This window comes from Triticum aestivum, chromosome 7A (assembly GCF_018294505.1).
Source record: "Triticum aestivum cultivar Chinese Spring chromosome 7A, IWGSC CS RefSeq v2.1, whole genome shotgun sequence".
Taxonomy (NCBI): Eukaryota; Viridiplantae; Streptophyta; class Magnoliopsida; order Poales; family Poaceae; genus Triticum; species Triticum aestivum.
In genome coordinates, this window is record NC_057812.1 from 205,085,801 (window position 1) to 205,157,889 (window position 72,089).

Below are 72,089 nucleotides of genomic sequence, written 5' to 3' on the forward strand. Positions count from 1 at the left end.
ACCGCATCATCCGCCTCCGTCGCGGTACGGGCCTCGGTGGCCCTTATCCTCTCCTTCATCTAGTAGGACTCATAGCCTGCCCGACCGGTGATGGGGAAGGAGAGGTGTTCCGGCTGCCGGAACCGCGAGGATCCAGGACAAGAGGACCCGACCTCCCGGTGAGCCGGCGCTACGGCGCCGCCACGAACGGATCCGCCCGTCAGCCGGGCGTTGTTCTCCCGGGAGCGGCGGAGTGCAATGCGGACTGTCATTGCCTCCTCCAACCCACACGGGATGACACCCCAGTCGACGGATCCGGACTGGTCGGAGTCTGATCCGCTGCCTGCCATAACGGAGAAGGCCGAAAATCGCCGGAGGTGAGCTCTGGTGGCGGAGGGGAGTGGAGTGGAGTGACTAGGGTTTGCTCCGGCGAGCGGATGAAGACGAATATATGTGGGGTCGGGTTCGACGTGGCAGGTGTGCCCGGGCCGCCCCCATATCCGACCCACATTTTGATCTGGATATGAGGAGTATCGATCAGCCCGGGCGTTTGAGATCCGTTTGATGCGTCCATTTTGGTCGAAAAATCGTGACCGGTCAACGACAAGGCGGTCCGTCCGGACGTATGAGGCGAGTTTGAGGCGTCCGGGTGTAGATGCTCTTATGAGACAGAGTAAGTATACACTGCTCTACGTACATTTACGTGTTTATTTACATTCAATAATACTTCCTCCGCCTCAAAATTCTTGTGTATCTAATACTAAAACATAAATAGGTACATCTGTATTTAGACAAATCTAAGATAATAATTTTAGGACAGAGAGAGTAGTTTATTTCAGGAAGAGACAATAGTTAACAGGCTGTCACTTTATTACTCGAGTCACCGCCGAGTGCGGGCGGGTGGAGCACTCTACTGACCGACCCGGGTCTTTGGAAAGGGAGAGTACGTACGGCCAAGAACATCATCTCCGTCGATGCTCTGTTCGGGAGGGGGAGCTACGGACATACGAACACACCCAACATCAGAGTAAGACCAAAACGTGCCAAACTGAAAATGTAGTCTGAGACGAGGTTTTTCTTTGTGTGGAAAAGGTGTGAACTGGCCAGAGAAAGAGAAGCCAGTGGCGACAAAATCGTCCGGTAGAGGCTGCCGTGCCCACGCATTTACTCCGGTGGCCAACTCGGGGCCGGCCGGCGTACCCACGCAGAACGCCGCGCCCAACGGACACGCAGCTTCCCGAGAAGATACGATGCGATACGGTACGAGCACCACGACGACGACGACGACCGCCGGCGCCGTGCCCGTTCGTCCGTCCTTGGCAGCACCTGACGAAACCGGCCGTTACTTCGATCTCTGAGCGCCACGATAAGTTCACTGCGATGGTGCTTCGATGCGCGTGATCTTGCGTACATGGCCACCGATGATTCTGACCATATATTATCCTAATATTTTTTTTTCAAAACAGAGGCATAGATTGGCTCAGCTATTAATTAAGCAGAAGAGAATTGCCCAATTAATTACGAAAAAGCGGGTAAAAACTGGAACAACAAGGGCCAAGCCCACTCCCATAGATAGAAACACAAAGGGCAAAGCCACCCTAATCGACGACATGTCGACCTGCGACCATACAACGCAACTCCGACTCTGACGGAGAATTCAGAAGAACGAAACCAGGCACGGCTGGCGCCATGGAAGATCGCCGAAAGGGCCGCCTGCAGCCAGTTATCGTACACCACAGAGCCCCGCCGCCGCAGCTTCGACTCCACAACAACAAACAAAACCGAGGCAATACCGTGGACACGCCGGAGAAGAGCCGACTATCGCAACCATTGCACCGTCGCCGACATCGCTCCCACCATCATCCTTGCCACAGAAGTATGGTCGCCACAGAAATTCTCTCGGGGCCGCCGCCCCGACATCCACCGCTCCGTCGCGCCCAGCGCAATCAACCGGCACCGCCTTCCGGGGCCGCCGCCCCGACATACCACCGCTCCCCACGAGCAGCAACGCCGCACAATCCAGCTGCCCGCAGCCCACGCTGCTCAGGGCAACCGCTCGCAGACCACGAACGTCGCACCACATTCGGGGCCGCCGCCCCGACGTAAAGTCAGACCGCCCCCTCTGGAGCGCGTCGATCGGACCGACAAGCCTGCCACCCAAGTGGCCCAAGATTGCCAACCAAGCAAGGCCAAGCCGCCGCCCCGCCCCATGGAGCCGCCCCGCGCATCACTTTCGAGGCCGCCGCCTCGGCGCACATCAGTCGTCCGGGGCCGCTGCCCCGGCATCCACCAAACCCAACGTAGGGGAAAACCAGACACATCAAGCACAAGCTGACTCTCCCAAGCAACGCCCCCAAGGGGGAAACGACGAAGTTGCTGTCGCCGCCCGCTCCGGAAACATCTGGAGCTTAGGTTTTCACCTAGAGAGCCCAAGCCCCACATAGAAGAAGATGAGTTCCACAACGACGCCTCCAAGGAGGGAAACAACGCCCGAGAGCGTCGTTGTCGACGGCACCGACAAAGTCGGGTCAAAGCTTTCGCCCGGAACACACACATCCCTATGGAGGCCTGCAGATCTGATCCACCCAAAAGCGCGGAGATCGTTGGAGCCGTTCCTGTTATGCCTTGCACTCTCCAATGCCGACCACCAAGCTTCATGATGCGGAGCATCCTATGGACATCACCATGTCAAGAGTTCATTCGGCAAGTGACACGTGCGACATCTACTTCATATACATAAAGGTGAATCTTCTCCTTTACACGTGCTCACTTGACCCCTTCGAGGATGGTATACTACTTGACCCTCCATCGTGCATGCATAGGTATTGTCGGAGCTTCACAGATGACGAGGAGGAGTGCAAGCGCCAAAAATCAGCTACACCATCCGTGAGGGAAGCGTGGAAGAGAAGGAAGAAGAAGCCTGGACAAGCTTCTGGAAAGCCCTGAACTTCCGGCCGCTGCCCGGAACTTCCGGCCATCCCGGAGCTTCCGGTCCTGCTGCACCGAAGCCGTCCAAGAGTGTGCCAACTCTCTGGATAGCCCGGACCCTGCCCGGACATTCGCCCGGAACCTTCGGTGCCCGGACCTTCCGGCCGTCCCCGGAACTTCCGGCCCTGCCTGCGCGCAGACACTCGGGCCGAAGCCCATGTACCCTTTCGCCCCTCACTTACCCCTTCATGGACCTAGACTATATATACTCCTCCACCTCCTCCTTTCTAGGGTTAGCGTTGTGATAGCTCATTTGAGAGATAGAGCTTCGCTCATCCATATCGGATCTACTCCTTGAGAGAGACCGCGGCCCCTCTTCGGAGAAGATCCACCTTGGATTCAAGACCCCTTTGCGGGAAGATCCCCTTGTGGATTCAAGACCTCCTCGCGGAGAAGAACCGGCTACCCTATGTATCGTCCTTTGTTGGATTTGGATCGTGTATCTCTTTGTGTTTCGAGGATCTAGCACATGTGTGACTATTTCTTGTTGGTTGAGTGATTCTCTCGTGTTTCCCCTCGTGATTTCCCTCGTTTTCCCCCTCGTGTTCCTCGTGTTCTTCGCGGGATCCGCTCCTTTCGTGAAAGATCGGGCCACTAGGGTTCTACCCTACATCATCTTGGTATCATGAGCCACGTTGATCACGATTTCGGAGCCTCCCCTCTTTGTTTTCTAGCCTAATTTTGTTGATTTCGTCCTAAAATTCGAAAATCCCCACCAAAAAATAGCCCCAAATTTTTTTGTGCTTTGTTGTTTGACGATGTTTTGTTGAGTTTGATCCATGGATTCATTGTGTCTCAAGTGGATCTAGCATTCCCCTTCTTTTCCCCCTTTTCTATCCACAAAATCTTCCCAATTTTGACCTTGGAAATCGAGTTTTTCTGCCCCCATTCTCAGATCTGGAATTTAGGGTTCGTTTCGGAAGAAATTCCACGACCCCCGGAACTTCCGTCCCCCGGAACTTCCGTCCTAGCCCCGGAACTTCCAGGCTAAGCAGAAAGTTTACCCCAAAAATCCCCAGACTCCCTGCAGTTTTTCCGCGACCCCCGGAACTTCCGGACACCCCCCGGAACTTCCGGCCCTAGGCCCGGAACTTCCGGCCTAACCCGAAACATTGCACAGAATTTCAGCATCAGCCTTCTTCACCGTTTTCATCACAACTTTTCACTCTGAACTCCGATTTGAGTGTTCTTTGGCTCGTTTTGAAGCTATCGATGTGCCCGAGGACCTCACCTTGGTTTCACCACCTTTCGACACCATCAAATTTTGTGCATTTTGGAATCTTTGCCTAGGGCTTTCACCACATCATCCGCTACACCACCGCAGACCTCCGCAACCTAACCAATTTTATTCCCCGTCGCATTAGTGGTTGCTTGAGGAGTGATTTGAGTCTCCTAAGGTGTCTAGGCTACTTAGGGAAGATTGCTTCTTCATCAACCACCACCACTACTTCCGCATAGGCTTGACCACTATACATTCCTGCCACCCCAACTTAACCCAATTTTGTTTGTGTTATGAGTTGTATCTCCTAAGGTGTTTCGGCTACTTAGGGACCGTGCTTCCAACCCCGACACCGTGTATAGTCCACCACCTTACCTTCCATTTCCGCATTACCTACTCGCATAACCCATCATTGCATTGTCGCAATCCCATTGAGCTTCCGCAACACCACCACCGCATCCCGCTACCACCATTTTGACATTTGAGATTTTGAGTTCGCGGTTTTTCCGTTTCCTAAGGTGTTTCAGCTACTTAGGGACGAGTCTCCATCATCTTGGTATCTCCATCAAGATCACAGCCACTCATCATCGACACGAACGGTAACCTCCATATCATCTTGTTATCGTGGTATCCCTCCATTGTATATTCCCTTGCCATTGCATTGATAACCCCTAGACCATTTTGCGTCACTTTCCTATCGAGACTAGCCATTTGAGTATTGCCGGCAACGTTACTTGTGCACATTAGTGATCTACACCATACATTGCATGCATACCATACCATATCAGTATCATCTTGGTATCATATCATCCTTTGTGCCACAAGTTTGTTTCCGCATATATACAATTGCTATCTTGGTTTGTGCATTGTGCCAAAGTGGCCATACATATCAAAAAAAGCTTTTAAGCAATAAAAAGAGAGAGCAAGAAGCTTGTAAGCAAGTGCCATAGCATCATACCACATTGCATAAGATTGTCATGTCCGATCATCTTGGATTATACCACCGGAACATCATATACATAGCATACTTGGGATAGAAGTCGTTGCGTTTTTGTCTCCTATAGGTTGTGCAAAGTGTCGTATCCGCCTATTGAGCAATCGTGCTAGCGTCTCTCTAGAGTTGTGCAACAAGAGCATTTTCCGTGGATTCCACATTTTGAGCTCATTCCTTGGTTGCACGACCCCATTTATCTATCCGTGTGTGTGTTTCCGTGTGCCACATATTGCTATTGGTCTACTTGTTTCACTTGCGAATTTGTGAATCTCTTTCAACATTATTGACTCTTGCTAACATTTTACATCAAATTTTTATGCCACTATCCTCACCGAGCTCCACCATAAGCCTTATTTGTGTAGGTGTGAGAAACCGACAAGAATTGGTACCAATTGTGCTATTTCCTTGTCCATATTGGAGTGATCATTGATCCACTTTCAACTTCGGTCAAGTTACATTTGGTATTCGTTCTTCTCTTTCTCCACTCGTTGGCTCGAATCTTGTGATGGATAGGCAAGGCATTTCATCTCCAGTCTTCCACAACAACGACGACGTGTACAACTACATCAACAACAAGCTTTCCGCACAAAAGGAGGAGCAAGATGCAAGGATGGAGGAGATTCGGACCTTGTTGATCAACCGTTCTTCCCCTTCATCATCCTCAAGGCGGCGACGTTCAAGTCACAAGTCTTCGGAGCGCAAAAATGATGCAAGCACAAGTCGTCCTCGTCCACATCTCCATGGCGACCACCATCACGTTTGTGATCCACCTCGTCAGGAAGGGCAAGTCACCTCCAAGCAACATGTGCACGACGACAACGAACGATATCTACATAGAGCTCAAGCACGACAACGACAACATCATCATGAAGATGCTCGAGATGCGCCTACCTACAAGTCGCAACAAGCCCTACTTCAAGCCAAGTCCAAACTTCATGACCACAAGAGAAGACCGCGAGACAAGCACCACCAAGACGGAGCTACGGTTACACCAACCACTTTGGCATCTTTGCCAAGCGACTTCAAGGCATCTTCGCCTTCGGATATATGGCATCTTTGCCAACAAGCACCTCAAGACTATGCTCAAACGAAGCTCCCCAAGCTCAAGTCCGCGACTTCCATGAGCTACTACGACCTCGACATCGACCACACGATTCCTTTCTATGGGACTCAAGAACCCGAGGAGTATCTCGAGTGGGAGCGTTTGATGGACGACTACCTCAAGCTACATCAAGTCCCTCCCGAAGATCAAGTGAAGTGCGCCACAAGGAACTTTCACGACTACGCGTCCACATGGTGGCTTCACACACCTTCGGAGAGCTACGACATGAGTTGGCCCAAGATGAAGAGAGCTTTGCGGCGAGAGTTTGTGCCTCCAACCTACACGGAACAACTTCAACGCCAATTGGAGAACACCATCCAAGGATCCAAGTCCATCGACGAGTACTTCAAGGAGATGAAGATTGCCTTGCGACGAGCCGGCGTGGATGACCCCATTTCGATGAAGTTCCACTTCATGATGGGATTACACAACGACATCTCCAAGACGATCTTCCTCGAGAACTACAAGTCCCTCGACGACAACTACATTGGTGCTCTCAAGGCGGAACAAGAACTCATGAAGGCCAAAGTTTCTCTACCCCAAGCTCACTTCGCGACGACCAAGCTCCATGAGAACGAGCATGAGGCTAGTACCACCACAATGTCCAAGCCCGACGAGCTCCAAGATGCTACTCCCAAGTTCGACGCCATCCCTCTTTGTGGCATTGACGATGTCGAGTCCTCCTTGACTCTTTTTCAAGACGGTGCGGTGACGAGTACGACTACGGAGACCCTCAAGGACCAAGCTTTGAAGGCGAGCGATAAGGTGGCGAGCAAGGATGATGCTTCCATTTTAGGAGGCGAGAGTGATGATGTGCCATCTTTGACCTTTATCCATGGCGAGAGTGATGTTGTGCCATCTTTGGCCTTCATCCACGACGACGACTACGAGACGGTTGAGCATGGGATTTTCCCTCCGACCACGGCGACATATGATGACTTGAGTTACTTGTGCCACCATATTGAGAGTGAGAGCGACTTCACCACTAGCACCATATATGATGTGTTACCACAATTCCCATGTGAGGAGAGCCACAACCCCCACCACTTGAGTGAGATGAGTGACTCCACCATATGTGAGTTTGAGCGCACCTATTTTGAGGGAGTGAGTGAACCACCACATAGAGAGAGAGTGATAGTTGATAGGTCATGTGAGGCCTCTTCGATTTCTAATGACTTAACCTCTACCTCTATTGTGTCTTCTCATTTGGTGCTAGGTCCCATCTATGATGACGCGCCGATTCGCGATGACTTTGTTCTCCCTTTGGACAAGACGATGGCCATGGTGGAATATGATGCACCCCCATATGGTTCCATCAAGATGAAGATGACCATCATTTGGTCTTTCCCACCTCACCTACACCATTCGAGTGGAATGAACAAGGTAACATAGGTGAAGGTAATGCTCTAGTCCCACTAGTGGACATTCTTGACATTGATTGCTTGCATGATGTTGATCAACTTATTTCCATGCTTCATGCTAGTGTGACTTCCGCATGCGATGATTTACCCATTTATGATGAGTATGATGATTGCCATGTGGAGTATATTAGTTGTGATGCCATGTTACATAGGATTTCTTGTGCTAATTCTCTCGGTCACATCATGTTTGACAATCTGCTTGACTTGTCATATGCTATGCATGAGATCCATCATATGTCATATTTGCAATCTCATCGTAGTGACTATGCATATGCTATTAAAATGAACCCAATTTGCACATATGGCATATATGACAAGCCCATGGTTATTGGCATTTGTTTTTCTTGTGATGATATTGATATGCTCCCATTGCATCATTTATCTCATATGCCATGCCATGAACACCTAGCTTCGGATATGCATTGTTTTGGATGTTGTCCATTTTCTCCATGTGATCTTTCCAATATTGCTCATGAGGAGACCCCCATAGTTTCGTCATACATTTTAGGAGATTTTGATTCATCCCATCCATTGCATGATCCCAATACTTATGTGCACAATGTGCTTCCCATGAATAAACATGCTATTGATGTGCCATATACTTGTATGCTCAATTTGTTTCCCCATCATGTTATACACAATAACTATTCTTTCATGATGGATGACATGTTCTTATACCATGCATCAAATTTCTTTGAGCGATACTTATCTTGTGCTAACTTCCACGTGCAAATACACATCATGATGGATGATGTGTACATTTACCACGCGCACAATTTCTTTGGTTTGTGTCTCTTTTGTGTAGGTACCCATGAATACTTGTCAACCTCGCAATCCCGTGAGTTGACAATCCGAGCTCTTGAGAGCGAACCACCTCCTACCATGACAATTCTACATCGCACTTGCTTGTACTTCGGCATTGTGAAGGACGCACAAGGACATGCTTTCAAGGTGATATCCATCTCTTTTGAGAACCCCCAAACCATGAGCATGGATATTGTGGATCATACTATTTGTGTTGCTTGCACCATGAGACTTGATTGCACATGTTAGAAATCTTGCTTCAACTTGTCATTTTCACCGTTCCATGCATCATGGTATATATGCCTTGTGTGTTGCATCCAATTCTTGGATTACTTGCTCCTATCACATGTTTGGTTGCAACAATGTCATCACTTCACATATGCCATGTCCCATTGACTGCTACATGCTTGCCTTGACTGCCTCACACATGATGAACAATTGCTCTTTTTATTGTGTTGAGTGCCACACTATCTTCACTACACCCTATGCACGTATTGCTTGGATTGTCTTGCACTTGATCCATGTGTTTAGACATCTCATCTTCTTTGGTGTTGTGAATGTTTCTTATGCCTACCATCGACTATTTGTCGAGTCCTTTATGCATGATTGCTATGATCTTGAGGTAGATGCTTGTTCACTTGTCAAACATATTTGCATCACTACCTCACATTCACATGCTAGTCCCCATGATTTCTTTGCTTGTGCTTGATTGATATGCTTACATGCCATGTCACAATCCTTTGTCACACCATATACTTTGCATGATGACGACACTTGTTGGGTGAATCACCGCTTGAATGCTCCCACATTTGTTTTTCCAAGTATTTGTTGTCTTTGCTCCTTTTCAAGGAATCCCAAGACGGTGCGACATTGGAGAGTGCCCATTTCGAACTTCAAGATGACGAGAACTTGGTGATCGACCACTCCTACACGATGACGCCATCTCTTTCCCATGGTGATTTGAATTTCGATCCGAGGTCGGATCTTTCCCAAGGGGGAGGAGATGATGCGGAGCATCCTATGGACATCACCATGTCAAGAGTTCATTCGGCAAGTGACACGTGCGACATCTACTTCACATACATAAAGGTGAATCCTCTCCTTTACACGTGCTCACTTGACCCCTTCGAGGATGGTATACTACTTGACCCTCCATCGTGCATGCATAGGTATTGTCGGAGCTTCACGGATGACGAGGAGGAGTGCAAGCGCCAAGGATCACCTACACCATCCGCGAGGGAAGCATGGAAGAGAAGGAAGAAGAAGCCTGGACAAGCTTCTGGAAAGCCCTGAACTTCCGGCCGCTGCCCGGAACTTCCGGCCATCCCGGAGCTTCCGGCCATCCCGGAGATTCCGGTCCTGCTGCACCGAAGCCGTCCAAGAGTGTGCCAACTCTCTGGATAGCCCGGACCCTGCCCGGACTTTCGCCTGGAACCTCCGGCGCCCGGACCTTCCGGCCGTCCCCGGAACTTCCGGCCGTCCCCGGAACTTCCGGCCCTGCCTGCGCGCAGACACTCGGGCCGAAGCCCATGTACCCTTTCGCCCCTCACTTACCCCTTCGTGGACCTAGACTATATATACTCCTCCACCTCCTCCTTTCTAGGGTTAGAGTTGTGATAGCTCATTTGAGAGATAGAGCTTCGCTCATCCATATCGGATCTACTCCTTGAGAGAGACCGCGGCCCCTCTTCGAAGAAGATCCACCTTGGATTCAAGACCCCTTTACGGGAAGATCCCCTTGTGGATTCAAGACCTCCTCACGGAGAAGAACCGGTTACCCTATGTATTGTCCTTTGTTGGATTTGGATCGTGTATCTTTTTGTGTTTCGAGGATCTAGCACATGTGTGACTATTTCTTGTTGGTTGAGTGATTCTCTCGTGTTTCCCCTCGTGATTTCCCTCGTTTTCCCCCTTGTGTTCCTCGTGTTCTTCGCGGGATCCGCTCCTTTCGTGAAAGATCGGGCCACTAGGGTTCTATCCTACATCACTTCACCGTGCAACACCCACAGCAGCAGCACCTCAAGCTGCGACTGAGATGCGAGCGCACACGTCACCATGGCCAAAACGCCATGGCTCCCAGCCCAGGGCCGCCGCCCCGGCTTCCTCCTCACCCCTGCCCGCACATGCCCAGATCAGGCGAACTCGCGGCAAGGAGCAGAGCACCGCCCGAGCCTTCACGTCGAGCCCCTTGAAGACGACCTCACACGCAGCACACCACACCCCAGCTACGGCTAGAGTACATCTCCGAGCACCTCCAACAGGACCACGCGCTCATGCAACACGCCGCTGCACAGACGCCACCACTTGCCCGTCGTAGCTGACCTGCAGAGCCGCCCCGCACCTGACCACAGCGGGCCGCACGCCGGCTCCCCGGCCAGATCCACGCAGCCCCCACCACCCATCGCCGTTTGCCCATCGCCACGCCTCCCAGTCGCCCTTGGACCTAGATCGAAGCCAGGCGCTTCTGATCCATTGTCACCGTGGGTGCGCGGGCTTTGCCCGGCAACTCCCTCCGGCGACGGCGAGGGGAGAGAGGGAGGTGGGCGAGGCTCCCGGCGGCCGGATCTGGACGCTCCGGTGCGGCCCGTAGGAGCCGCACGGGAGCGAGAGGGAAGCTGACTTTGTGATTATTATCCCAATATATTACTATAAGAAACTGCAAAGTAACACGGCCTCTACCTTTTGTTCGAGAGAGCAAAGAATCCGGTTCGCCATTCCGTGCATGCGCCCTAACGCACGACGTCTACTCCAGACTGAAGATTATTCAGCCCGCGCGCGCATGAGAAAAATTATATATAGTACATAAAAGTGAGTACTCCCTCCGACCGGTAAAAAGTGAGTACACCGCTTGATGCAAAGACCGGGCTTGCTCATCTTTTTAAAAAAGAAGAAGATAGAAATGAGTACTACATAATACTCTCTCCATTCTAAATTAAGTGTGTTAATTTAGTACAAGGAAGGAGTAGTTTCGTTGTTGGTTATCACCTAACCGGATGGGCTACGGCGACTGTCGATCTATGTGATTGACTGCCATCATTCCGAAACATTCCGCTGGCCTTTCCTGCAGCTATATAATAGCATGTGATACGAATTTTGACTTGAAATGTTGACAAGATCACAAAAGGCCACTCCCGAATCTACTTCTTTTTCCAAGTGCTCCGGTTCGCACGTTCAGCTTGACTAAGTTGACACCTGACTGGAATAGTTCGGCCAACTGAATCAACATGCTTTTATTTATTTATTTCTGAATGAAAGACAGATATGCTTCGCGTGCTGCTGCAAGATGAAGACATGCGTAACTTCATACTACCTCTGTTCCAAAATCCAAGTTCATGAGTTCAATAATAACCAGGATATATTTGTTCCCTGCGAATGTATTGGTTCATTTCACTTGAGAAACAACTCGTCTCCACCACCAGCAAGGATCCAGACGACAGTTCGCAAGAGAAAAGATATCCGGCTGCACTGGACGCCTCCATTCGTGAACGGTGATGTCGTGTAACTTCTCAGCTTTACAAGGCTCCCAAGCGGGGCCTTTAGCGTATAGCACGATTCGGTCTCCGATGCGAAGAGGTCTGGCATTAAACCATGTGAAAGTCTCAAATGACATCACCGCAGCTTATATGTGCACCTTTGGGATGCCGTACGCAATTGGTCCCAAGAGAACCAGATGCCCCAACTTTTGTCGAAAGGGCTTTCGACTTATATGCGGTGATGCTCATCCGCTGGAGTCCTCGGAAGCAGAGGAACGCTACCATCCGGCAACCTGCAGCAGCAGCAGCTTCCTAAAGCTAAGGCCAACTCCACCGCGTGACCCTATCTTATCCAATTCCATTTATTTGGGGTAAAAAGGATAAACCGGTCGACCCAGCGCGCGACGGTCTGGACCCATCTAATCCGTTTTGTGTCCGGCAGATCCATTTCGAACGCAAACATACGTCGGGTTTGGGTCGCGGCGGACAGCAAACGGACGCGTCGCTCGTCCGCGTCGGGGTCGCATGACAGGCGGCCACCTACCTCCCATCCGTCAACATCAATGCGCACGCGCGGCCGGCCCCGCCTGTCATCTGTCCAGGCGAACGGTCGCGGTCCTTCTTAAATGGGGAAGTCGTGGACTGGTCGTCGTCCACACTCTCCACTCTATCCTGCGGCCTCCTCGAAACCCGACAGCACCAAACCCTAGCCTCGAACTCGCCGCCGTCCGCCTCGCAGCCATGGGGTTCTGGAACCACAGCCGCAAGGGGAAGCACGACCGCGAGGCCGACTCCTCCTCGGGACGCCGTCATGGCTCCGTGAAAGAGGAGGCCGCTTCGCCACCGCGTCGGGCCCCGCGCCTGCCCCGTTCACCATCGCCCCTAGGGCCGCCGACGAGCGCGACCGGTAATACCTGGCCGTGGACGTATGCCGGCGCTACTAGGAGATGAGGACGCCGGTCCCGTGGAGCGACGTCCACCTCCCCAACAATTGGCACCTCTCCGCCGACCGGGTCCCGATCCCGCCGGTGTCGATGAGCGGTCGTGCGCGCCGCGATGAGATCGAGCGCCGCCGCCGCATCCTCCCCGACGACCTCTACTATGACGATAGGTACGCCCCGAATCCGTGCTCTGGGACACGTGGCTCCAGGACGAGCACGACGTGCGGCACACCTCCTACTTCGCCGGCACGGTGTCAGAGCCACGGCGGCCACGGCGGGAGGTGCGCGGAGGAGGAGGCCCGTCTCCGTCACCACCTCCACCTTCTCGCATGACAGCGGAGGAGGAGGCCCGGCTCATGCAGCGTGTCATGGAGGACTCCATGAACACGCATGATGAGCACCAATGGTCGGGCCTAGAGGAGACGATGGCCCTTTTTGCGGCCGACGACGTTGCCATCCCCGAGCTGGAGATGGTGGCAGCGGAGGAGGTGATGGAGGAGGCGCCGGTGGCCGCGTTCGACATGGGCCTGCTGGGCCAGCAGTGGAGCTGGTCGTGCATGGCTCCGGAGATGGCGCATGCCGTGGGGGGGCGTGAACTGGTGCCCCACGCCGCTGTGGTCACCGGAGTGGGACACCTCGCCACGGGAGGAGGTGGTGCAGGCACCTGCCACCTTCCAGCCCGCCACGGCGCACGGCGGACCGCCGGCCCACCTCTGGACGCCGCCGGACTACGTCGACCTCGTCAGCGACGACGACGACACCGGCGACCACTGAAGATGGCGATGACCACGACATCGACGGGCGCGGCAAGAGCGCGGGCAGCATTTTTTATTTTGTTTTTATGTTAATTATGACACTGGGCCGTTAAGTGAACCGTGAAACTGGCCCGTTTTGTGGCCGTGACCCTAACTTATGTTTTAAGTTTTTTAACTACGTTTATTTACTTTTTTAAGTCATTTTATTTTTAGTTTTCTTTTTTTATCACGTCCAACACGGACATGATTTGGGGTGCGGCCACGCGCTGGGCACACCCACGAGCCAATGGACAGAGACGGACATGGACGAACCCATTGCCGCCCTAAAGGGACAAAATTCGGCCAAACCAGACGTCTGTTTGGGGTTGTGTGGTGGAGTTGGCCTAAGAGCATCTCCAGCCGTTTGGCCCCCAGGACGCCGAAAAAAGGCGCATGGGGCCGAACCTGTTGGGGAACGTGGTAATTTCAAAAAAATTCCTACGCACACGCAAGATCATGGTGATGCATAGCAACGAGAGGGGAGAGTGTGATCTACGTACCCTTGTAGACCGACAGCGGAAGCGTTAGCACAACGCGGTTGATGTAGTCGTACGTCTTCACGGCCCTACCGATCAAGCACCGAAACTACGGCACCTCCGAGTTTTAGCACACGTTCAGCTCGATGACAATCCCCGGACTCCGATCCAGCAAAGTGTCGGGGAAGAGTTCCGTCAGCACGACGGCGTGGTGACGATCTTGATGTACTACCGTCGCAGGGCTTCGCCTAAGCACCACTACAATATTATCGAGGACTATGGTGGAAGGGGGCACCGCACACGGTTAAGAATATGATCACACGGATCAACTTGTGTGTCTAGGGGTGCCTCTTGCCCCCGTATATAAAGGATCAAGGGGGGGTGCGGCCGGCCAGGAGGAGGGCGCGCCAGGAGGAGTCCTACTCCCACCGGGAGTAGGATTCCCCCCCTCTCCTTGTCCTATTCGGACTAGGGGGGAGGGGCGCGCGGCCCAGCCTTGGCCACCTCTCCTCTCTTCCACTAAAGCCCACTAAGGCCCATATACCTCCCGGGGGGTTCCGGTAACCTCCCGGTACTCCGGTAAAATCCCGATTTCACCCGGAACACTTCCGATATCCAAATATAGGCTTCCAATATATCAATCTTTATGTCTTGACCATTTCGAGACTCCTCGTCATGTCCGTGATCACATTCGGGACTCCGGACAAACTTCGGTACATCAAAATGCACAAACTCATAATATAACTGTCATCGAAACCTTAAGCGTGCGGACCCTACGGGTTCGAGAACAATGTAGACATAACCGAGACACGTCTCCGATCAATAACCAATAGCGGAACCTGGATGCTCATATTGGCTCCTACATATTCTACGAAGATCTTTTATCGGTCAGACCACATAACAACATACGTTGTTTCCTTTGTCATCGGTATGTTACTTGCCCGAGATTCGATCGTCGGTATCTCAATAGCTAGTTCAATCTCGTTACCAGCAAGCCTCTTTACTCGTTCCGTAATACATCATCTCACAACTAACTCATTAGTTACAATGCTTGCAAGGCTTATGTGATGTGCATTACCGAGAGGGCCCAGAGATACCTCTCCGACAATCGGAGTGACAAATCCTAATCTCGAAATACGCCAACCCAACATGTACCTTTGGAGACACCTGTAGAACACCTTTATAATCACCCAGTTACGTTGTGACGTTTGGTAGCACACAAAGTGTTCCTCCGGCAAACGGGAGTTGCATAATCTCATAGTCATAGGAACATGTATAAGTCATGAAGAAAGCAACAGCAACATATTAAACGATCGGGTGCTAAGCTAATGGAATGGGTCATGTCAATCAGATCATCCATCTAATGATGTGATCCCGTTAATCAAATAACAACTCTTTGTCCATGGTTAGGAAACATAACCATCTTTGATTAACGAGCTAGTCAAGTAGAGGCATACTAGTGACACTCTGTTTGTTTATGTATTCACACATGTATTATGTTTCCGGTTAATACAATTCTAGCATGAATAATAAACATTTATCATGATATAAGGAAATAAATAATTACTTTATTATTGCCTCTAGGGCATATTTCCTTCAGTCTCCCACTTGCACTAGAGTCAATAATCTAGATTACACAGTAATGATTCTAACACCCATGGAGCCTTGGTGTTGATCATGTTTTGCTCGTGGAAGAGGCTTAGTCAACGGGTCTGCTACATTCAGATCCGTATGTATCTTGCAAATCTCTATGTCTCCCACCTGGACTAGATCCCGGATGGAATTGAAGCGTTTCTTGATGTGCTTGGTTCTATTGTGAAATCTGGATTCCTTTGCCAAGGCAATTGCACCAGTATTGTCACAAAAGATTTTTATTGGACCCGATACATTAGGTATGACACCTAGATCGGATATGAACTCCTTCATCCAGACTCTTTCATTTGCTGCTTCCGAAGCAGCTATGTATTCCGCTTCACACGTAGATCCCGCCACGACGCTTTGTTTAGAACTGCACCAACTGACAGCTCCACTGTTTAATGTAAACACATATCCGGTTTGCGATTTAGAATCGTCCGGATCAGTGTCAAAGCTCGCATCAACGTAACCATTTATGATGAGCTCTTTGTCACCTCCATAAATGAGAAACATATCCTTAGTCCTTTTCAGGTATTTCAGGATGTTCTTGACCGCTGTCCAGTGATCCACTCCTGGATTACTTTGGTACCTCCCTGCTAGACTTATAGCAAGGCACACATCAGGTCTAGTACACAGCATTGCATACATGATAGAGCCTATGGCTGAAGCATAGGGAACATCTTTCATTTTCTCTCTATCTTCTGCAGTGGTCGGGCATTGAGTCTTACTCAACTTCACACCTTGTAACACAGGCAAGAACCCTTTCTTTGCTTGATCCATTTTGAACTTCTTCAAAACTTTGTCAAGGTATGTGCTTTATGAAAGTCCAATTAAGCGTCTTGATCTATCTCTATAGATCTTAATGCCTAATATGTAAGCAGCTTCACCGAGGTCTTTCATTGAAAAACTCTTATTCAAGTATCCCTTTATGCTATCCAGAAATTCTATATCATTTCCAATTAGTAATATGTCATCCACATATAATATCAGAAATGCTACAGAGCTCCCACTCACTTTCTTGTAAATACAGGCTTCTCCAAAAGTCTGTATAAAACCAAATGCTTTGATCACACTATCAAAGTGTTTATTCCAACTCCGAGAGGCTTGCATCAGTCCATAAATGGATCGTTGGAGCTTGCACACTTTGTTAGCTCCCTTTGGATCGACAAAACTTTCTGGTTGCATCATATACAACTCTTCTTCCAGAAATCCATTCAGGAATGCAGTTTTGACATCCATCTGCCAAATTTCATAATCATAAAATGCGGCAATTGCTAACATGATTCGGACAGACTTAAGCATCGCTACGGGTGAGAAGGTCTCATCATAGTTAATCCCTTGAACTTGCCGAAAACCTTTTGCGACAAGTCAAGCTTTGTAGATAGTAATATTACCGTCAGCGTCAGTCTTCTTCTTGAAGATCCATTTATTCTCAATTGCTTGCCGATCATTGGGCAAGTCAACCAAAGTCCATACTTTGTTCTCATACATGGATCCCATCTCAGATTTCATGGCTTCAAGCCATTTTGCGGAATCTGGGCTCACCATCGCTTCTTCATAGTTCGTAGGTTCATCATGATCTAGTAGCATGACTTCCAGAACAGGATTACCGTACCACTCTGGCGCAGATCTCACTCTGGTTGATCTACGAGGTTCAGTAGTATCTTGTTCTGAAGTTTCATGATCATTATCATTAGCTTCCTCACTAATTGGTATAGGTGTCACAGAAACAGGTTTCTGTGATGTACTACTTTCCAATAAGGGAGTAGATAGAGTTACCTCGTCAAGTTCTACTTTCCTCCCACTCACTTCTTTCGAGAGAAACTCCTTCTCCAGAAAGTTTCTGAATTTAGCAACAAAAGTCTTGTTTTCGGATCTGTGATAGAAGGTGTATCCAATAGTTTCCTTTGGATACCCTATGAAGACACATTTCTCCGATTTGGGTTCGAGCTTATCAGGTTGATGCTTTTTCACATAAGCATCGCAACCCCAAACTTTCAGAAACGACAACTTTGGTTTCTTACCAAACAATAGTTCATAAGGCGTCGTCTCAACGGATTTTGATGGTGCCCTATTTAACATGAATGCGGCCGTCTCTAGAGCGTATCCCCAAAACGATAGCGGTAAATCAGTAAGAGACATCATAGATTGCACCATATCTAGTAAAGTACGATTACGGCGTTTGGACACACCATTACGCTCTGGTGTTCTGGGTGGCGTGAGTTGCGAAACTATTCCATATTGTTTCAAATGTACACCAAACTCGTAACTCAAATATTCTCCTCCACGATCAGATCATAGGAATTTTATTTTCTTGTTATGATGATTTTCAACCTCACTCTGAAATTCTTTGAACTTTTCAAACATTTCAGACTTGTGTTTCATTAAGTAGATATACCCATATCTGCTTATGTCATCTGTGAAGGTGAGAAAATAACGATATCCACCACGAGCCTCAACATTCATCGGACCACATACATTTGTATGTATGATTTCCAACAAATCTGTTGCTCTCTCCATAGTACCGGAGAACGGTGTTTTTGTCATCTTACCCATAAGGCACGGTTCGCAAGTACCAAGTGATTCATAATCAAGTGGTTCCAAAAGCCCATCAGTATGGAGTTTCTTCATGCGCTTTATACCGATATGACCCAAACGGCAGTGCCACAAATAAGTTGCACTATCATTATCAACTCTGCATCTTTTGGCTTCAACACTATGAATATGTGTGTCACTACTATCGAGATTTAATAAGAATAGACCACTCCTTAAGGGTGCATGACCATAAAAGATATTACTCATGTAAATAGAACAACCATTATTCTCTGATTTAAATGAATAACCGTCTCGCATCAAACAAGATCTAGATATAATGTTCATACTTAACGCTGGCACCAAATAACAATTATTTAGGTCTAATACTAATTCCGAAGGTAGATGTAGAGGTAGCGTGCCGACTGCGATCACATCGACTTTGGAACCATTTCCCACGCGCATCGTCACCTCGTCCTTAGCCAATCTTCGCTTAATCCGTAGTCCCTGTTTCGAGTTGCAAATATTAGCAACAGAACCAGTATCAAATACCCAGGTGCTACTGCGAGCATTAGTAAGGTACACATCAATAACATGTATATCACATATACCTTTGTTCACCTTGCCATCCTTCTTATCTGCCAAATACTTGGGGCAGTTCCGCTTCAAGTGACCAGTCTGCTTGCAGTAGAAGCACTCAGTTTCAGGCTTAGGTCCAGGTTTGGGTTTCTTCTCTTGAGTAGCAACTTGCTTGCTGTTCCTTTTGAAGTTCCCCTTCTTCTTTCCTTTGCCCTTTTTCTTGAAACACTACAAGAATCCTGTTAATACGTGACGGTACAAATCCGTCATGGACTAGTGTTAAATCGTCAAGGAAGAACATGCGTGACGGATTTGAAATCTGTCATGTATATCACGTCATAATTTGATCACAATGCTATCCTTGACGGATCTGTGAAACCGTCACTGATTCTTGACAGCTTTTGACCGTCATGGATGGCACTTACCTGACATGCTCATAACGGCGTTAACTTTTCTACCACATCATCATTTGACATGGATCTGACGTGGCGGCCCATGAACTTAGCAGCCCAATTAAAATTATGGCCCATTATTTTCCATCTCAATGCAAGACCTACCCCCCATGTAGTCGGCCCAATTGGAATTTCAGCCCATTAAATTTCAAATCGGTCCAAGCCCGACTAATTTCAGCCATATAGATTAGCCCATCTCGCAATTCTCTTGGTCCATGATTTTTTTATTTTAAGCCAATATTTTTTTAAGAAAATACATGCTATGTGATTAAATAAAAGGAAAAAACCAAAAAGAATTACACACACCAGATGATACCATGTGGAGGAGCAAAAACACAAGAAACTTCAATGTACAAACAAGTGCTAGAGAACACTCTATGCTACTTTACAGTCATTGCCGCCTAGCGCTCAATAGACATCAACCGTGGGTCAATCCCATGCCATCCTGGACACAGATCCAGCCACCCCTGCCGACATCATTGAAGGAAAGCCAGCATATCGCCTCAACATATGCTCCCGAGGAACGGCGCGACGTTGCCTGCACATAGACAAACCGTAAGACTAACTCAAAAAAAATATCAAAAGTATGGGTTGAAGCATGGGTTTTCATCCATACACAAAACTGTACCAAAGGTAAAGTGAACTGTGCATGTCAGCTTCAAATAATGGTATTTTTACTGTGACACCAATGCAGCACAAGCTAGCAACTAACAACGTTTTCAGGATAACATAACATCACGTTCGAAATATCAAACATGAAAAGAAACAGTAGCACGGAAATGGATGATAAAAGATCCTGGTACATATATTCTTTCCCTTTCTTAAGTTCACAATACAACGTTCAGTCGCAATAGAGAGCAAATCAGTTCCATGGTTTGGTTCTATATATAGGTTGGTAAAAAAATGCTAGTCAATGCAAAAGGGTCCAGTCAGTTAACTAGTCATTCATAAAGTACAATCATGTGAAAAAAGAAGAGGAATAACAAGCCGCCCGACAATGATGCATACAGTATTATGAGATCTGAGATGTTCATGAAAACAACACAAAATGATAAAATTGGACCTGATTAAGACCATAGTGAAATCCAATGATGGACAGAAAGAAAAGCAATCCGAATATAGTGAGTTCCCTATTGTGTTGAGATGATTATATAGAAACAAATCATGTTGCCGCTGGCCATATCAAACATTTACGGATAGGGAGAAAGTGGCAGCTTTGGCGCCGCTGCTGTACTTTGGATGCGCCACGAGCACGCAGCCGCACCTGTACCTAGTTCCCTGGGACCTTGAGAACCTGTACCCATTGTTGACCGTCGTCCTCCCTGCGGTTTGGCCTCAAAAGATTTCTTCCACCTCTTGAGAAACCAGAAAATGAAATGCAAGATCATATCAAAATTGTACGGAAGAAAAATATATAGTCAACGTAACCAGTGTGACAAGTTGAAGGAAAATATAAGACATAAATTGCAATATTTATTTCTCACCAAAAAAATAACAAGAAAAAATATCTAGTCAGTCCAATTTAACAAAATCTGGACAGTAGCACGAGTATTTAACTGAAGATGTAGCAGGCAATCAAATGAATCTATGGTGAAGATAAATAAAATGAGGCACTCAACAACTTAGGCATGGGGTCGCGGTCGTTGATGGAGAGTGTTTGATGCTCCAAATCAAACAAACAAACAAATATGTTTAGCTCACCAAGAACAGGAGCACTAACCAAACAATCCCTATCCAGTAGAAATTTTAGGCAGTGACCAATGAGTAGATGAGTTAAAAAGTAAGAAATATGAATATTTTATGTAAGGTAAACATAAAAACATTTTTTGGTAGGACTAAAGAGCTCTTGGATGTTCTAAAGCGCAAAGAATTAGGTATACTATCCAGTAGGACTAGCGTCCAGCAAGCATTGACATGACACATATGTCATTAACAAAATGATAAGAGTATCAGGATCATTATGGTCTTGCTAAAGTGCCATGTTTGTTCTTTCTGCTTCATGGCTATCCTAAACAATGTTGGACTTAATCACGATTAGGTTAGCTTGTCCGGTACAGACTATTCATCCTGAGCCAAGTCGGTCATGTACTAGTAGAATATAGGTTCTGTATATATTGTACGTGGCTGCCCTGTAAACGTAAGTCAGATCAATATAGAAACAAAAGCAAAGGCTCGACACGGGCCTTTAGCTATCATCTCGGCGTCTCTGTGTTGGTTCGTGTTCACGTGTGTGCGTGCTAAACTAGCTCGTATCAGGCAAGCCGGCGGCTTGCAGTTTTGTACGTGCGTGTGCTAGCGTCCAAGAGAAAATCAATCGAGCAGTTTGCTAGGCTGCTTCGGTGTTACGTGCACTTCGTCTACGTCTACGTCTCCAACCAGTTACTCGGCAAGCTCGGAAAGTAATCGAGCTGTCTCGTACGCGTGTATCGCCAGAAAGTACTCGGCTACATCGGCGTGAGGTTGGGCCTGTGCCAACAAACAACCCCCTTCAAAACATGAAGAATAATAAAAAGCTAGTAAGGCGAAAATGCAGCAAACCAAGATGGCTTGGTCAAACGCTTCAACTAAAATCTAGTTGGGCTGGAATCTAAATGCAGTCTGTACACATTGCTTGCACATGTCAAATGAGCGATGAATGAATTATTTTTGCAGTACAGCAAGCAAACACTCCATTCACAAAAGAAGAAAGTCTGGTTTTACACAAGCAATGGTTAAAGATTGAATGTTCAGTGGCACACATAACATAATAGTAAACAAAGACGCCAATTGTGGCATCAGATTGGCAGCAATATTTAATCTTACTTGGGCATGAAGAGCTATGTATAAATTGAACCAAGCAAATGGATCAATTTGGCCTAAGCAGGACCAACTATGAAAAATAAGTTGAAAGCTAGCTCGGTTGATAAATTTGTTATAGCTAAAACAAAACAAAAACAGGGCCTTAACCATCCATCTCTCTCTCTGAAACCAACCATCCATGCATGTACAAAGTAAACTGAAACCAAATCCAATCTGCTCCATGGATAGGATAGGATCAGATTGGACCAAAGCAAACTAGTTTGCTAGCTAGGCAAGGGGAGGTAAACTAAAATGCTGCAAAGGGGAAGGAAGGTCGTTCGTCTTACCACCACGTTGGTACAGGGGTGCCGGATATGGCTAGCCGTTGCGGATCTGAAGAAACAGTGGGAGAAGGGACACCTTACTTGCTCCATTGCGGCGTCCCTGCATCTATTGAGTTGCAGCTACGTGGGGAAGGAAATCAGGGAAGGAGATCAAATCGAATCGAATAGAAAAGATGGGCAAGGGCTGACCTTGAAGCGCAGCCATGTGTGTGCTCACGCAGCTCTCATGGCCTCCATTGATGGACGGTTAATCTGGGAAGGAAGGAAGAAGCCTCCCATGTTGACCTCCACCATGGGATCCTTGACGAGGCCCTCTTCTCAGTCATGGGAGGAAGATGGCTAGGGAGGGAGAGGACGCTGGTTGTGGCCGTGGCAGATCTGGCCGCCGCCCGACCCGCATTAACGGCATCGGCGCCGCGTGCACTAGGTTCGCCTTCAGGGGCGTCCCGCCTCTGGGAATGAGGCTATCATCGCGGCGGTTGGCGGATCTACTCCTAGAAGATGGCCATGGATGAGGAGGTGGCGGCGGCCATGGATGGGGAGGGTGGGGGATCTGGAAGAGGACAGTGAGAACAGGGGAGTCGGGGCGGACAAAGGAGAAGGAAGAAGTGGGCGGAGATCCACAGGGGAGTCGAGGAGGATAGAGTTGATTGCTTGCCGTTGGATCACAGAAGAGGAGACGGTCTAGATTTGCGATCCGTGGGACGGTTACCTCAACCAATCACAACGCGACTTTTCCCTCATGTTGGATTGCCACATCAGCACCATCCATCCATGACGGTCCGAATGGTGCATACGAACTAAAAATATAGGCCCAGTCAGTCGAGCCATGACGGTTTCCATGACGGTCGCTCTTTATCTGTCATAATTGGGCTACTGGTTTGGGGGGCCATCCTCATGTTGCTAATATATGACGGATTTTGTGACAAACCTGGTAAAACCGTCATAATTTGTGACAGTTTTCGAGAACGTCACCAGAATACTGTCATGGATTAACAGGTTTTTTGTAGTGAAACTAGTGGTCTTGTTGACCATCAACACTTGATGCTCCTTCTTGATTTCTACCTCCGCAGCTTTCAGCATTGCGAAGAGCTCGGGAATAGTCTTATTCATCCCTTGCATATTATAGTTCATCACGAAGCTCTTGTAGCTTGATGGCAGTGATTGGAGAATTCTGTCAATGACGCAATCATCTGGAAGATTAACTCCCAATTGAATCAAGTGATTATTATACCCAGACATTTTGAGTATATGCTCACTGAAAGAACTGTTCTCCTCCATCTTGCAGCTATAGAATTTATTGGAGACTTCATATCTCTCAATCCGGGCATTTGCTTGAAATATTAACTTCAACTCCTGGAACATCTCATATGCTCCATGACGTTCAAAACGTCGTTGAAGTCCCGATTCTAAGCCGTAAAGCATGGCACACTGAACTATCGAGTAGTCATCAGCTTTGCTCTGCCAGACGTTCATAACATCTGGTGTTACTCCAGCAGCAGGCCTGGCACCCAGCGGTGCTTCCAGGACGTAATTCTTCTGTGCAACAATGAGGATAAACCTCAGATCACGGATCCAATCGCATCATTGCTACTAACATCTTTCAACTTAGTTTTCTCTAGGAACATATGAAAATAAAACAGGGGAGCTAAACGCGAGCTATTGATCTACAACATAATATGCTAATACTACCAGGACTAAGTTCATGATAAATTTAAGTTCAATTAATCATATTACTTAAGAACTCCCACTTAGATAGACATCCCTCTAATCCTCTAAGTGATCACGTGATCCAAATCAACTAAACCATGTCCGATCATCACGTGAGATGGAGTAGTTTCAATGGTGAACATCACTATGTTGATCATATCTACTATATGATTCATGCTCGACCTTTCGGTCTCCAGTGTTCCGAGGCCATATCTGTTATATGCTAGGCTCGTCAAGTTTAACCTGAGTATTCCGCGTGTGCAACTATTTTGCACCCGTTGTATTTGAACGTAGAGCCTATCACACCCGATCATCACGTGGTGTCTCAGCACGAAGAACTTTCGCAACGGTGCATACTCAGGGAGAACACTTCTTGATAATTAGTGAGAGATCATCTTATAATGCTACCTTCAATCAAAGCAAGATAAGATGCATAAAAGATAAACATCACATGCAATCAATATAAGTGATATGATATGGCCATCATCATCTTGTGCTTGTGATCTCCATCTTCGAAGCACCGTCGTGATCACCATCGTCACCGGCGCGACACCTAGATCTCCATCGCAGCATCGTTGTCGTCTCGCCAATCTTATGCTTCCACGACTATCGCTACCGCTTAGTGATAAAGTAAAGCATTACAGCGCGATTGCATTGCATACAATAAAGCGACAACCATATGGCTCCTGCCAGTTGCCGATAACTCGGTTACAAAACATGATCATCTCATACAATAAAATTTAGCATCATGTCTTGACCATATCACATCACAACATGCCCTGCAAAAACAAGTTAGACGTCCTCTACTTTGTTGTTGCAAGTTTTACGTGGCTGCTACGGGCTTAAGCAAGAACCAATCTTACCTACGCATCAAATCCACAACGATAGTTTGTCAAGTTGGTGCTGTTTTAACCTTCGCAAGGACCGGGCGTAGCCACACTCGGTTCAACTAAATTTGGAGAAACTGTCACCCGCTAGCCACCTTTGTGCAAAGCACGTCGGGAGAACCGGTCTCGCGTAAGCGTACGCGTAATGTCGGTCCGGGCCGCTTCGTCCAACAATACCGCCGAACCAAAGTATGACATGCTAGTAAGCAGTATGACTTATATCGCCGACAACTCACTTGTGTTCTACTCGTGCATATAACATCAACACATAAAACCTAGGCTCGGATACCACTGTTGGGGAACGTGGTAATTTCAAAAAATTTCCTACGCACACGCAAGATCATGGTGATGCATAGCAACAAGAGGGGAGAGTGTGATCTACGTACCCTTGTAGACCGACAGCGGAAGCGTTAGCACAACGCGGTTGATGTAGTCGTACGTCTTCACGGCCCGACCGATCAAGCACCGAAACTACGGCACCTCGGAGTTTTAGCACATGTTCAGCTCGATGATGATCCTCGGACTCTGATCCAGCAAAGTGTCGGGGAAGAGTTCCGTCAGCACAACGGCGTGGTGACGATCTTGATGTACTACCGTCGCAGGGCTTCGCCTAAGCACCACTACAATATTATCGAGGACTATGGTGGAAGGGGGCACCGCACACGGTTAAGAATATGACCACATGGATCAACTTGTGTGTCTAGGGGTGCCTCTTGCCCCCGTATATAAAGGATCAAGGGGGGGGGTGCGGCCGGCCAGGAGGAGGGTGTGCCAGGAGGAGTCCTACTCCCACCGGGAGTAGGATTCCCCCCCTTTCCTAGTTGGAATAGGACTCGGGAGGGGGAAAGAGGAGAGAGAGAAGGAAGGGGGGCGCCGCCCCCCTCTCCTTGTCCTATTCGGACTAGGGGGAGGGGCGCGCGGCCCAGCCCTGGCCACCTCTCCTCTCTTCCACTAAAGCCCACTAAGGCCCATATACCTCCCGGGGGGTTCCGGTAACCTCCCGGTACTCACCCGGAACACTTCTGATATCCAAATATAGGCTTCCAATATATCAATCTTTATGTCTCGGCCATTTCGAGACTCCTCGTCATGTCCGTGATCACATCCGGGACTCCGAACAAACTTCGGTACATCAAAATGCATAAACTCATAATATAACTATCATTGAAACCTTAAGCGTGCGGACCCTACGGGTTCGAGAACAATGTAGACATGACCGAGACACGTCTCCGGTCAATAACCAATAGCGGAACCTGGATGCTCATATTGGCTCCTACATATTCTACGAAGATCTTTTATCGGTCAGACCGCATAACAACATACGTTGTTCCCTTTGTCATCGGTATGTTACTTGCCCGAGATTCGATCGTCGGTATCTCAATACCTAGTTCAATCTCGTTACCGCCAAGTCTCTTTACTCGTTCCGTAATACATCATCTCACAACTAACTCATTAGTTACAATGCTTGCAAGGCTTATGTGATGTGCATTACCGAGAGGGCCCAGAGATACCTCTCCGACAATCGGAGTGACAAATCCTAATCTCGAAATACGCCAACCCAACATGTACCTTTGGAGACACCTGTAGAGCACCTTTATAATCACCCAGTTATGTTGTGATGTTTGGTAGCACACAAAGTGTTCCTTCGGCAAACGGGAGTTGCATAATCTCATAGTCATAGGAACATGTATAAGTCATGAAGAAAGCAATAGCAACATACTAAACGATCGGGTGCTAAGCTAATGGAAGGGGTCGTGTCAATCAGATCATTCATCTAATGATGTGATCCCGTTAATCAAATAACAACTCTTTGTCTATGGTTAGGAAACATAACCATCTTTGATTAATGAGCTAGTCAAGTAGAGGCATACTAGTGACACTCTGTTTGTCTATGTATTCACACATGTATTATGTTTCCGGTTAATACAATTCTAGCATGAATAATAAATATTTATCATGATATAAGGAAATAAATAATAACTTTATTATTGCCTCTAGGGAATATTTCCTTCAGAACCAGCGCTTGCTTGGCGCGTGGGGCCGACTGCGTTCCTAGTCGACGCCCCCAGGTCGAGGCCAAAATCGCGCGAATTCAGCTATATTTCAAACAAATGTGTGCAAACTCGGTGATCTGGCACAAACTCGATGATATTTCATTGAAATTTGTACAAAAACAACATAAAAACATGCAAACTATGCCTACAACTACGCCCAAGGTTGTCAGAATCACGATTCTGTTAGACGATTCTACGACTTTACGATCCAAACTAACCCCTATGATTCTATGACTTTAGGTCTTAAAATCTACGTTTCTACGATCCTGATAGTGAAGATTCTATGATTTGCGATCCTACCATCGAAGCTCCGATCCGATTCGAAATCACGATTCTGACAACCTGCCTATGCCTATCCCTGCTATGCCGCCGCCATCCCTACTTCACCCCTGGCCAGGGTCGCCGACGCACGGTGGGGGGTTGGACGGGCCGGCCTCGTCCTCCTCGCCACTGTCGAGGACGACGATGCCACCCTCCTCGCGTCCGCGGCGCCGGGCCTAGAGCTCCGCGTATGCCCGGCGCTGGCGGAGCACCTGCTCGCGGACGTAGTCCTCCCTCGCCCACTTGAGGGCGGCCTCTTCATTGGGGGCCACCATGTCTGCGTGCTCCGGCTTCATGGGGAGTAGCCCCGGCTCGGGCTTCGGGCGGACCAGGCGGAGGGAACGCGGGGAGGGGCAGGCACCCTCGTTGATGACGAGGGCGCCGCTGCGGGTGCGGCGTCGAAGCGGCATCTCTTCCAGCTCCGGCTTGACGGGGCGGAGCGCTGGCGAGCCGGAGGAGAGCGAGCCGGAGCCCGACGACGAGGACATCCCCGGCTCCATTCGTCGTGGCGTCCAGGAGCTGCCACGGCGGCGAGAGAAGGACGGTCGCAATGGGTACTCGAGGCGCGGCGTGTTGCCGGCCTTGATGTGGTCGAGGACGGCCTCGAGGGTGCGGCCGGGCATGCCCCACCACTCGCACCGCCCGTCGGCGTTGAGGCGTCTGCGGGGGATGATGTCTTTGGTGGAGGCGATCTGGTCTTCACGGCGGCGCTCGAAGTACATCGTCCATAGCGTGTGGCTGTCGGCGGCGTACCTCGGCTCGTTCCACTGTGCCTCCGTCAACGACGAGCAGATGCAGACGATCTCAGCCCGCCGTGTAGCCCCTTCAGGCACCGGGAAGCCGGCGGCCCTCAACTTCCACGACCCTGGCACACGCATGTCCGGGGGCGCCGGATAGTCGGCCTCGTAGAGGAGGCGCGCCTCCAGCTCTTGGAGATGGCAGCGGCCGAAACCGTTCGCCGCCGCGCCGTCGCGTGGTGAGGGAGTCCTGGATTAGGGGGTGTTCGGATAGCCGAACTATACCTTCAAGCCAGACTCCTGGACTATGAAGATACAAGATTGAAGACTCCGTCCCGTGTCCGGAAGGGACTTTCCTTGGCGTGGAAGGCAAGCTTGGCGATATGGATGTTCAGATCTCCTACCATTGTAACCGACTCTATGTAACCCTAACCCTCTCCGGTGTCTATATAAACCGAAGGGTTTTAGTCCGTAGGACGACATACACATCAGCAATCATACCATAGGCTAGCTTCTAGGGTTTAGCCTCTCTGATCTCGTGGTATATCAACTCTTGTAATACCCATATCATCAATATTAATCAAGCAGGACGTAGGGTTTTACCTCCATCGAGAGGGCCCGAACCTGGGTAAAACTTCGTGCCCCTGCCTCCTGTTACCATCCGGCCTAGACGCACAGTTCGGGACCCCCTACCCGAGATCCGCCGGTTTTGACACCGACATTGGTGCTTTCATTAAGAGTTCCTCTCTGCCGTCGCCGTCAGGCCCGATGGCTCCTACGATCATCAATGGCGATGTAGTCCAGGGTGAGACCTTCCTCCCCGGACAGATCTTCGTCTTTGGCGGCTTTGCACTGCGGGCCGATTCACTTGGCCATGTAGAGCAGATCGAAAGCTACGCCCCTGGCCGTCAGGTCAGATTCGGAAGTTTAAACTACATGGCCGACATCCGCGGGGACTTGATCTTCGACGGATTCGAACCACTGCCGAGCGCGCTGCACTGTCACGACGAGCATGATCTAGCTCTGCCGCCGAACAGAGCCCTAGAGGCCGCACCCGCATCAGCGCCGACCACTAGTTCAGAGCTGACTGCGTCGATCGAGGATGGGCGGTTGGATGCCACCTCGGGGGCTGCGATCCCAACGGCGGTTGAGCCGAACACCAGCCCCGTACTCTGCAAGACTCGCGACTCCATGGAGCCGAATTCTTCTCCGGACTCCGAACTCTCCGCGCCCCTGCCGAGCGAATCCGATTGGGCGTCGATCATGGAGTTCACAGCCACGGACGTCTTTCAGCACTCGCCTTTCGGCGATATCTTGAAATCAGTAAAGTCTCTCTCTTTGTCAGAAGAGCCCTGGTCGGACTACGGTCAACAAGGTTGGGGTACGGACGACGAAGAAATTCAAAACCCACCCACCACCCACTTTGTAGCCACTGTCGACAACTTAACCGACATGCTCGACTTCGACTCCGAAGACATCGACGGTATGGACACCGATGAAGGAGATGATGAAGAACCAGCGCCTACTAGGCCCTGGAAAGCCACCTCGTCATATGACATATACATGGTGGACACCCCAAAAGAGGGAGAGGGCGATGGAACAGCGGAGGATGACCCCTCCAAGAAACAGCAAAAGCGCCGGCGTCAGCGGCGCCGCTCAAAATCCCGCCAACACAAAAACGGCGATTCCAGCACGGGAGATAATAATACCCCGGAAAGCGCCGAAGAACATCCCCCGAGCAAGATTTAGCACAGGAGGATGGAGAAACCAGCCCTCATGAGAGAGCGGCTGACAGAGAGGTCGAGGACGATAATTGTATGCCTCCCTCCGAAGACGAGGCAAGCCTCGACGACGACGAATTCGCCGTGCCAGAGGATCCCGTCGAACAAGAGCGTTTTCAACGCAGGCTTATGGCCACGGCAAGAAGCCTCAAGAAAAAACAGCAACAACTTAAAGCTGATCAAGATCGGCTAGTCGATAGATGGACTGAAGTCCTTGCGGCCGAAGAGCATAAACCCGAACGCCCCTCCAAGTGCTACCCGAAGCGCAGGTTGCTACCCCGATTAGAGGAGGAAGCACTCGACGCGGCCGACAGGCCACCTCGTGGCCGCGACAGAGAGGCCTCATGGCCCTCCACCCAAGCCGCACCCCGTACCAAGGCACGGGAATATGCGCCGGACTTACGAGACATGTTGGAGGACAAGGCAAGGCAAACAAGATCGATCTACGGATCGCGTAGGCGCCCCACGGCTCGAGACGATAACCGTCACGCCGGCCACAAATTCGGCAGGGCCGAACACAGTAGACAAAGCTCATTGGAGCTACGTCATGATATCGCCCAGTACAGAGGCGCCGCACACCCATTGTGCTTCACAGACGAAATAATGGATCATCAAATCCCCGAGGGTTTCAAACCCGTAAACATCGAATCATATGATGGCTCAACAGATCCCGCGGTATGGATCGAGGATTATCTCCTTCATATCCACATGGCCCGCGGCGATGATTTCCACGCCATCAAATACCTCCCACTCAAGCTTAAAGGACCAGCCCGGCAGTGGCTTAACAGCCTGCCAACAGGGTCAATCAGCTGTTGGGAGGACCTGGAAGCCGCATTCCTCGACAATTTCCAGGGCACTTATGTGCGACCCCCAGACGCTGACGACCTAAGCCACGTAATTCAGCAGCCAGACGAATCGGCCAGGCAATTCTGGACACGGTTCCTAACAAAGAAAAATCAAATACTCGACTGTCCGGACGCAGAGGCCTTAGCAGCCTTCAAGCATAATATCCGTGACGAGTGGCTTGCCCGGCACCTAGGACAGGAGAAGCCGAAATCTATGGCAGCACTCACGGCACTCATGACCCGCTTTTGCGCGGGAGAAGACAGCTGGCTTGCTCGTAGCAACAATATGACCAAGAACCCTGGTCGTTCGGACACCAGGGACATTAGTGGCAGGTCGCGTCGCAACCAGCAGAAGCGCCGCATCAACGGCGACAATGCTAAGGATACGGCAGTTAATGCCGGATTCAGAGGCTCTAAATCCGGTCAGCGGAAAAAGTCATTCAAAAGGAATCCTAGGGGCCCGTCCAGCTTGGACCGAATACTCGACCGCTTGTGCCAAATACATGGCACCCCCGAAAAGCCGGCCAATCACACCAACAGGGACTGTTGGGTGTTCAAGCAGGCAGGCAGATTAAGCGCCGACAATGAAGACAAGGGGTTGCATAGCGATGACGACGAGGAGCCCCGGCCGCCGAACAACAATGGACAGAAGGGTTTTCCCCCACAAGTGCGGACGGTGAACATGATATACGCCACCCACGTCCCCAAAAGGGAGCGGAAGCGCGCGTTAAGGGACGTATACGCGGTAGAGCCAGTCGCCCCAAAGTTCAACCCATGGTCCTCCTGCCCGATCACCTTTGATCGAAGAGACCATCCCACTAGCATCCGTCATGGCGGATTCGCCGCATTGGTTCTCGACCCAATTATTGACGGATTTCATCTCACTAGAGTCCTTATGGACGGCGGCAGTAGCCTGAACCTGCTTTACCAGGATACAGTGCGGAAAATGGGCATAGATCCCTCGAGGATTAAGCCCACCAAAACGACCTTTAAAGGCGTAATACCAGGTGTAGAGGCCAGCTGTACAGGCTCAGTCACACTTGAAGTGGTCTTCGGATCTCCGGATAATTTCCGAAGCGAGGAGTTAATCTTCGACATAGTCCCGTTCCGCAGTGGCTACCATGCACTGCTCGGGCGAACCGCATTCGCCAAGTTCAATGCGGTCCCGCACTACGCATACCTTAAGCTCAAGATGCCAGGCCCTCGAGGAGTAATTACGGTCAATGGAAACACCGAACGCTCCCTCCGAACGGAGGAGCACACGGCGGCCCTTGCAGCGGAAGTACAAAGCAGCCTCTCCAGGCAGTTCTCCAGTCCGGCCATTAAACGTCCGGACACCGTCAAGCGCGCCCGGAGTAACCTACAACAAGACCGCCTGGCACGTTCCGAGCAGGCGTAGCAATGCGGCCCCAACCCCAACCCCCGCAAAAAGGCGACGCCAGTACTTCGCGTACATAACTACGCTCTAGAAATACCATGGGCATAGGGGGAGGGGCACCATCACGGCACGCCCAAAACACGGCTTAAACCGCACCAGGGGCTGCCGATTTTTTTTTTACTTTTCTCTTACTTCCAGGACTCTACTCTTCGGAAGGCCTGTTCGGCAGTTTAATTGTCGCACAAACGATGCAAGGACCAGGGAAGCAGACAAGCCATGCCGCATTACGGAAATCCCAGGTGGTCTCTAACACGAGCAGTATACCTGTTTCGCATACTATTCCGCAACTTGCCCCTGTAGCAGACATGTTAAATAGTCCAACTTTTTCGTTTATCGCATTACTTGTATCGTTCTGCTTTGATCACAGTTATTTTAATGAACAATGCATAGCTTTTGTCTATTTTTTGCATTACCTTTTTATATATATATGTTCCTTAATGACATGCTGCACCCGTACACTTTGGTACGGCCAAAATACGCCAGGGGCTTCAGTACCCCTCAACATGGTGTGAGAAGTCCGAACACTTTCACAAGTGCGGCACCCCGAATTTATAGCATTATATGCATCGGCTCCGAATCATGTCTTGGGTCAATAGTTGGGTTTGCCCGGCTCCTATGTTTTGGTGCCTTACGTTCCGCTATATCGGCTAAGGTAGCACTAGGAGAACCACTGCGATTGTGCCCCAGTTGAGCTGGGCCGAGCACCTCAGTGGAGAAAGCTAAAATTGACCGTCATGATGAGGCGAGAGCTGGTCGCTGTTCGAGAGGTCTTTTCGAGTCCTTAAAGACTTATGTCGCTTAGGGCGAGGAGTCGGCTCTGTCCGGCCAAGGCGTGGATAGCGCCCCGAACTCGGTCTTCCGAATACTAGAGGCTTCGCCGAAATTTAAAATTATAGAATTCTATGGCTAAGTGAGAGTGTTCACGCATTATAGTCTGATTGTCTCGTTCGTTGGGCTGAGTGCCTCCCTCGAAGGACCCAAATATGGGAAAAAGAGTGCCCAGGTTTATCCCCGAACACCCCAGCACTAGCGGCAAGGGGGCAGAAGCCGACGACTCGCCATCTCTCAGTATTGATAAACAGCCGCACAGAAGGTAATATTTTAAATTCAAGAAGCATTGCTTAGCGCATATGAACAAGTTTCCAGCGCACAGGATAACACGAGCGGGTTTTACTCAAAAAAATACATCCTTGGTACATTCATCTGCAACAAGGCGGGCACCCTTCAGAACATCCTTATAATAATTCTCGGGCTTGCGATGTTCTTTCCCCGGCGGTGGCCCGTCCTTCACAAGCTTCTCCGCATCCAGCTTGCCCCAGTGCACCTTAGCACGGGCAAGGGCCCTACAGGCACCTTCAATGCAGACGGAGCGCTTGATTTCTTCAAGCCTCGGACAGGCCTCCACTAGCCGCCGCACCAGCCCGAAATAGCTCCCAGGCAGAGCCTCTCTAGGCCAGAGCCGAACTAGGAGGCCCTTCATGGCCTGTTCGGCCGCCTTGTGGAGCTCGACCAGTTGCTTCAGCTGGTCGCTCAGGGGAACGGGGTGTCCGGCCTCAGTGTACTGAGACCAGAACACCTTCTCCGTCGAGCTGGGCTCGATAGAATGCGGCGGCATCGGATACACTCCGGGGAAGAACTGCAAGTGCCCCTGGAGAGCTCCGGATTCGGGTAAGTATCAAGTAACTCACGTTTATATGTTTACTTTGCATAAAAAATGCCTTACCCGCAGCTAATGTCTTCACCTAATCCAACTCCTGGAGGGTCTTCTGGGACTCGGTCTTGGCAGACTTGGCATTTTCAATAGCTGCCGCGAGCTCGGACGCTCGTGTCTTCGAGTCAAGCTCCAAACTCTCATGTTTCTTCATGAGAACCTAGAGCTCTTGCCGCACCTTGCCAACCTCAGCCTCATACCTCTCCCGCTCGGTGCGCTCCATGGCCGCACTCTTCTCGGCCTCGAGCAGCGCTTGCTTAAGGGTCGCCACCTCAGACGTGGCCCCTACAATAGCCATGTCAATCTTGTCATTTTTTGCAATTGCACCTTTTTTATATACGTATTCAAACAGGGTATTTCTTACCTTCCTTCTCCTCGAGCTGCTTCTTGGCATGCCTGAGCTCTTGCTCGGACTTCTCGAGGCTTTGCTTCAGCACATCCACTTCCGCAGTCAGTGTGGCGGACGCTAGCAGAGAAGCCTGCATACGCATATTGACTCCTTTTGTTAGACTCCTGCGAATTCTTTGATCCTCTATTCGGCTTTTCTTCCCGAACGCCCAACAGAGCATCAGGGAATACTGTCTATGTGGTAATATTATTTAAACATTCTTTACTTACCTCAAAGCCTGTTAAAAGGCTTGTACAAGCTTCAGGCAGTCCGCTTTTGGCAGACTGAACCTTCTGGATCACCGCACTCATAATAGTGCGGTGCCCCTCGTTAATGGAGGCACCTTGGAGCACCTCCAACATATTGTCCGGCACCTCCGGTTGGACGGAGGTCACCGGCACGGTAGGCTTGCTCCTCTTGGAAGGAGGTCGCCCGCCGGACTCTGGAATCTTTGAAGATTCTGGAGCTGTGTCCGGCCTTAAGCTGGACTTGGAGCCCTGGGGGGTTTCCTCCCCTTTACTCCTGGAGTCCGGGAGGTCGCCTTGCGGCGCTTCCAGGACCACCTCCTCCCTGCTTGGAACCTGTTGGGACAACACGTCGGTGTCGCCCGTAGGGCGGGGGAGGAAGCCGTCGGAAGCGAGTTCACCTCCGATGAGTCCAGTGAGCCGCTCGACGACGCGCCGAGCCGGTCTTTGGGTGGGCTGCATAAACACATTCGACATAAGGGAAAGCTATGCAATAAACAAATGCTATGAGTCACTCCGATATCCGGATACTTACGATTTCGCCAGGGGCTTGGCCCTGGGCTTCCACTCCTCTTCGTTGCCGTCGGTGTCGGTGGAGCAGTTCGGAGGAAGGGTTTTCCCCTTGTTGGACCCTCCGGCCTCCTCAGAGAGGGCGGCCTTCCTTTTCTTCTCTCCTCTCACTGGAGGGGGAGAGGTCTCTTCTTCTTCCTCCTCGTCTTCACGAGAGGAAGGCGCTTCGGGACCGTCAGATGACGAATCCGACACCTCCTAGCGCCGGGCGCTCTTTCGAGTCCCCGTGGCCCTTTTCGTGGCCTTATTCTCCGGCACCACGTAGGGTGCCAGAACCAGCAGCTTCGCCAAATGGGCGTCCGCTGGGCCTTCGGGCAAAGGAGCCGGACAGTTGATCTATCTGGACGTCACCTCCCAATCCTATCAAAAATAAGGGAACTCAGATCCCGCATAGAGTCAAACTATGAAAAACTAATACCCTGTAAAAGGACAAAAACAGCTTACCGCATGGGCGTGATGATGAGTACTGAATCCGCGATCCTCGGCAGCGGATGCGGGAGCCTCGGCGCCCTTGAAAAGCATCCTCCAGGCATCTTCGTACGTCGTGTCGAAGAGCCTGTTAAGAGTTTGATGCTGCACCGGGTCGAACTCCCAAAGGTTGAAGGCCCGTCGTTGACATGGGAGGATCAGGCGGACGAGCATAACCTGGACTACGTTGACAAGCTTGAGCTTTTTGTCCACCAGGTTTTGAATGCATGTTTGGAGTCCGGTCAGCTCTCCTTTTTTACCCCAAGATAGGCCTGTCTCCTTCCAGGACGTGAGCCGCGTGGGGGGCCGGATCGGAACTCAGGGGTTGCGAACCATTCGGCGTCGCGCGGCTCGGTGATGTAAAACCACCCTGATTGCCACCCCTTCAGGGTCTCCACAAAGGAGCCCTCGAGCCACAGGACGTTGGCCATCTTGCCAACCATGGCGCCGCCGCACTCCGCCTGGCTGCCGCGCACCACCTTCGGCTTGACGTTGAAGGTCTTTAGCCATAAGCCGAAATGGGGGCGGATGCGGAGGAAAGCCTCGCACACGACGATAAACGCCGAGATGTTGAGGACGAAGTTCGGGGCCAGATTGTGGAAATCCAGGCCGTAGTAGAACATGAGCCCCCGGACAAATGGATGCAGAGGGAAGCCCAGTCCGCGGAGGAAATGGGGGAGAAATACCACCCTCTCATGGGGCCTAGGAGTGGGGATGAGCTGCCCCTTTTCGGGGAGCCGGTGCGCGATGTCGCTGGCCAGATATCCGGCCTTCCTCAGCTTTTTTATGTGTCCCTCCGTGACGGAGGAGACCATCCACTTGCCTCCCGCTCCGGACATGACTGGAGAAGGTTGAGGTGGTAGTGCGGACTTGGGCGCTGGAGCTCGAGTGCGCAAGAATGGATAGGCAGAGGAGGAAGAAGGCGTGGGTGAAAAGGTGGATCCTTATCCCCTTATATGGGTGGACGCGACTACATGTCCCCACCAGCCTGGTAAAACTTGCTTATCTCCAAGCGCCGTAATCAAAGGCGCGGTTGGGTTACCCACGCCCGTATTGATGAGAATCCCGAAATGAGGGGACACGATCTCTGCTTCAACAAGACGTGCCAAGGAAACCGCCTCGCACAACGCGCTGAGGTGGGATAATTAAATGGATAAAGGCTTGGCCGTAGCGTGTCGCACCACGGAATACGTCAGCAGATTAGATTTGTGTTAATATTATTATTCTCTCTATGGCAATATGTGGAAACTTATTTTGCAGAGCTGGACACTATCTTTGTGTTCAAAATCTTCTATGAAGTACTTGGAGGAGGAACCCGCCTTGCAATGCCGAAGACAATCTGCGCGCCGGACTCGTCGTCATTGAAGCCTGGTTCAGGGGCTACTGAGGGAGTCCTGGATTAGGGGGTGTTCGGATAGCCGAACTATACCTTCAAGCCGGACTCCTGGACTATGAAGATACAAGATTGAAGACTCCGTCCCGTGTCCGGAAGGAACTTTTCTTGGCGTGGAAGGCAAGCTTGGCGATACGGATGTTCAGATCTCCTACCATTGTAACCGACTCTATGTAACCCTAACCCTCTCCGGTGTCTATATAAACCGGAGGGTTTTAGTCCGTAAGACGACATACACATCAACAATCATACCAGAGGCTAGCTTCTAGGGTTTAGCCTCTCTGATCTCGTGGTAGATCAACTCTTGTAATACCCATATCATCAATATTAATCAAGCAGGACGTAGGGTTTTACCTCCATCGAGAGGGCCCGAACCTGGGTAAAACTTCGTGCCCCCTGCCTCCTGGTACCATCCGGCCTAGACGCATAGTTCGGGACCCCCTACCCGAGATCCGCCGGTTTTGACACCGACACCTGGGAACCTCTCAGCCATTGCTTGTTGGCGGGAAGGGGGGGTGTTTGCTTTGCGTGGCGATGCGAGGTGATGTGTGGCAGCTGTGGCGTTCACCGGCGAGGAGATTGGCTTTTATAGCCGCAGCGGGGTGTCGACTGCCTGCATGCCGGGCGACGCATGGTGGGAGCGGGCGGGACGCGCGTCGGTGGCGCTTCACTGCGCCGCCCGTGAGGCATCAATGGGGGCTGACCGGCGCGGCAGCGTGGCAGCCTTGGCATTGATTCCTATGGGAACCGAGGCGATGAGGACGACAAAGCGGCGTCTCGCTGACTTGGCGGGCCCATCCCCGTTCGCGCCAAAAACGCATTCCCGAGCACCCCTAGGTGCCCCAACGCGCCGGATTTGGCCTAGGTCCGCCGGCGCCAGTTTTGACCCAAACCGGTGAAAAACAAACTCCTGGGCGAGATTGGGCCATTTTCGGTCACCGGCACAAAAAAAATGCCTGGGGGCTGTTGGGGGCGCGGCCGGAGATGCTCTAATATGATCACAGGTTGTAGTATCCTAGATTATATGTTTATTTCTTGTTGTTTCCCTTTTTTTTAAAAACTCAGGTCTCACGAAGCCGTTCTTGATTCTTTAGGCCAATTCCACCGCACGACCCCAAATGAACGTCCGTTTTGTTCGGATTTCGTTCGTTTGGGGTGGCGATAGGTGTCAAAAAGGACATGCGCGTCTGGCTTCTGTTCGACGCGCCCATCGCGGCTACCAACCCCAAATTGCCAGTTGCCCCCACGCCCACTGTAGCATGCCGTGGCCGCTCGCGCTCGCTCGCCGGGGCCGTCGGCAACCGCGCCCCCCGCCTGCTCGCCCGCCTACCGGCCGGCAACCGCGCCCCCCGCCTGCTCGCCTGCGTGCAGCCGCCGCCCGTGCCGCCTCGCAGCTCGCCATCTCGACCGCGCCCGCGCTGCCCCGACGCCGCGCTCGCCGCCACCATGTCGCGCCCGCCCGATCGCGTCCACCCGCGCTCGCCCGGCCACGCCTGCCGTCGTGCCCGCCTCCCACGCGTGCGCTCGCACCCGCCTGCAGGCCGCGTCCGAGAGCTCCGGCGCGAGGTCTTGCTCCGCACAGCGCGCCCGCGTCCTCCGCCCCGCCCCAGCCGCTGCGCCGCGCCCCGACCCTGGCCGCCGCGAGCTCGGTCGCGGTCGCGCCCTGCTCCGCGCGCTCGGCTCCGCCCCGCCCCGGCCGCGGCCGCACCCAGCTCCGCGCGCTCGGCCGCCCACGCGCGCCCGCGCCCCAGCCGCTGCGCCGCGCCCCGGCCTTGGTCGCGGCAAGCTTGGCCGCGGCCGCGCGCGCTCCGTCCCACCTCGGCCGCGACGAGCTCGGCCGCGCCCGCGCGTTCCCCGCCCCGCCAGCGACGCGCCCCGCCACGCCCGCTCGGCCCTGCAGCCGCCGCGCCGCGCCCCGCACGCTCGCCTCGCCCCTGCGCGCGCCTGCCCGCGCCCCGAGGCCGCCCGCGCGCCGCAGCCTGCTCGCCCGCTCCCCGCCGCGCCCGCTCACTCGCCCCTGCCATCATGCTCCGGTGCTGCTGCGGCATCGCAAGGAAGCGAGAGAGAGAGAGAGAGTAGAGAGAGAAAAGTGTGGTAGGTGGGAGAGAGGTTGACATATGGACCCGACCGGACACGAGCGGACGAGGACGAGGCTGCTGCGTCCGTTTTCTGTCCGGTTTGGCCCCAAAACGAGACCAACTTTGGTCCAGGAATGGGATGAAACGGACACGAAGCGGACGAAAAAGCAAAATGGGGTCTGCCGATGGGCCGTCTGATTTATCCGTTTTACCCCAAACGGACGGAAGCGGACATGATAGGGTCGCGCGGTGGAGTTGGCGTTAGTGCCGCCGCAATGTGCAATGCTACGCTAATGGATTTGCGCATTTTAGTCGGCTCACACAAAATCGAAAGCGACAGGCGTTTAGCGATATGGCACTTGAAAGGGCACGAAGATTTGTTTAATTAATTCGGGGCAGGGTCAACCAGGAAGAAATGCGGGAGTTGTCAAAAAAACAAGAGGAAGAAATGCGGGAGAGGTTATCTTGCAGGGTTAATGCCGCGTGATGATCATCTTGACGCCTTCTCGCTCTTCACAAATCACAAGAGCCGTAAAATTGGAGCTCAAATGCGTACGTGAACACAGACCTGATCACATCAGATGAGATGAATTATTGCCTTTTTGGTTTGTCCCTGTCCAAATCCGCTGACGGACGAGCCAGGGTTGCCATGCCAAAGGTCAGCCGTCATCTTCATCACCATATTGTATAGAAAAATATATGGAAAACATGATTCGTTTTTTTATGGAAAACTAACATCATTGGTCAGACATATCATAGAGGATACTGTGGATCATGGTAGACGGAAACTCCATGGAAGAATATCAATCATACGCCGGCGATACGGCAGTGAATCTGGAGCTCCAGCAGAAACTTTCTCTTTCTCTTGTGAGAGAGGAAGATGGCATTCCATCCGTTTGGATTAGATCGCGCCGATTAGTAGCAAAATTGAATTAAGTAGACAAATCTCTTTCCAACCCACTTGTTTGACTTTCGCGCGGCGCCCGCCACCACCACCCCCGAGCCCACCCCGCCGCCTATATATGCCGCCAAACCCGACGGCCACCACCCCAGAGCAGTAAACTCCGCTACAGCACACACAAACCAGAGAGACCACACCAGAAGGAGATCGGCCGCCCAGTTCAAAAAAAAAGGAGATCGGCCGCCGGAGATGGGCGCGAGCCTCCTGCAGGCGGTGGCGGCGCTGGTGAGCACGTGCACGCGGCGGCTGCAGCGGGCGGCGAGGAGGATGGGCAGCGGCAGGCCGGCCGTGGCGCCGTGGAGGAAGGCCTTCTCGCTGCCGACGGGCAAGGGGAAGGCCGCGGCGGGGCCGGAGGAGGAGGGCGGGCTGTGGAGGAAGGAGATACTCATGGGGGAGCGCTGCCAGCCGCTGGAGTTCTCCGGGGTCATCTACTACGACGCCGACGGACACCGCCTCGCGCAGCCGCCCCGCTCGCCCATGCGCAGCCCGCTCCCGGCGTCCTTCAAGCTCGCCGCCAACGCCGGCGTCCGTTAGCTAGCGTCCGTGCGGAGGCGCTCCTCCTCGTCGTCCTCCTTCCTTGGGCCGAGCAGAGTGGAAAGATGGCGAAGCTTGCTCTGTTTTTTGTCCGGTGAGAGAGGCAGAGTGTTCGTGTATATGTTGCTTCTTCTTAGTGCTTTGTTTGTTTTTCGTTTTTACTGGTATTGTAATGGTAATAGGAATTATAAACTACAGTACTTTTCTGCAAAACTTGGTGTTGCCTATGCAATTTTCTTTGATTGCAAAACTAGGTGCTCTGCTTGTGGGAGTTGATCAGCTAGGCAAATTATTCCATGGAGAATTCTTTTTTCTTCCAGACTACCCATATTTTCTTTAGAAATCCTCATGGTTTGTGTGCTAGATTGATCAGCGTGAGTGGTAAGATTAATATTTTCGCTTTAGTTCTACCTATCAGCCAGGTCACATGAGTCTATGTGTTCAACGAACCATACCGTAAATATTGTACCGTTTCCTCGTGTGCTCGCTTTGTTCGGCCTGTTTGGTGTCATGACATAGGTTTTTTAGAACGATATTTAGCCATTAGACCGGATTTTAAGAACCTGAGTACCTCGGAATCTACTTCATAAAGCTTAAAATAGAACAATAGGTCACACACGCACGCACACACACACTAATATTTTTAAAACAATTCGACAATTCATGGCCAGAGTATAAATGAGAAACTTAAAATACCCAGGTCACAAATGGTCTTATTACTTCAAACATTGCATGTGTAAGTTTCAACTCAATATATAGATGCATGCCCCAATGCACACTTGCATTTACGAAAATTGTAAAGTTTACGCAAAAACAAAACACTTTTTTTGGAGTTCTGAAAAAATTAAGCATTTCCTATCATGCACCTCTCCACTACATATTTCTCTTTAGTAATGACTATACGAAAAAAATGTCTTGAATTTTCATTGAAAGGATATTTAGTGTTTTCTTCTTTCCTTTTAGGCCCTTTTTCCCACTAATATATCCCTAGCTTTGTTATCAAGATTACCCAAATTGCTTCGATCATAAATCCACAGGCATAACTGATTCCTCATCGACACTAGCAAATTCTGCCGCGGATGAATTAAATATGGGCGCATGATTGCTCACATTGATATCATCCATGTTGACGTCAACATTGTCTTCTGGTATTAAGGATCCTCTCTCAATGATGCTTTCATCTCATCTAGTACCTCCTTACGTTTTCTTTTATCACATCCGGATGGATACTTTCTACCTAAACCCGATATGACGGTGCTAAAATTGAAAGTAAAATATTAGATTAATTACAGAAGATTTGAATCTAATACAATGACAAAATCTGCTAGGGCATAGTATAGTACCTTCTCTCTGTAGTCTAATTTAGCTATGTGTGCGCAATGATTTGATCACCTGAAAACAGATCCCTATTGACAGGGTCGATCGATCGATCGGAAATCGGGATTAGAAAAAGAAAGAAACAAGAAGAACAGGCGAGGGCAGAAGGCGTGCGAGAGAGGTACCTGCCGCGGTCATCGCGTCGGTTGTCAGGAGGTAGAGTTCAGATCTTGAACACGATTAGACGAACAAAGGTAGGGGACATGCAAAAGAGCAGGGAACGAGATGACCAAACGATCCGAAGGAAAAGGAAATCCTGCGTGAATCGAGCGATTCCTTTCCTTTTTTTTAGGGTATTTCCTTTCCTTTTTTTGAGGTGTAAGCGATTCCTTTCCTATGCACGTCTCTGCCTGTACGTGCAAGCATGGGCCAGGCCCATCATCTCTCCTTTTCTTTCCTAGGCCTAGCACGCGAGGCTGAGGCGTCGCTGAGTTAATTTGGTTCAATTTTTCTTCGCTCGAGGTATATACCTGTATTGTACCCTACGTACACATACCTGCGAGGGCCCCCCTGACTTTCGGGGGCCCGGGGCGGCCGCCCCGTCCCCCCACCCCCCCACCCCCCCCTCAGGGCCGGCCCTGCATGGAATGCCAACTTGGACATGCTGGTAATCCAAACCTTAGGTGCACAAACCTTAGGTTTTCAGGAGCCCCCGGGGGTGTAGCATATCAGAAGTTTGCACTATACACCTTCTATCCTCGTTCTTTTTTATAATTACCTTGCGGGAGTCAGCCGACGGAACTGGTCAATTTTGTGCCACACAAAAGATGCACTTCCAAGTATTGAAAGATCAACAACAAAAAATGCACATGGTCAAATGGGTCGTACACTTGCAAATTCTCGTAAGAAAATGTCAAATGACGTGCTTCACCAACAAATGACTATGGGCTAGTATAAATACATACGTGTGCAAACACTATAGAGCCAGCAGCAAAAGGGCAAGATTAACCAAACAAACCTTGTAACAATATTTAAAAGTGTATCAATATGCAATTGGTGAATTGTGTTGCGCTTACAAATTAGGGAATGATGGGTCAAACAAACATTACAATAGGCAGTGCGTTGTTGGGCAAACGAAATTATCATGATCCACGGTACCATTCAAGGCCTACAACAAACAATAAAAATGTTGTTAGAAGAATAACAAAATTATGGAACCATCGGGAAATGCACAGATTATTCCATTTCTGAAAATAATGGAGCTTTGAGGTATATATTTCTCAACATAAAAGCATATGCTTCAAGGACCAATTGTTTTCCTCATCTTCCAACCTCCAAGTTTCTGTTACTTTTGTACGGCTTCTAGGACCAGGCGATGTTCCAGAACTCCGTAAGGCTGAATGCCCTTTGACTGATTATTAATAAAACATTCCTTTCCGACAAAAAATAAATAACATAAACAGCCGTGCAACTATACAAGGAGGAAAGGGAGAGAGTATTTGAGTGTTCATATCTTTTTTGTTAGTGTTCATATCGACCTGGTGATCACTTTTAAATTTCTTTTAATCTTGTTGTTCGAAAAAAAGGATTACCCCTGATCTCTGCATCAAAATGATGCATGCGACTATCTTGATTAATTCACTCATCAGATTCTAACAAAACGAATACAGATATCAATCCAAAGCCACATTCGAGACGAATAAAGCCGCTACACCTACAAGTATAAAGATGAGCCTTGACCGCATCAACGGGCATCATCTCAAGAAGTCGTCCCCCTGGCAAACTGAGAGTATCAACCGGTCTAGGCGTCCCATAACGAGCACCACATGCACACGCTCTAGGATCCGCCACCGCCATCTTCCAGCGTCCCATCTTCAGGAGGGATCATTGCATGCCAGCTTATTGCGTAGTACAAGTTAACACTATAGCTCACTTTACCATGAGGGACCTCAGCCCCGAAAAGGAGCAGAGGACACACACACCGAGCGACATCTGGAACAGACGAGTACCACGGCATTTGTCGCCCCAAGGGACTGCTTAGCTTAAACGGGAAGAACTCCCCCGTACAGAGAGGGGAGAAAATCCGGCCAAACCGCTCGTGGACAAGGCTTGATTGTGTGCACGCCATGAGTGCCACCTTTGGCAATTTCTTGGCCATGCTTTTGCCAATTTCCCCCTGACCCCTTTTCCCATTGCCCCGTCATCTGATCAAATCTGATAAAGATCTAGGAGTATTTATCAAAAAAGGAAAAAAGAACTGATAAATATCTGGTTTGGCCGAACGATGATCGGGTGCGCGTCGTATGTGCACAGGAGTCGCACACGAAAACATGGATGGATTGCCACTTGGGAGGCCTTTTGCCTGGGTTGGGTTGGAGCAATCGATGGGGGAACACGGCAAACGGAAGGGGCATGCACAGGAAGCACCCACCGGCCGCCGGGTCCATGCATGAGTGAGTGGTTGTTACGCCTCCGGTGGCCTTTCCAGGTAGATCGATCGGGCCGACACGTACGGTGGGTTTATGGAGCGTTCATCGTAGCAGCACTACAAATGTTTCGTGGTCTGCATCCAGAAAGGGACGGCTCGGATCATCTCGATCGTTTCGTGTGTGTGTGTAGGTGTAGTGTAGGTAGATATTATTTTCCCCAGGAAAACACAGAGTGCTTGCTGAAACCAACGAAACGATGCAGAGGTGGCGCGAGCCGCCTGGCTTTGTTGGGTCCATGCACATGCACCCACAAGTTCTCAAAAATGATGCCTGTGCCACCACCGGAACACTCGAGCCTCGATGGATGGATAGTGCAATGGCGTCATCGGCAAGATCTGCTTCATTGGCGTGTATGATTGCACCCGATTGTTGTGGTGGACCCGCCTCGCAAGCGGGGTTGTCAGAGGATGAGTGTGGGAGAAAGGGGAAAGGGATTCAAGGTGGGCATTGAGTGAGCAGCCCACCCGATTTTTCCGGCTCGCTAATGAGTGCTCGGAGCTCGCGTCCTGCGCCATGCTGTAACATCCTAAATTTTCAATTTAGAATGTTATACATTAGATTATCATGCATATCATATTTTACTTCGCATTTTGGTCCATCCTAAAAATTCTATGCAACTCAATGACCCACGGAGAGAGTTGGGGATTTCGTTATTTTCATATTTGAGTTCTCTCAAATTTTGAGAATAGGATCATTTGATATTATTTATTTTATCATCAATTATTTCTACTACAAAATATGAGAGAGGGAATAAAATGACTTTCCCAAAATAAAAAAATATTGAGGATTTAATAATAAAATCAAATAAGATTTTATTTCGGAGTTTTTCGGTGTTTTATTTGAATTTAGGAAAAATGTGCATTTTTAAAAATTGCATTTAGGTTCCAAATAAATGTTCACCTTGTGCGGCTTGATTTTAGAAGCCCGTGAAAATTTATTTCGAAATTTTTGAAGTCCGCTTAGTATTTTTTTTTTCTTCCGAGCGGAATAATTAAAAAAAAACGAACCGACTTCGGGCCGTACCCGAGCGGGACACCGCCCGGGGGCAGCCTTTAAATAGCGCGCCCCGAGCCGCCCCAGCCCATCAGCCTCACCTCGATCCGCGCGCGTCGCCGGAGCCGCCGCCGACGACGCCGATCCCGCCGCCCGAGGTTCGTCGCGCCTCGTTTTCCGTGCCGAAAAAAAGAGAAAAAATCGGTGTTCGTTGTTTTTCTTTTTCTCGGATTAAATCCGTGATTTTTCTGATCGCGATTCCTGATCCGATTTTCGTTTTAGTTTAACTTTTCGCTCGTTTATCGGAATCAGGCGATTCAAGCGCCTAGGGATTCGTCTCGAAACCCTCTATCCGTTTAACCAACTTAAACAAAATTTTGCTATTGTAAAATTTGCCCTAGATCCAGATTAGTAGAACGAAGTTGTTTTCTTTCGCCGTTCGTTTTTCGTTGCTTCGTTCGATTTGATTCTTTTTGCCAATCGGAGTTCTTAAGTTAAACTTTCTGGTTAGATCTCTTATTTGAGTTTTACCTGTGCATTAGATGAGTACTTATTGTATGCTTGTTTGTTTGTCTGCGATAGAGTACCCGGAGTGCGCCGCCTGTTACTTCGAATCGTTAGGTTTCGCGGATCATCAGCAAGGCAAGTAATACTTTGATCATACCTTTTCTACTACCCAGTTTTATTGCATTAGATCAATCCTCACACATTGCATGATTAGGATCTAATTAAATTGTAGGATGGGAAGTAGATGAGGTAGTACATATTACATGTTTATTATCAAACCTTTGGGAGTTACTTCTGCGTTTGCTTATTATGCCATGCTATGCTAGTAGACGTGGATTGGGTGAGTGATATCCATGACAGATGTGAGATTGTTAACTAATCGTTTATCTAAGGTGGCAACTTAAACACACATCTGGGTGGATTGAGGCACCTGGGTATTCCAGGACTTGCCTGTTTTCTTTTAGACCGCCACCCAGGCTCAAAGGGATCATGAGACTATTCATACTAGAAACTTTCGTGTGCAGTCACAAGCTAGTATGGGCTCTAGCATAGTTGACTAAGTTGTGCGAACTCTTACAGTGGTAGACTAGCAGATGTAGGGGATGTAGGTGGTACGGTCTACCCGATCGTAAGGTGCTAGCGCTTCTGAAAGACTATGTCTCGGTCATCCGTCTTCTCAAACACCATGTAGTGCGAGAAACCAAACGGAGGCGATCGAGTCTTGTGGGGAAAAGTGCGCAAACCTCTGCAGAGTGTAATAAACTAATCATGGTTAGCCGTGTTCCCGGTTATGGACATCTTGAGTATCTAGTACTTGGATTTTCATGTGAATCTCAACATGTTACTCTAAATTAATTTTGTTGGGTTATGTTTAATGATGATGCTTAATTGTGATTGAGAATGCTGTCAATCATTCTCAATGTTTAACAATCACCATGATAGTAATTAAATTTTATTCATTTAAAGTAGAAAAAAATTGGCTTTACGCAAAACTGTAACCATAGAGGTTCCACCAGCCAAATATGCATATAGTATAGTCGTTTCATTTCATTACTCTCTATGTGTTACATTGCCAGCATATTTCATGTGCTGACCCATTTTCGGGCTGCAACGTTAATGTTGCAGACTTTTCAGATGACGATTAAGGAGTTTTTAGGTCGTGGTTCTATACTCAGTGATGCCGTTGGAGTTGATGGACTCACTTATCTTCCAAACCTTCCGCTGTTATCGTTATTAGATGGCCTTAAGCCATACTTATTGTAATAAGTTCTCTTTTAAGACACTCGATGTAATAAGTGTGTGATTGCTACTCTGTTATAAATCCTCCGAGTATTGTGTGGTGTCAGCATTACTGATTCAGGGATGACACCGGAGCATAGAGATCAGACTGTTTGAGGTCTGGTCGCTACACATGCCTCCTCTACTTCTGCGTGTGCCGAATCCGGAACAGTAACTGCGGTAGATAGGTTCATGTGTTGTCCTTTTTTTCGTCAGAGGGATGAGTGCACGTGCACGGGTGCTTCAGCGCTACTTGTGTTGTGGGTAACGTCGTGCGGCTGATTCAGCTCCCATTGTCGCCGCCAGGAGAGGTTTTTTCCTCGTCCATTTCCATCTGTTTGGAACTCATTAGTACTACGTACCTCAGTGACGATCTGGTAAAACACAGTTAGTCAAAACTTCCAGAGGGAATAGAATGGCATACATCCGTGCAACCCTGGTCCAGCTGAGAGAGTGCATCATCGCAAAACGTAGCCCCCAAAATTTCAGCCTCCCAAATTGGCGTTACAATTCAATTTTGTTAAGTTATTTTACTCTGCTAAGTCTCAGTCCATACTATCTTCCTTTCATTTTGCATGGAGATTCGCGCAAAAAAATTATTCAGTTTTTTTTCTTCTTACATACTATATCAACTTGATTTCGTTATGTCTCAGTCGACTGAGACCTAGCCAGGGTCAGCAAAATTGCAACAGCAAAAAACTGGTATTGCCCACCATAAACAAGTCACTAATAAACAACAGAGGAAGAAAGGGCCTAGCAGATACTGACATTCCATTCTGGTGAGGGAAGTACTTATAACTGACAGTGGAAGCAATGGCAACACAGAACATAACCTTTTCTTACAGCAAGTTGAGACTCACACCAAATAAAACGCCAGATTTTTGTTTGCAGGCTCAGTCAGCTGGGACTCGCCATCTTCTCACCGCCCTCTCAAGTACCTCAGCATGTTCATGCACGCGCGTTGCTTCCTGCTCCACCCAGGATCTGATAAAAAAACTAGCATCATATATGGATATCGAGGATGGTAAGACCGCACAAAAGAGCTTAACTTGCATACGATTCAGGCAGATGATCTTGACCGCTCCTTTGACATCAATGGAATAATAGATTCTATGTAATTTTCATTCAATACAGGACAAGTTATTTTCCGGTTATTATGCTTTTGCAGATGAACAGGTTTAACAATATGCAAAGTTCACACTATAGGATAAAGCACCTTTTCCTGAACTAGAGCATGTGCACGTAATTTTTCAATGCCCACTCTGACATAAGATGACAAACTAATGTTTCCTTGGTACCATATAAATATATAATCATGGTGCAGGGTCTGCAGGTGATATGTATCAGGGAACAGTACAATGTACTCATAACCAAAAGTAAAGGTTGTATAATGACATACCTTAGCATAGTAAGAGCTTCCTTCTCAGCTTCAAGATACGATTTAGCTTCAGTGACAGCTTGATGCTTGCTGCTCATGTCAGAGGACAACTTTTCCAGATTTTCTTCATCAGCCATGACCTCTAGACTCTCGGTGGCCAGTCTATCATACATGCCATCAACTTCTGACCTTAAACATACGAGTTCCTGATTCTGACGCTCTAGAGCTGATTTTTCTTTTAGCAAGTCTGCAATTTCCTTTTCTTGATCCGTCCTCTCATTTGCAAGCTCATGCAAAACATCTTGAAGATGCTTCTCAACTTCAAACCCACGGTCTTGCTCCTTTTTCATCTTGTCTTCCCAATATTGTTTTATATCCCCTCTATTAATTAACTCTTCCATCATTTCACTCATAGCAGAAAGCCGGGACTGATTTTCTGCTTCAAGTCTATTTAGTTCATCGCGTACTACTTCTTCCATTCTACCAATGGTCAGTGCAGCAGCCGCTTGTGCTTTTGTTACAGGCTTATGATGTTGAAGGCGCCTGGTGTTTCCTATCAAATACAGTGATAGCACAAGTTAATGATCTTAGCTGTTCCACTTACTGATGTTGGCAACAATATGAATCGCCAAATGACACTAGAGAGCAATATCTAGTACCAGCAACGGTTCTTGTACTGATGCGTTCATACAGAAAATAGTCAGCTAAGGTCATGCTTGTCCATAAGTCAACAACTTTTTGTAACAGTTATTAAAGCAAAAACAAAGATATCATCATAAAATCAAGTACCAGGACAAATATGCAGTTGAAGTAATCAACAGACTGTAATGGCCTAATTTGGCACACTTAATGTCTTCCCCAGAACATTGAAAACCACTTAACATTCCCAAATGTTACAGTTAGATCCCTCTAATATAGATTCATACATTGAACAGGCAAATGAGACAGAGAAGCTTTGAGTGGGACAAGCATATATAGGGCAAAGTTGCCCAAATTTATAAGTTTCAACTAGCCCTAGATTCTTCACTTGATAACACGAGCTCCATCCATATTGTTTACATAGAAACAACCCAGTGCAATCTCGGTTCAGGACAAATAGAACAGAGAAAACAGACCATGCTGAGGGAAGAGCACTTTCGTTATTACTGTAAATGATGGATAGCAGAATCCACAACCAATTATTTTAAAGGAACTTTACCATAACAAATTTACTCTTTTCATTGCAAAGTGTTATAGGGAATTCATCCAATACAGAGAAGAAAAAACCCTAAAGGGTGACACGTTCAGGGATCTACTAAGTACTATTATTTGGACAAAACAATAAGCAGTGAGGTTTTCCCAGCAGCTGAAAAGTCACACTGCCATGGGACTTATTGTGTAGGGGGTAAACATGGGTGGTGGTTGGACGAGAACGTGGGGATTAGTCTAGCGGCCTGCCATTGTGGAGTGCAAGTGCAAGATAGTCGGGGTTCTTGGAGGTAAGCCTCCATTTAGAAGTTTATAGATTCACTGTCTATTTGTCTTCCCCATACATCCCCTCTCTTTACAATAGAGTCAATCCTCTAGTAATATTGAAATAAAACCCCACCCTAGCATGAACAGACCCTGCAACCAAGTAGTGCCAACTCTAATCTGGTGCTAAGTGACTGACTCTGAAACCAAGTTGATGGAAATAGAATCCTCAAGAGACTTCCAATCAGGTGTCTCTCCAGACTTCCAAACAAACTGAACCTGCAACAAGTTAGGTGCCAATCCTAGTCTGGTATCAATTGACTGTGTTCGAGACCAAGTCAATGGATGTAAGGGCCCTGCCTGTGCTGCTGCGTGCACAGGCATATATCCTTGTGGGTGTGCATGCTGTAGTACTTCTGCTACATGATACATACAACTTAAAAATAAAAAACAACAGCATAACTTTATGCATGAGCTCAACAGTAGCAAAAATAAGCCAAACAATTGAAAGAGAGACCACAGAGATGCATGACTACACTGAAACAAAGCACATGTAAAAACAAGTTGAAACACACCATTAGCATATGGCAAAGTAAAACAGAGCTCCCAGTCACTAAAATAGGAAATCATCAAAATGACAAAAACAAATGTAGTCTTGGTAAGCCTGTTACTCTTAGTAATGCAATTTATAGAAAATCATAGCCTTGCAACCAATTGACGGCAAATATAAATAAATTATTAGCAAATCATACCAAAAACTTTGCTGACGATGCTGTGGTCACCGCCAAACAAGTCCACAAATACGGACGCTGTTACATCTGGCCAAGCGCTCAAATCCAACGTATGAACATTTTTACTCAGCATCTGGACTGTAACCAGAGTCAGGATTCACAAAAGAATGAAACTAGAGAATAGAAACACTGCAGTAGAACATAAAAAGATCAGAAGATATATGTACCTTTTGGTCTAGTTCTGATGCAAATGGATACTCCACTAGTAGTTTCCAGTTAACAAGATCAAAACGTGACAGATAACTACAGCAGCAACAAAGAATACCATTTATTAAAACATTTCAGTTATCACCATTAAGGGGAAACTACATATTCCATATGTTAGTACCTTTCAGGTAGGAAGTTGGAATTTCTGTTGGCACTTTGAGAGCCATTTGCCGATGTTCCAAAGAAGCTTGATAGCTTGCTAGGCACAATGCCAGATTCTCCTAAAGCTTTTCAGCATCAAAACAATGATTAGATAATCAGCATCTGAAAATCCAATGAAAAATATTTTGTTTCACAACAAAAGGCATAGGCTCAGAAATCAAAAGAGCATCACTTCACATTGCATGGCCAAAGTAGTGTGGAAGGAAAGACCATCTATTTGTTCGTTACTAGGCTCAACACGAAATCATACATAAGCACTACGAAGGTTGGGCATTTGCATTGCCAAGACTTGCTTGACCGGCATTGGTTTGGCTAGGTGCATATGAAGCCTATCTTTGAGATGTAAGGACTTACTACATAAAGCTTTAGGTCATTCAATGTAAATATAAACTTACACTGAATATACAAGAAATCCGGGTCATCAAAATTTACATCATCAAACGCACTTTCGACTGAACCAGAAGTTATTAGATTCGGTATGATCCTGTGCATCCTTTTCCTGCAAGACAGTGATAAATAAGGCAATGTTAAAATGGCATGCAAAGCTCAGATGTTTTGTAAATACCGCATTGCTTCATTACCTCTCTAATTTTGAGCATAATTTAACAAACCATCTTGCAAATTCCCTCCTAGTACAGAAGTCACCGGAGCTAGCATCATTCTCAATTATCTGAGGCACAGAAGGTGATGAAAATATTGTAAGAACTAATGTTGCTTTAAATAATTCTGTTTTTCTTATTAGACAATTAGGCTGAAAGGGATTGATAAGTGACTCATAAAATACACAGCATGTCGTGTAAACTACATAAACACTTAAATTTCAAAAATAGTAGGAGTGTAATCTAAAATCAATATGATATTTAGATAAGTATTTTTTTGGAATGAATGATATTTAGATAAGTATATGAACTAGGCGTTCAAGATAATTTTCTTTGTCTAATCAATTGTTAGGTGATACTGCACAACAACACACAATATTAATATGCTAAGAAGATACAGAATCCAAGTGAAAAATAACAAGAAGGAAGATTTTTCATATGAGGTACCATACTGAAACCTAAATTAAGATGCAAAGTTGTAAATATGTAACACACCTGTAGCTTCTTCAATATGGACAAAGCTTCCTCATGCATGGGATCTACAGGGACTGTAAAAGAAATACGAACACCACCAGCTGGTATGTGGTTTTGGCTTGAATCATCAGGTGATGTGGCATTCCTCTCATCAACATTTACCCTCGAAACATCAATTGTACCCAGCTCTCTAACGCTTGCATCATCTTCAGGAATTTCTGTCGAGTCCGCCACTGAAAGCTTCTCTTGAACATAATGCAATGGGGCACCGATAAGTTGCTGTAAACCTGAAAAGCGGTGTTTAAATTGTTTATTTAGTTCTTCCATTACCCTGAAACGAGCTAACTCTATCGCGAGGGGGGGAGGGGGGGGGTAGCATCGCTGCCATCGTAAACACATCAGACGTGAAGCTAATTTATAGCCGGTTAGCAGAGATTAAAGTTGTACAAGAATGGACAGTTCCCAACAACCAAACAATTCAAATGATTATCACAAGCTCCAAATCTACCTTTCCATTTTGAACAGCATGAAGCTGGTGAGAATAGTTCAAGTACTTGGGTAACAGAGGTACAAACAAATTATACATTGCTCTGCTGTACTTCCTCTATCCTCTTACAATTTTCAGGGACTGGTATTTTTATTGTTGGGCCTAAATTGGGGACGAACTTACACTTCCTCGAGGATGGAGAGCGCCAAGTGATCCCAGCCAAAGCGATCGCTGCGGACGCACCCAATCCGACCACAATAGCTTTCCCGAACCCTGCAAATGCAATCCCCACGGGTCACAGCGGAACAACAAAATATCCTCTCAAAGGTACAATCTCTCCGCGTCCCGTACTCGGCGAGCAGCGTACTCAGTCAGAGATCTACCTGACCTCCCCTTTTCCGCCGGCTGCTCGGGGAGCCACCAGCCGCCAAGCCCGTCGTCCGAGTTGCCGCCGCCGGCTGGCACCCAGCTAGCAGACACCTTCGCGGCCGCGCGGCGGCGGAGCTGCGGAAGGAGAGGAGCGTGGTGCCGCGGCGGCGGCGGGGGCGGGGTGAGGCGGAGCGTGTAGGTCGTGGCGGTGGCCATGCCGCGGCGCGACCGAGGGCTAAGGTTTTTATGCCGCCGGCCTCATCGTACGGCGTCCATTTTGGGTCTAGTGCATAACAACAAAGAGGAGTCGGTTTTTCTTTATCGAGGGAATTGATAATTTATTTGTCTTTTTTTTACATAGATCTATTCATTTTCAATCATGAAAGTACAATAAACACCCGAAATAATGAAAATTACGTCCAGATTCATAGACCATCCAGCAACGACTACAAACATTGAAGCGAGCTGAAGGCGCGCCACCGTCATCGCCTCTCACTCTTCGAAGCAGGGCACAACTTGTTATAATAGACAGTCGGAAAGTCGTCATGCTAAGACATTAGGATTTGTTGTGTGCTGAGTGCTACCTGCACTTAATGGTTCAGACGTATTTTAGTAATCTTTAGTACCTGTAAAGTTCACAGGGTTTCAAAATTCCAGCCCTAGGAATAGACACTAGTTATTTTGGATTGTTGGTCGTAGTGACATTGACCCAGATTACAATTGCGGAACAGGTTTATTGATAATTTTACTTGTCTTTCTTACTCATTCGATATGATATCCAATTATTCACGTTGATTAATTGCAAACAATAAATGGTAGAGAAACTTCTTGATTCAGATTTTGGACGGTATTTTACTGCAGTTACAATTCTGCATACATGTCCTAGTAAGCTCACAAATAAATGATTGATTCACTACATCTATGTTTGTCTTGTCATATTTGTTGTCAATATTTTTTTAGGGTGGACCACCCTGTTTCAAAATACTGGAACCGTAGACATGAGTGAATAGTATTTATCTGTGTGATCTCTTCCATCATATGTGACAATGAGCACTGCATTGTATAGAAAGAACGTGTCATTTCCAGTTTTTACATAGACTACGATCTTTTACATGGAATACAATTTGTCTACTTGTTTTGTGTCACACTACCAACATTCCACCCTTGAAGCTAAACATTATGCCACTGATAATTCTTTAGTTTATTTGTTCAAATACGAATCTGATATGATTCTAATGTTCCTACTTCAGTTTCGAAATGCGTGTCTGCCTGTTATAGAGCCATAAGAGGTTTGCATTTCTGCGTGTGGTCTGGCCAGCATGGTTGGGGGGTGAACTTTGCATGTGCAGGGGTTTATAGGGAGACACTTTTTCGAGTTGAATTTGTAATGCATTTCATAGATAATCTGACTATTTTTTATGTTTTTATGAATTCCAGATTCTGAACAGCTTCATAATGATTGTAAGCTTGCGCGCATGAAAAGAATAAAGTAGAACAATGCCATGATTGTTAAACTTGGCATTAAGGGACTGGAATCAAATCTGGATGCAATGCAATCCAAGCGCTCTCCACCTACAAATTCATGCTCAGAATATAATCCTAACAGTGATTCTGAGCTAGAGGGAGACCTAAGTCAATGTAGCTCCCTAGTGGAGGAGTCAGAGGCAGATGCCTTATCTTATTCACCCATCAAAATGCTTGCTCTAACTTTTCAAGGTTATATTGGTCGCACATATCTTGCAACTGATGCTTTGCATTGTTTCTACTTTGTTGCATTGCCATTAGCTTAGTTTACACATCGTGTATGTGAATACGCTTGCCTATCTATTTTTAGTACATATTCCATCTGTCATCATACCATATTTATCCATTCAAATATTGTTCTTGTGTATCAGACGTTCAAAAGGAAGAGGGCGATTGATGATCGCGGAGGAGCACGAGCAAAGTATTTGAAAAAGGTAGTGACACCTGATAAATCAAATAGCTCATTAGGTATAGTTGCAAAATCACCTGACCCACAAAACACCCCAACTCTAGCAGACTCTAGCCCTACTACACTGGTCATTTTTTATGCCCCAACTCAGCAGACCCCAACTGCAGCAAATAATATGATGATGCCAGTTGACATAGCACCAGCTCTACGACGCAAAGCCCCCATTCCAGCAAAGAGTACATCAAATCCAGTTGCCAAATCCTTTTTTAAACCAGAGAGAGCCTCAATTGCAGCAAATAGGATCCATGTTCCATTTCTTTCCAGTTTAAAAGATGAAGCTTATATTGTTGTCAGGAACTTTGTGCACATCTTTCCTTCATGGAAAGATTATACCGCAGACACAGAATAATTTTCAGTCTTCGTCCGCAACTTACACGTAAGTAATGTACTAATATTATTTATGGTAATTATTGCAGATGTTTCTGCTGATAAAAGACACAAGATTTCATTCTTTTAAATAGACGAGGACCAAACTGGATTGTCAAGACGAGCAAGGATTGGTTGCACTTTTCAAGCACTCGTTGATGAAGTATCGTTCCTACCCGATGCAAGCGCACTTCAATGGCAAGCCTCTAAACGAAATTTTTGTAAAGTCTCTAGTGCTACATTTATCAGACAGTAACTGGAATGATTTTGTTATGCATTGGTCTTGTGTGCATCGTAAGGTACTGTCTATGATATCACATCACAATTTAAACTACATTTCTGCATTTGCCTTAACATCTCACTTGTATGAAAACTGTTAGCAGAATAACATTCATTCTCAAGGGACCACAGAATCTCGCAACTATACTGCACACTGCATTGCTCTTGTGAGTACCTCTTGCCCTGTATGACCATACTTACTTTCATAGTTGTTTGATTATGTAGCATCACTGCATATGTTAGCCTCGTTATCGTCCATTTGGTGGACATTATAAGATCTGTATGGACTCTTACATAAATTTAGAATCAACCCAATGCTTTTGAAGAGGTTTAACTCTGCAGTCCTCTTGTAAGGACTAAACGTCATCTATCACTGTACTTACATTAACAGCTACTCCCTCCGTCCCATAATATAAGAACGTTTTGTACAGTACACCAGTGTACAAAACACTCTTGTATTATGGGAAGAGTGATTGGTTCATTGTGTAGCATTCTACATCTTATCTCCGTCGCCCACCATTTACTAAAAAATATCAGATATATATTTAATCTTACCAAAAAGTTGAATACACAAACAATGCCAGTGCAGAAGTGTAGCCCATTGCTCTTGTCAGTACATTTTGTCCAGTAACGCTTGTACTTCCAGGGATTGGTAGTTGATTATGTAGCATCAATCTGCATCTTATCTTCATTATCCTCTATCCCTTTCAGTATTATCATATATATAATTACTCTCTACAAAATGTAGAGTACAGACAATGCTTATGAAAAAGATTATGTGCTGAAATTATTGAGTTATCCTTACCTTGACATGAAGAAGGGCATTATAAAGTCGGTGTTAACTATTAATGTAAGTCAATCCTTCTAAAGCCTTTATCCTCAACTGTTGTTTAATTTGCCCATACTCCCTATCGTTTACTGATGTTTAGTTTGCTGTTTCTATCAAAATGCATGTTCGCAACAACCGTAAGTTCCAAGTTTTACTTGTAAAACCAAATTCCTTATTCATATCATGCACATTACTCAATACTCTCTATATGTATGCTTGTTTTTGTGGATCTATAATACAATGTGTGGTGAAGCAGCACACGTTTGCACCTTGTCATCTCCTGTTTTGTCTTATTGATGTGGCTGGTGATATGAACAACATGCCATGCACATTAACGAAAATTGATACAATGATTGTCTTTGTCCTTCATCTATGCTTGTTATGTTGACATGGTAATCCAGTAGTGTGATGAAGCTCCCCGCATTATGAACAATGCCAAATTATGCTATTGATATTTTGAACTTACTCTTTATTTTCTAATTTGAAATTGGATGGAATTGACAACATAGTTATCATCTTTGTTTATACACGTGCAAAACCTGTCATCTCTCTGCTTGTTTTAGGGTGATATGCCTGATGGCATGCACAAGTCTGCTGAAGATTGTGATACAAACCCAACATATATTGCAGTAAAGAAGGCAAAACATCTTGAAGATAGCGAGACAACCCCAAAGTCTTGTCTTGATGCAGTGTTCAAGTTACTTGAGATTAGCAGTAAGACAAGCTCACAAAATTTGCTGTCTGAATCAGTTCGACTTCTTCAGTCCCAAGTTCTAGCGAAAAGGCATTCTGCAACTCAACTTCGACTTGAAGTCCTATCTCTAAGAAAGACTGCGAAGAAGACCAACGAGAACCTCATTACTAAACAGCTACATCTGGAAGCTATGACCGATATGCTAGGCCGGTCTCACAGCCTTGCTCATCAGCTTGCGTGTAACGCCCTCGATGCGGCTATATCTCTCACGTGTCGAAGCACGACTTAGAGGCATAACCGCATTGAAAGCAATGTCGCAAGTGAGGTAATCTTCGCAAACAACCCATGTAATACATAAGGGAAAGAGATACATAGTTGGCTAACAATCGCCACTTCACACAATTACATGAATAAAGCATTCCAACATCCAAATACAATCAAGGTCCGACTATGGAACCAAAATAAAAGAAGAACCCCAAATGCGATAAGGTCCCGATCGACCCCAACTGGGCTCCACTACTGATCAACTAGAACGAAACAACACAAATGACAAGATCTTCATCGAGCTCCTCCAGAGCTTGGTTGCATCAACTGCACGGACTCATCGGCACCTGCAAGTTGGTTTTTCAAGTAATCTGTGAGCCATGGGGACTCAGCAATCTCGCACCCTCGCGATCAAGACTATTTAAGCTTATGGGTAAGGTAAAGGTAAGAGGTGGAGCTGTAGCAAGCGACTAGCATATATGGTGGCTAACATATGCAAATGAGAGCGAGAAGAGAAGGCAAAGCACGATCGAGAAATTATGATCAAGAAGTGATCCTAGAACAACCTACGTCAAGCATAACTCCAACACCGTGTCCACTTCCCGGACTCCGCCGGAAAGAGACCATCACGTTTTCACACGCGGTTGATGCTTTTAATTAAGTTAAACTTCAGGTTTTTCTACAACCGAATATTAACAAATTCCCATCTGCCCATAACCGCGGGCACGGCTTTCGAAAGTTCAAAACCCTGCAGGGGTGTCCCAACTTAGCCCATCACAAGCTCTCACGGTCAATGAAGGATATTCCTTCTAGCGGGAAGACCCGATCAGATTCGGAATCCCGGTTACAAGACATCCTCGACAATGGTAAAACAAGTCCAGCAAGACCACCCGCTGTGCCGACAAATCCCGATAGGAGCTGCACATATCTCGTTCTCAGGGCACACCGAATAAGCTAAGCGTACAGAAGCCGACGTAACCCAAGTTGCCAAGGGATGGCCCTGCATGGTGCTCTGGGTTGGACCAACACTTAGACAAGCACTGGCCCGGGGGTTTAAAAATAAAGATGACCCTCGGGATGCGCGACTCTCAAGGGAAAAAGGCTAGGTGGCGAATGGTAAAACCAAGGTTGGGCCTTGCTGGAGGAGTTTTATTCAAGGCGAACTGTCAAGGGGTTCCCATTATAAACCAACCGCGTAAGGAACGCAAAATTCGGGAACATAACACCGATATGACGGAAACTAGGGCGGCAAGAGTGGAACAAAACACCAGGCATAAGGCCGAGCCTTCCACCCTTTACCAAGTATATAAATGCATTAATTAAATAAGAGATATTATGATATCCCAACAAGTAACCATGTGCCAACAAGGAACGATCTCCATGTTCCAATAAGGAACAAACTTCAATCTTCACCTACAACTAACAACGCTATAAGAGGGGTTGAGCAAAGCGGTAACATAGCCAATCAACGGTTTGCTAGGACAAGGTGGGTTAGAGGCTTGGTTCAACAATATAGGAGGCATGGTAAGCAAGTGGTAGGTATCGTAGCATAGGCATAGCAAAAGAGCGAGCAACTAGCAAGCAAAGATAGAAGTGATTTCGAGGGTATGATCATCTTTCCTGAAATCCCGCAAGGAAGAAGAACGAGTCCATGAAGAAGACAAACAGACGTAGTCGAACGAATCCTCACAACACGACGTTAACGGAAACAACCCGAAGAAGCATCACCGGAAAGAAGTAAAACAACATCGTAAATAAACATCACATAAACATGGAATGATGCACAACGAAGTATGATGCATGTCCGGTTTAATGAAGCATGGCATGGCAAAATGCACAAACAACCCTACAAATTAAGTGGAGCTCAATATGCCACTCCGTTGCATATTGACGAAACACCACGTGACTTATTTAGTTCGATCTCGTTTATGTACCCAACAAGATTAAATGTTGATTAACATGGCAAGAGGTGAAGCTAAGTAAAACTACCTATCTAGTCAAGTTTAAATGAGGCCGGAAGCAACGAACAACAATTCCGGTAAATCCTCATATGCATATATTAGGTTTGGTACTGTTCTGCCCTAAACACAACTGTAGAGTTGTTAAACATGCAAAGAGATGCCACCATGATAAACTAGGCATTTTTCTACCCCATTTACATATAAAGATTATTTAATTCGGAGCTACGGTTATTTAGTTATGAAATAAAGCATTTTAGCATGGCATAGGAGCAAATTTACCCAAACAGCAGTTTAAACATTTCAAACATGGGTGAAAGTTGGATATTATTAATCTACACAAAATTCTGAGCAAGTTTCATATATAAAACATTTTAATATGATGCACGGTTATTAAGTTATTATATGCATGAACATTAAGGGGTTTTCTGTAAAACTACAATCCTGCGAATAATAGCTAAATTCGCACAGACTGGAAAAAAACACTACTGGGCTGAAATCTGGGACAAGCCCAACAATGCACAGGGGCTGGAGGGGGGCTTCTCACATTGGGCCAAGGCCCAGCTACCAGAGCAGCAGCAAGCCAGCGAGATCTGGCGAAGAGGAGGCAGGCTGGGCCTGGCTGGCGACGCGGGTCAGCGAGGCAGGACTGGTCAACGCGAGCGGGCAAGGCGCTCATCCTCTGCGAGAAGCAGAGCTGCAGGCGGCGCCTGGAACAAAGCTCCGGCGAGCGAGGCGAAGGGGCGGCGAGGCGAGGGACTTGGCACGGGCTCCCGGCGACTCCAGGCGACGAAGGGCGACGAGGAGTAGGGCGCGAGGCAGGGGCCTTGGTTCTACTGGAGATGGACGGTGTGAGGACGCCGGTCAGCTCTTTCGTCTCTGACGAGAGGAAGCAGGCGCAGCGGGACTTGCAGTGTCGGTGGACCTCCAGGAAGAAGATGGCGGCGACTGGGCGGAGCTGTGGCGAGGAACGACAGCTCGGCGGTGGGATCCGGCCAGGACGGGCCTACAGGCAGCGGATCCGCGCGGGACTGGAGGCGGCGCGACGAACTTGATGGCTGGCAGTGCCATGTGGCTCCTGTGCAGAGAACGAGAGAAACTTGAACGCAGGGAGCTAGAGAACCAAGAGAAAACGAACGAGAGGAGAGGGAGAAGAAGCATGGGCAGCAGGGCACTCATCTCCGGAAACGACGGCGCTCCAAACGGCGGCGGTGGCGCTCGTGGCTCCAGCGTGGAGGCCTCGGGCTCCTCTCGAGCGGGCACGCAGATGCCTGCTGGCGGTTGCGGGAGCTCAGGGGGCTCCCCTGGCCGTTAGATGCAAGATCCGGCGGTCAGGATTGGCAAGAGGGGTTGGATCTGGTTTGGTGGATTGGGGAAACGAGATAGGAAGGATGGCTGCGCGTGGGTTGGCTCGGGTGAGATCCCGAGGAAGATGCTGTTGGCGGCTGCGCGAGGGACAACTGCCTAGAATTTAGGGTTAGTCTAGAAATGGACAAAGGGGACACTATATATAGCGACTCATATCAGTTTAGGGCGGTTTGGTCCCTCCGATCGTAATCGGACGTTCCAGGGAAAATAGACTAGGGAGCCCAATTAACAAAACATAGATGTTTTGCAGACGTTTGGGGATGATCCGGACACAACGGTGGCGACAGTCCGGGGCCGGTCCGGGACAGCTTTCAGACGCGCGCGCGAGGAGGGCTGCGGCTGACGAGAGAGGTTAGGTTGGAACTTGCAGTAGGTAGTGGGCTATGCAGAAGGCCTCAGGCTGAGAAAAGAGAAGAGAGAAGACCCGACGACTGTTTCCGGAGACCGAAAACGTCCGACGTTAGAGACCGGCTATACTGCGGCTATAGTTAATCGTTGGGGCGTCAAACGAACTCCAAATGCGATGAAACTTGACAGGCGGTCTATCTACACTATAATAAGACCACATGTCAACTCTCATCCCATTCCGAGAACATTTTCCGGCCACTTATAAAATACTATTTCGGACATGCCGCGGGTGCGTGCAAGTGTGTCTGGACTTGGAACGGACAACAGAGAGAACTGGGGAACCCGGACGGATGCAAGTTTTGAAAACACGATGATGCAATGCATATGATGCAATGACAAGATGCAACACGCAAGCGAATGACATGGCAACGACGGTGAATAGCTGGAAGACACCTGGCGCAACGGTCTCGGGGCGTTACAACACTCCACCACTACGAGAGGATCTCGTCCCGAGATCTAGAATGGCACCGGAGGGACAACGGAAGAGAAAGAGGAGAGGTAAAAACTAAGTTGCTTCTTTGACAAACGAGTGAGACCAAAGAACCTTGAAAAGGTTGCGCAAAATGAAAGAAAGAAAGCAACGGAGAAGAACAAAGTTGAAAGCACTCCGTTAAGAAAGAGGAATATGAAAGAACCGATTCGGGTAGCACTTCGGTTGAAAAGAGATGAAGACTTGATAAAATGAGAGAACTTGAGCAAAAGGGACACAACACTCCGGTTAAATGGATAAGCCAAGAAAAGAACACGATCCTGACAAAACAAGAAGATGGGTTGAAGAGAGCAACATCACAAAGCCTCCGGAACAAAATTAAGAATGGAATGGAATGAACGAAGGGAAACAAGATCTTGAAGGAGCATGCTTACAACAAATGCTAGAACGGAGTTGTTGGAAAACCAACGACGAAAAGAATAAGCTTGACATGGTCTTATGGAATACATCTCAAATTATGAGGTGACAACCTGCCACTCACGGAAAAAAGAAATGGATTGGTATGAAACAAGGAGACGAGAAAGCTATTTCACCGGGAGGATAACGAAGAACTTGGGTCTTTTATAAGCACCATAGATAGCAACAAACCTTAGGGAAGGCTTTAGGTGAAATATAACCCAAGATAACTCCAAAGAAGAGATTGATGGATTTAAAATACCTCATTCCTAACAACATGTGAATCATGAAACATGAACCCAAATTATTAAGAATGACATAATACTACCTCCAATAATATGGTAGAAAGAATTGCACTCCAGATTTCAAGATGAAGAATGCTTGAGCTCCTCTGAAAAGAATCTCGATGAACACTTCGAGAAGGAATTAAATCCTTGATGAACCATCATGTAGAACCTCCATGAAGAACTCCGGTAAACAAAGGAATGAAAAGAAAGAGAAATTTAAAACACAAGGTGAATCCTTGCAATGATTAGATGGATCTCCATGGCGATATTATTGAAAGAGGTTGGAACTCCGGGAAAAAGATAAGATGAACAATTGACAACGAGAATTAGTTATTGTGAACAAACTCCGGAGGAACGAATCCATCATTTGGGTGAAGCAAGAATAAGAATTATGTTATGCGTATCCTCCACCATTTCAAATTGATGATAAACAATGGATTTGGCATACTACTTATTCCAGTTGCAAAGGATTAAGAAAGATATAGCATAAACTCAATGGACCACCGGTAGGATTTAACCAACGAATAAATTGATATGATAATGAAGGAATAGAAATCTTGAACGAACCACCGTAAGAATTGAAAAACGATTGAAGAAAAGGTAAAGAAACACCAGGAAGAATTATGAAATGAACGAAGAAACTTGAGAGAATTTAGATGCAAGTGAATGAAAATATCACGAGCTGACTACAGGATATTTGAATGATGCACCAGTAAGATTTGGAGAATGATAGCTGAAGGCTGAGAATGAATAAGTCTTAGATGATGGGCTCCGGATGAACAAACTGAAAAGGCAACTGAATTGCTCCGGATGGATGAAAAGAATTCTCACAATCAAACAATTATGAGAGGATGGCCTCGAATTAGAACCACGAATCTCTGAGAGAACGGATAAGATATGGAGGTAAAACTCTTCTTCGGTCTTCAAATGACGACGAGAAACACCACCAAGAATTATTGAGGCACACCGGAATGAAGGATGGAAAAATTGAGCCAACGATGAAAAGAATTTGAAAGATCTTGGAGAAATACAAATGACTGATGATAAATCATTCTTACGTCAAACTTCAAAAAGAATTTGATTATAACTCCGGAAAAATAAGAAGAGTCAGGTAAGATGCTGGAAAAAAACCTGTGGGTTAGGGCCCACTCAAGAGAAACACCGTTGAAATGATTTAAAAGAGAGAATGCACCGGTTGAATTAAAATGGCTTGAATGAGAGAACATCCTCGAAAGATCTTGAACTACTGCAGAGTGGAAACACGAATCTTCTAAGATATCTTCAGCACTCCGGAACGATTGAATAGCGAGAGGTGAATGATTATGAGGTGCACCGGCATGGAAAAACATTTGAAACAAGGAAAAGATATGGTCAACAAGGCTTGACTAGGTTCCACCGGAGAAGAAAAGAATGAAGAATGATGAATTTGAGGCTCCGTTAGTATCTTCATGAGAATCACCGGATACGAACATTGACGGAAAGGAATGGAGAGACTTCATATGAATAAAATGGATACTTGATTAGAAGTCTGAGTCCTTGAAGAAAAAGGGTGGGTGGGCGGGAAAACAAAGGCAACTTGGGGACGGACGAAACAAACACCGTTTAAAAGAACTGATAATTGATCTTGTGAATGTTGACAAGATTGGATCCATTTGAAGAGAAGCACACCGGTTCAAAGAAATTGAAATGACAAACTCGATGATCAAGAAGGATTTGTATTCACATAGAAATATGAGAACACCGCTTGGAAAAAGGTATGGAATCAACATTTGACTTCGAAGCAACTCAAATACCACAACTCAAAACAAAACAAAGAATTGGCTTGCAGAATAAGCCGGAACAAACATATGATAGAGATTTCATCCGAAGTTTTCGTGGTGGGGCCTACACGGGCTCGATCGTACAACACCATCATGTACAAGGCAGTGCACATGACATACGAAGCGTCCCCGAGTCGGCATAGCCAAGGACTCTTTAAGACACAATGAGACCACTATAAAACCAACCGTGGATAGGCGGACCACTAGACGTCGAACCCCAATTTCATATCATACATCTGTTGGAAAGATATCCTACGAGCTACTTGAATTCCCACTTATAAACTCCCGAAACTTTCCGGTTATGCAATCAGGTGTTGGGGATACAGGGGAAGCATAATATCTCACCCAAACTAGCAAATCCTACATCCAGCTGTATCCATCCTTCAACACATAACCAAGAAACCTTCGGAAACCATCTACCTCAACCTTCAAAAAGCATCCATTATACAAGTTATGGCAATACTCCCGAACTCCCGCCCCAGTACTGGGTGGCGTCGAGGTTATCTCACCAACAACTGCATAAAAGAGATTTTCGATGTCGGCGAAACTAAACTCAAGTATTCCAGAACTGCAACGATAAAATTGTGACGATAACACCTCGGAGCTCAGCTCCCCGGGACACTGCCACAACCCCTAAATGACAGGAGGTACCAAGAACAATGTTCTCGTCACAAAACCATCGGAACGATTCCAAGATACCCGCGTGATCCTAAATTTTTTTTGTGAAAATTTGAGAAGAGAAGAGTCAAAACTCTACGTCAGGATGCCTTACCAGAGCGATGAAGGGACTGGGGAGTAAAAAGAATTCCTAAACTCTCCGATATATAATTCCTAATTGACTCAAAACATTTTCTAGACTCAACAATGGTTGCTAAAAACGATCAAGCAGTGGGGGCTCCTAAGGTCAGGGAAGGCTCTGATTACCAACTTGTAACGCCCTCAATGCGGCTATATCTCCCACGTGTCGAAGCACGACTTAGAGGCATAACCGCATTGAAAGCAATGTCGCAAGTGAGGTAATCTTCGCAAACAACCCATGTAATACATAAGGGAAAGAGATACATAGTTGGCTTACAATCGCCACTTCACACAATTACATGAATAAAGCATTCCAACATCCAAATACAATCAAGGTCCGACTATGGAACCAAAATAAAAGAAGAACCCCAAATGCGACAAGGTCCCTGATCGACCCCAACTGGGCTCCACTACTGATCAACTAGAACGAAACAACACAAAGGACAAGATCTTCATCGAGCTCCTCCAGAGCTTGGTTGCGTCAACTGCACGGACTCATCGGCACCTGCAAGCTGGTTTTTGAAGTAATCTGTGAGCCACGGAGACTCAGCAATCTTGCACCCTCGCGATCAAGACTATTTAAGCTTATGGGTAAGGTAAAGGTAAGAGGTGGAGCTGCAGCAAGCGACTAGCATATATGGTGGCTAACATACGCAAATGAGAGCGAGAAGAGAAGGCAAAGCACGATCGAGAAATTATGATCAAGAAGTGATCCTAGAACAACCTACGTCAAGCATAACTCCAACACCGTGTTCACTTCCCGGACTCCGTCGGAAAGAGACCATCACAGTTTCACACGCGGTTGATGCTTTTAATTAAGAACTTCAGGTTTTTCTACAACCGGACATTAACAAATTCCCATCTGCCCATAACCGCGGGCACGGCTTTTGAAAGTTCAAAACCCTGCAGGGGTGTCCCAACTTAGCCCATCACAAGCTCTCACGGTCAACGAAGGATATTCCTTCTAGCGGGAAGACCCGATCAGACTCGGAATCCCGGTTACAAGACATCCTCGACAATGGTAAAACAAGTCCAGCAAGACCACCCGTTGTGCCGACAAATCCCGATAGGAGCTGCACATATCTCGTTCTCAGGCACACCGGATAAGCTAAGCGTACAAAAGCCGACGTAACCCAAGTTGGCAAGGGATGGCCCTGCATGGTGCTCTGGGTTGGACCAACACTTAGACAAGCACTGGCCCGGGGGTTTAAAAATAAAGATGACCCTCGGGATGCGCGACTCCCAAGGGAAAAAGGCTAGATGGCGAATGGTAAAACCAAGGTTGGGCCTTGCTGGAGGAGTTTTATTCAAGTCGAACTGTCAAGGGGTTCCCATTATAACCCAACCGCGTAAGGAACGCAAAAACCGGGAACATAACACCGATATGACAGAAACTAGGGCGGCAAGAGTGGAACAAAAAACCAGGCATAAGGCCGAGCCTTCCACCCTTTACCAAGTATATAGATGCATTAATTAAATAAGAGATATTGTGATATCCCAACAAGTAACCATGTTCCAACAAGGAACGATCTCCATGTTCCAATAAGGAACAAACTTCAATCTTCACCTGCAACTAACAACGTTGTAAGAGGGGCTGAGCAAAGCGGTAACATAGCCAATCAATGGTTTGCTAGGACAAGGTGGGTTAGAGGCTTGGTTCAACAATATAGGAGGCATGGTAAGCAAGTGGTAGGTATCGTAGCATAGGCATAGCAAAAGGGCGAGCAACTAGCAAGCAAAGATAGAAGTGATTTCGAGGGTATGATCATCTTTCCTGAAATCCCGCAAGGAAGAAGAACGAGTCCATGAAGAAGACAAACAGACGTAGTCGAACGAATCCTCACAACACGACGTTAACGGAAACAACCTGAAGAAGCATCACCGGAAAGAAGTAAACAACATCGTAAACAAACATCACATAAACATGGAATGATGCACAACGAAGTATGATGCATGTCCGGTTTAATGAAGCATGACATGGCAAAATGCACAAACAACCCTACAAATTAAGTGGAGCTCAATATGCCACTCCGTTGCATATTGACGAAACACCACGTGACTTATTTAGTTCGATCTCGTTTATGTACCCAACAAGATTAAATGTTGATTAACATGGCAAGAGGTGAAGCTAAGTAAAACTACCTATCTAGTCAAGTTTAAATGAGGCCGGAAGCAACGAACAACAATTCCGGTAAATCCTCATATGCATATATTAGGTTTGGTACTGTTCTGCCCTAAACACAACTGTAGAGTTGTTAAACATGCAAAGAGATGCCACCATGATAAACTAGGCATTTTTCTACCCCATTTACATATAAAGATTATTTAATTCGGAGCTACGGTTATTTAGTTATGAAATAAAGCATTTTAGCATAGCATAGGAGCAAATTTACCCAAACAGCAGTTTAAACATTTCAAACATGGGTGAAAGTTGGATATTATTAATCTACACAAAATTCTGAGCAAGTTTCATATATAAAACATTTTAATATGATGCACGGTTATTAAGTTATTATATGCATGAACATTAAGGGGTTTTCTGTAAAACTGCAATCCTGCGGATAATAGCTAAATTCGCACAGACTGGAAAAAAACACTACTGGGCTGAAATCTGGGACAAGCCCAACAATGCACAGGGGCTGGAGGGGGGCTTCTCACATTGGGCCAAGGCCCAGCTACCAGAGCAGCAGCAAGCCAGCGAGATCTGGCGAAGAGGAGGCAGGCTGGGCCTGGCTGGCGACGCGGGTCAGCGAGGCAGGACTGGTCAACGCGAGCGGGCAAGGCGCTCGTCCTCTGCGAGAAGCAGAGCTGCGGGCGGCGCCTGGAACAAAGCTCCGGCGAGCGAGGCGAAGGGGCGGCGAGGCGAGGGACTTAGCGCGGGCTCCCGGCGACTCTAGGCGACGAGGAGTAGGGCGCGAGGCAGGGGCCTTGGTTCTGCTGGAGATGGACGGCGTGAGGAAGCCGGCAAGCTCTTTCATCTCTGACGAGAGGAAGCAGGCGCAGCGGGACTTGCAGCGTCGGTGGACCTCCAGGAAGAAGATGACAACGGCTGGGTGGAGCTGTGGCGAGGAACGACAGCTCGGCGGTGGGATCTGTCCAGGACGGGCCTGCAGGCAGCGGATCCGCGCAGGACTGGAGGCGGCGCGACGAACTTGATGGACGGCAGTGCCATGGGGCTCCTGTGCAGAGAACGAGAGAAACTTGAACGCAGGGAGCTAGAGAACCAAGAGAAAACGAACGAGAGGAGAGGGAGAAGAAGCATGGGCAGTAGGGCACTCATCTCCGGAAACAACGACGCTCCAAACGGCGGCGGTGGCGCTCGTGGCTCCAGCGTGGAGGCCTCGGGCTCCTCTCTAGCGGGCACGTAGATGCCTGCTGGCGGTTGCTTGAGCTCAGGGGGCTCCCCTGGCCGTTAGATGCAAGATCCGGCGGTCAGGATTGGCAAGAGGGGTTGGATCTAGTTTGGTGGATTGGGGAAACGAGATAGGAAGGATGGCTGTGCGTGGGTTGGCTCGGGTGAGATCCCGAGGAAGATGCTGCTGGCGGCGGCGCGAGGGACAACTGCCTAGAATTTAGGGTTAGTCTAGAAATGGACAAAGGGGACACTATATATAGCGATTCAGATCAGTTTAGGGCGGTTTGGTCCCTCCGATCATAATCGGACGTTCCGGGAAAAATAGACTAGGGAGCCCAATTAACAAAACATAGACGTTTTGCAGACGTTTGGGGATGATCTGGACACAATGGTGTCGACAGTACGGGTCCGGTCCGGGACAACTTTCGGACGCGCGCGCGAGGAGGGCTGTGGGCTGACGAGAGAGGTTAGGTTGGAATTTGCAGTAGGTAGTGGGCTGTGCAGAAGGCCTCAGGCTGAGAAAAGAGAAGAGAGAAGACCCGGCGACTGTTTCCGGAGACCGAAAACGTCCGACGTTAGAGACCGGCTATACTGCGGCTATAGTTAATCGTTGGGGCGTCAAATGAACTCCAAATGCGATGAAACTTGACAGGCGGTCTATCTACACTATAATAAGACCACACGTCAACTCTCATCCCATTCCGAGAACATTTTCCGGCCACTTATAAAATACTATTTCGGACATGCCGCGGGTGCGTGCAAGTGTGTTTGGACTCGGAACGGACAACAGAGAGAACTGGGGAACCCGGACGGATGCAAGTTTTGAAAACACGATGATGCAATGCATATGATGCAATGACAAGATGCAACACGCAAGCGAATGACATGGCAACGACGGTGAATAGCTGGAAGACACCTGGCGCAACGGTCTCGGGGCGTTACATTGCGCGGCAGTTCCCGCGCAAGGCTAACCTCTCGAACTATCTTGGAAGTGGTCTCGGTTTAGTATTATTTTGTTACGCTGCAATGGTGCCCAGTTTTTGTAATCTGCTTCTTCGTTGCGCTTTATGATCACTAGTGGCAAACTTCGATGCCCAGTGAATGTAATATACCATAAATCCTTTATTGTATAGTGTAGGTTTATTCTAACTTACTATGTCGTAATTTCTTTATTGTATAGAGTATGTTTGTTTTTAATTCCTACTAGTTACTGCCATCATTTGCTATCTAAAAAAATCTGATGTAGTCGACCAGGCCGAAACATTTGCCTCTAACGGTCCTGGTTTTTAGCGGGCCACAATTGGGCCGGCTGATAATCCCCAAGTGCAGGGAATCATCGTAGCAATTTCCAAAGATGGAAGTGATAAGTATGGTGTGTCAAACCCAGAAGGAGCTAAAGGTAAGATCAATATTCTCTCAAGCCCTATCTGCCACTGATACGACTCTACGTACACCGAATGTTTGCTTCCAACTAGAAACGAGAAATAAAACTACGTTGTGGGTATGAAGAGGATAACTTTACATGATATCGGAGAGCTAAAATATAAAAGTAGGTGTTGCTATCATAAAGTTAGAATATATTACTAAATATTATAAATAGTGAGTGTGGAATAATGATGGATCGGTGTGCGGAATTGTCTTAGGCAATTGTTAACAAGACTGATAGTCGTCATTGCAATTTCATATGAGGGGAGGCATAAGCTAACATACTTTCTCTTCTTGGATCATATGCACTTATGATTGAAACTCTAGCAAGCATCTGCAACTACTAAAGATCATTAAGGTAAAACCCAACCATAGCATTAAAGCATCAAGTCCCCTTTATCCCATACGCAACAACCCCCTTACTCAGGTTTATGCTTCTGTTACTCAAGCAACCCACTATAAGCAAATCATGAACGTATTGCAACACCCTACAACGGGAATCCCTCATGCTTGCGCGACACGGAGGGCACAATAGGACAGCACCAAAATAAAACATACAACTCATACCAACCTAGATCATCAATCAACCAAAAGACAAAGGATATCTACTCAAAACATCATAGGATGGCAACACATCATTGGATCATAATATGTGGCATAAAGCACCATGCTCAAGTAGGGATTACAGCGGGGTGCGGGAGAGTGGACCGCGTAAAAGAGATGAGGGTGGTGATGATGATGGTGATGTTGATGAAGACATTCACCGCGGTGATGATTCTCCTCCCGATGGCACTCCGACGCCACCAAGAGAAAGGAGGAGAGGTTCTCCCCCTTGTGCTTCCTCCTCCATGGCCTTCCCCCCTAGATGGGGAGAGGTTCTCCCTCTGGTCCTTGGCCTTCATGGTGATGATGGCCCCTCCGGGATCCTCCTCCATGCCCTCCGGTGATGATGACCCCCTCCGGCAGGGTGCCAGAGAGGGCCTAGATTGATTTCTTGTGGCTACAGAGGCTTACGGCAGCGGAACTTCTGATTTAGGTTATTTTCTGGGGGTTTCTGTATTTATAGGAATTTTTGGCGTTGGTTTCACGTCAGGGGGGCTCCGAATCATCCACGAGATAGGGGCCCACACCCGGGGGGTAGGGCGCACCCCCACCCTCGTGGACAGCCCAAGACTCTTCTGGCCCAACTCTTTTACTCCAAGAGCTTCTTTTGGTCCATCAAAAATCATCAAAAATTGGCACGTCAATTGGACTCCGTTTGGTATTCCTTTTCTGTAAAACTCAAAAACAAGGAAAAAACAGAAACTGGCACTGGGCTCTAGGTTAATAGGTTAGTCCCAAAAATCATATAAATGCATATAAAACATCTAAGATGGATAATGTTACTATTCATCACCCAGGGTGCAGAATAAGTTATTCTTCACCAGAGGCAATTTTGTGATCTTTCATAAACAAATTACGTTTGAAATAAAAATAGTTACATTCATCTTGATTCACTACGTAAAATTTGGCATAAGAAAACAAAAATATAGGTCATAAGATCAGAAAAATGCATTTTATGTGTTTTTTTACACTACGTTTTTACATTTGTAATTTTACCTAACATAAAATATTTTTTACAACAACTATATATTTTCTCACGATCTATTTTTACGTATAAAATAAGACAAAATTTACGGAACGTAAAATTACAGTGGATTGCTATTAAAATAGAGGAGGGTGAAGAATAACTATTCCTCACCCAGGGTGACGAATAGTCAATCCCCTAAGATGGATAATATAATAGCATGAATACTTTATAAATTATAGATATGTTGGAGACGTATCAGCATCCCCAAACTTAATTCCTACTCATCCTCGAGTAGGTAAATGATAAAAGAAATAATTTATGAAGTGTGAATGCTATGAGGTGCACAAGTTTGATCAATGATAATTTCAATCACCTTTTCTAGCATCATTATATGTCATAACAGTAGCTCATCTCATAAAACTTTTCATGATCAAGTAACAAGCTATTCACATGTTAAAGTATAGATCATAAACTTTCTTGAAAACTAACAAACCATGCTCTTAGTCATCAAACAATTGCAATTCATCTTATTTTTGGGAAGGGTCTATGTAAGAGCTTTGATTCAGCAAACTCCACATACTCAACTATCATTTAATCTTTCACAATTGCTAACACTCACGTGATATTTATGGGTTCAAAGTTTTAATCAGACAC

The 72,089-nt window shown here is 47.6% G+C and overlaps 2 protein-coding genes and 1 long non-coding RNA gene across 3 annotated transcripts; 1 reads left to right on the top strand and 2 right to left on the bottom strand.

Annotated features, from left to right (window-relative positions):
• Positions 1-20,276: 20,276 nt before the first annotated feature.
• LOC123150370 (uncharacterized) lies at positions 20,277-42,269 on the bottom strand. Its single transcript, XR_006475072.1, has 4 exons — positions 42,135-42,269; positions 41,976-42,038; positions 41,743-41,889; positions 20,277-20,744 (listed from the first exon to the last, which is right to left on the bottom strand). It is a non-coding gene; the product is annotated as an uncharacterized lncRNA (long non-coding RNA).
• On the top strand, positions 40,162-40,845 carry LOC123150369 (uncharacterized). The gene has a single exon (XM_044570232.1). It carries the CDS (start codon positions 40,288-40,290, stop codon positions 40,630-40,632), a length of 345 nt encoding a protein of 114 aa, XP_044426167.1. The 5' UTR covers positions 40,162-40,287; the 3' UTR covers positions 40,633-40,845.
• Positions 42,270-47,899: 5,630 nt separating the features above from the next.
• Positions 47,900-53,427, bottom strand: LOC123150648 (uncharacterized). The gene is made up of 10 exons (XM_044570478.1): positions 53,150-53,427; positions 52,950-53,039; positions 52,301-52,566; positions 51,788-51,876; positions 51,602-51,705; positions 51,166-51,271; positions 51,005-51,080; positions 50,799-50,910; positions 48,616-49,147; positions 47,900-48,200 (listed from the first exon to the last, which is right to left on the bottom strand). The coding sequence occupies exons 1-10, from the start codon at positions 53,349-53,351 to the stop codon at positions 48,110-48,112; spliced, it is 1,668 nt and encodes a 555-aa protein (XP_044426413.1). The 5' UTR covers positions 53,352-53,427; the 3' UTR covers positions 47,900-48,109.
• Between the last annotated feature and the right edge of the window lie 18,662 nt (positions 53,428-72,089).

Excerpts from the sequence above, each read along its gene's own strand:
- LOC123150369 (XM_044570232.1), top strand. The coding sequence starts at position 40,288 with ATGGGCGCGAGCCTCCTGCAGGCGGTGGCGGCGCTGGTGAGCACGTGC.
- LOC123150648 (XM_044570478.1), bottom strand. The coding sequence starts at position 53,351 with ATGGCCACCGCCACGACCTACACGCTCCGCCTCACCCCGCCCCCGCCG. Across the intron at positions 50,911-51,004 it reads CATCAGAACTAGACCAAAAG|ATGCTGAGTAAAAATGTTCA; the intron begins GTACATATATCT and ends GTTACAGTCCAG. Across the intron at positions 49,148-50,798 it reads CATCGTCAGCAAAGTTTTTG|GAAACACCAGGCGCCTTCAA; the intron begins GTATGATTTGCT and ends TGTATTTGATAG.